Source organism: Aethalodelphis obliquidens, unplaced genomic scaffold (genome assembly GCF_003676395.1).
Source record: "Aethalodelphis obliquidens isolate GAN/ISIS:26980383/991018 unplaced genomic scaffold, ASM367639v1 scaffold16, whole genome shotgun sequence".
In the NCBI taxonomy this organism is placed as follows: domain Eukaryota; kingdom Metazoa; phylum Chordata; class Mammalia; order Artiodactyla; family Delphinidae; genus Aethalodelphis; species Aethalodelphis obliquidens.
Window position 1 is genome coordinate 17865183 of NW_020837960.1, and position 72089 is coordinate 17937271.

The 72089-nt window shown below is 45.1% G+C and overlaps 1 pseudogene; it reads right to left on the reverse strand.

Moving 5' to 3' along the window:
• Positions 1 to 5128: 5128 nt before the first annotated feature.
• Positions 5129 to 34859, reverse strand: LOC113625550 (guanylate cyclase soluble subunit beta-2-like; annotated as a pseudogene).
• Positions 34860 to 72089: the final 37230 nt, after the last annotated feature.

Below are 72089 nucleotides of genomic sequence, written 5' to 3' on the forward strand. Positions count from 1 at the left end.
TGAGGCCACAAAGGTCCATTCAGACCTATCTGCCTTGTTACATCTTTTGTCTGAGGCTGTGTCATCTTATTGGTCACTTACCAAATCTTTACTCGTGCCTAACTCACATAACAGCATTCAGCCTCCATACCTGCTGCCCTGTGACTGTCTACGAGGTCTGAGCATCCATACACACAGGGTTCAGACCCAGTGCTGCCATGGTTCATCACTAACCTCTCTGGGCCTCGTCTGTCCTCATCTGAAAAGTGGGGAAATAACGATTATACCCTCCTCCCAGGGTTGCTGTGATAATTAAATTAGATGCCTTCTACAAAGTGAGTACACAATGCCCCACACACAGCACAAACTCAAAGATGCCAATTCTTATTTCTAAGTATGGGAAGAAGCCCATGGGGAAGGCACCGAAAAAGAACCTGGGTCTGTGAGCCACAACGAGGAGGGAGGTAGCGGGACTCGGAAGGAATGGAAACAAGGAGGCTGGGTAGAGACACATCTCCTGCTCACCCTGCACTTTCATTTGGAGAGGTCAGCATCGAAGATTTTAAAGTAATCTATATTCCCATTTCTCTCTCTCTTTTTTTTTTTTTTACACTAATCATTGTTCCAGAGACGCTCAAGTTCAGAGAGGCTCCCATATTTGATTTGAAGCTCCAGAGTTCTAAAAATTAGGAAATGCAGGCGGGGCTTCGTCTCCAGCCTTCTGTCCCCAAATGAATGAATGACTTCCTTTGCCATTAGGGGCTGTTAGCACCTCCCTTCCTCCTGAACCTGGATCAGTGATTACCTCTGTTTTAAGATCCTAAAAGCAATGGGTAATGTTTAGCACAAAACAATCAGATGGAGGCAAGTTCAATTTGCTAATGGACTGGTCATTAATGAACATAATTGATGACACATGTGGAAAAACGTGGGCTACTGGACCTTTCCCCAGTCTCTCCCAGGCTCAGGCTCAGGATGAGGTGAGAATTTGGCGGATCTAGAACCATGTCACTGGGGCAACTCTGGGTAATGATTCATATGGAGTATTTTGCTCATGCAGAAGTTGGGGCTAAACTGACAAGGTTCATAAACCCCTCAGATGCGGCATTTGTATAAGGTATGGGTTTCGACGGGAGCTGGCTAAGTGGAGTTGTCATTAACTACAGGTTCATTTGCGCATCGTGGCACATCCCACCCCACTCCAAACACATGCAAAAGACTGACTCCTGCTCAGCAGTATTTTATGCTCTTTGGAAATAGATTATTCCCATATGGGGTGGGATTTTGGTTTTGTTTTTTTGCTAATTCACTACTAGTCTTTTTCCAAATACCCTTTATCCCTTTCACTTTGAATTACAGAGTTCATTGCAGTATTGTTTTTCTTTGAGATGTAAGCCCTATTATAATTTAAAAAGGAATTGAATTTTTCAAAAATGGAAACATTCAGGATAAATGATAAGGACAGTATGTTTGAAAAGTCTGAGTTCAGTTTTGTTTTGGCACCATCGCAAACAAAGGAAAAAGGAACTGATTACAGATGGGAATGTAGGGTTTTTTTCTACTGAGAAAAAGTAGTACTGCCTCCAGTTTGCCCATCAGCATCAGAAAAGGGTTCAGCCTCCCCATCTAGTGTCTCCCTGTGCCTCAGCTCCTCCAGATGTAACAGGATACTAGACCATACATCCGTCTCCTACTCAGCTCACAGAAATGTTATAAGAACCTATGAGAGAAAATCTCCACAAAGTAGTACTGTGATCACAGAACTTATTTGGTTTGTCTTTGTACCCCAAGTAGGGGTTACCCTAACAAAAATAAAAAACTGAACAAGAAGGAGTTGGAGTTGCTTTAAAAAAAAATAAAAATAAAAAGAGGGAATATAGCAAAGAAAACTGTCTCTTTACCTATCGACAGTCAGGCTCTGTTTCTGATGTGCTCCTGCTTCCAGACGGCACCAAGATTTCTTTGTAACCAGGATGAATAATCTATTTTCTGGTTTAACCTCTCACAAAAAATTTTGGACGTAAACTCAACACTAGGAAATAATATTTCACAAATCTCTCAGTCTCCCCTTTATGCAACACCTCATGTTTTTCTTCCAATTTCTCTTCTCAAAAAATTTTTCAACTTAGCTTTTCACCGCTGATTCCGTTCTCTTGCATCCACAGCACAATTTTCTCTCTTCTAACCTGGCCGTGTCTCATTTTCTCACTTGTGTCTTAACCGAGGTCCTCCTCCATATCTACTCCCATTTCACTCCTATGAAACTCTCCCCTTTCTCTCCTTGAGAAAAAATCCCCTGATTAACAGTGAGAGAAAGACGACCAGCTAGGATTGTGTTGGGGAAAGAACTGAGATGGCCTACTGAAAGCTGGACAGGCCAAATTTTGAGTTCATGATGCCTGACAATTCAAACGAGACTTGGTCAACATGGAATTGCAAGACTCTCTTGGAATTTCTACACATATATATTTGACATTTTACCCCAGTGCAATTCCACAATCCAGATGGTGGAAGAATTTCCTTGTTTACTTGAGATAAATTCTCATTCATCGTCTTTTGCTCCCATGAGACCACTGCTCACAGCCCCTGAGGACTGCCTATTAGGAGCATCATTTTGCTACAGTTTAATGCTCATTATCGGGCAGAGTTAGGAAATGCAGCATTCTGGCTAATTACGTTTTCTGACTAATTGAGAATTACAATGTACATCTTCCATGGATTACTAATATCTAGACACCAGGAATAATCTAAATACCAAAGCTAAATTGAACTCGGTTAGTCCTTCTTGGAAAATTCAGAGGCAACTTCAGAATATCAGGGTCATCAGAAATGGATGCAAATGTGCAGAAGTACAAGATAATTGCGGTTTCATTTGATACAAAGTAAATGTGGCTTTTGGTGTGTAGCACCATGGGAAATAAGTGTACCATTTCAAGCACATTATTTTTTTTTTTATAAAACTCGAAATGTGTTTTGAAATGTTTTAAATGTTTAAAGGAAAGAAATGCATCACCTGCAAATTTACCAAACAGTATATGTGATAATCCCAATTCTGTAACAAAAAGTACACATGTACACACATACCCTCACACACAAGTCTGGGAGGATGGGCACCAAAATTTTAACAACAGTCTCTCTGGGTGATGGAATTAACAGGTGCTTTTGTTTTCTTCTTTCGGTTTATCTGCACTTTCTGGTTATAAAAAATAATAATTCCTTCTATAACGTAAATGAATAAACAATCCTTAGTTGAGCAAACTAACACAGCCCAATAAATAATTAAAAGCAGCACAGAAACCCATTTCAATGTAGATTAAGAATGGATTAAATGAAAAGAGTGGTAGCAGAAGAAATCTTCCCCTGTTTGGAAAACAGCCATCACACATGCTATGTTATCAAATGTGAACTTGGCCGGGGGGCGGGGGGGGGCAGTGCGTGAGTGATAGCAAGGTGGAGTCTGGGAGAACGCTGTTGTCTTGGGGAATATACATGGGATTTGGGTCATCGCCTGGACGTTACAGGCAGGGCTCTGTGGTCATAAAGGATATGATAGGATTTGGGGTTACAAGAAGGGATTCTTACTTTTGCAATTAAAATAATTCCTTGTCTGCATTTCTGCATCTGCTTCTAACCTCCTAGATAGAATCAGATATGGGAAATCACAACTTGGTTTCAGTACTGATTCTCCCCCACTGGGGAGGGGGCTTGGCTGGAGCCTGAAGTCAGACTCTGTCGGGTCTCCCCAGTACCCTGTCCCGGTCCTTCCCAGCACAGGGACGGTTGCTGGCCTTTCCGTCCTACCCCACCCGTAACTCCCACCCTGCCCTGCTCCGGCCTTTACTCTGCGGGGTCTCCACATGTGAGGAGCACCTTATCTCCTCCTGCTTGGTTCCATCAGGGTTAATTTTCCAATAAATCGACCTGCTCTGGGGGGAGGGCAGGCTGACCGCACCATAGTGTTCATGGGTGTGAACAGAGAAAGGAGCCATGGATGCTAGAAATATTTGTGGAGGGAGACACCATCAGTGAGAGAATTTTATCCTAGTGATGAAAAGGGTTCAATGGAGTCTCCACACTTGGAGGAGGGATTGCCATTCTAGGATCACCCACCCCCTTGCTTCCTATTTCTGTCCATGGGCAAAAGAGGCCATGCCCTGGAGGAACTACATCTCCAGCTTCCAGAAGCCCCTGCATTCTCCAGGGACCAGAGCAGAGGCCACATCCTTGCCATGCCCATTCCTGCCGTCACCTGCACGTCCTCTAAGAGTCTTTCAAGTCCTCGGTGTGTCTCCAGCCTCACCTGTGCTCGCTGTCAGCCCTGTAACACCCTGCGCTCACCTTGCCTGTGGCTCTCCTTCTGCCTGCTGATCTAAAGCTCCTGTGTGCAGCAAACCAGTATTATATTTTTAACCCCTGTAGCACCACTTAAGAGTTTTGTGCCAAGACTCACATATTTGTTAAGTGAATGAATTCTCAACAATAGGGTCCCAAAGTGATTAAGCAGTCGGCACACCTGACCTGTCTTCAGCACTTTACAGCTTTCGGATGATACACAATATCTCATATGTTCCTCAAAGCCACCTCCCTCGTAAAGCAGGCACTCTATCACCTGTGCCTTCAGGATGAGAAAAATGAAGCGAAGAGGCTGAGGCTCGCCCCAAGTGACACAGCTGGTGACTGGATATCAGGACCTGGATGCAGGCCCAGGAATTCTGATGAAGGGCCAATGCTCCTTCCACTATGACAACGGTTCCTGAGCCCAGCAGCTCATCCGACTGCCCCGTGGAGGTGGCTGACCAACCAGAGCGGAACAAACCCTTTTCTGGACCTGCTGAGTCACTCTCTGCACAGGCCCCGCCACCTGTACTGTCAACCACGGGTGATTCTGATGCCCTCCCACCCACAGCTCTGATGCCACATCCCGGCCAATGATACCAAAGCTGACAACCACTGACTTGACCCAGAAGTCGCATGTTCCTCCAGTATTTACCTGCTGATTTGTAAAGAGTTCATTTACACCTCCCAGGATCTTCCTTCTATGGAACGCTGCTGGGTTAACAGGTCAACTTCTAGAAAGCCTGAGGTTAAAAATGGCTATGCCATTCATCAGCCCCAAGTAGAAGAGACTGGGAAAGTTTGACAGCCATGCTTATGAAGGCCTCAGAAAAGCTGTTGAAAAGCTTTGGAGCCGAGAACGAGGGCCCAGGTTCCGCAGCCGGGCTCCAAACCAGCTGGATCTCAGCTCGTTGGACACGTCTGGGAAAGGCACTTGTATCGTCAAGACTCTGTAAAGCCAGGGGCAAGGACCCTGGCAATTAAGTGACCACAAACCCATCCAAGAATTACCCATGGGGGTGGGAAAGTTCTTCCTGTTGGGAAGAGTGAGTAAAATATGAAGGGAATCGGCAAGTTCCCCAGCAGGCACGCTGCTTAAACTCAGTCAGGAGAGAGACCCTCAGCACTAAAGTTCTCCAGAACGATTAGGAATTGTTGTAAGAAGTCCTCCGAGCTGACTTAACCTGCCATGAACCCAGCAAGTGGACACCCACGGCCTGTGATTTATGGGGAGGAGTCGCCTCCAGGGAGGAGCCCGGGCTGCCTGCCTAAGCGCCGTATGCGGGTCAGCCTGGAACCCATTATGATAATCGTTGGGGGAATCAGCTTGGAGACAAGTTGAAGCAAGTTGAAATTTGAAAAACACATTAACAGGGGTCTGAAGAGATGCCAGAAGAGCCTGCCAGCAGGGACAGCTGGAAGGCCAATTTTTTAGTCAATACTGAAAGGTGGTTGCTTAAATATCCGAGTCAAACACATGATTTCTCTCCGGCTCAATACTCCCGTTTAATTGCGCTGGGGAGTCTCTCCACTGACACATCTAACACCCAGATACAGAGCGGAGTGAAAGAAAAGCGTGTTATTGAAGTGCAAATGAGGTCCTGGGTGGAGCCTGCAGGCCTGGGTCCGGCTGGAGAGGTTCCTGCCGCCCCACAGGCGCTGGCTGGGCTTCCCGGCGACCCCGGCAGAGAGGGCTGAGGAGGGCGGTCCGTCTCAGCTGCCCTCATAGAGGGCTCTGTGGGTCGCGCCTCGCCCCTGCAGCTCCACGGACTGCCCAGGCCCCGGGGGAGTCTTCAGGAGCCAGGGAGAGGGAGGCACGGCGCTGGAGCCCAGTCAGAGGGAAATGCGTGCCCCTGCGGAGCAGTCGCAGGCCTGGCCAGCAGGTGACAGCCTGGTGAGGTTGGTCGGTGAGGAGAGCCTCTCGACTGGCGTCCTGACATTGGGAAACAGGCTGGTCTCTGAGGTATCGAGACCCAACAGCCTGACCTTTGGAGGGAGTCCTGCCAGACTGGTGGTGCCTGATGGGAACCCTTTCCCAGGATGACGCCCACAGAGGGGCCCAGGACTGGAGGTGAGAGTTGGGGCAGCCCTCACCTACCTCAGAGCTAAGCAGGACGTTATCAGATGTAGCTAGAAACCCAGGAAAACTGGGACCTCAACCAGGATGAAAAGGAAAAGGCCGGCCCTGGGGGCAGGTGACATGAATCCCTCAAGGCAGAATCAGTGATAAGAAGCCTGGCGAACTGGAACTCAGAGCACCTGCAGAAGCCGTAAAAGCACTTCCTGATTCAGTGGGTCTGGGTCTGGGGGGCTCGCCTGAGGCCCACGGCCCAGCAGGCTTTGTCCTCATTTCCCCAGGCCTCCAGCTCACGAGACACGGTTTCCCATTCACCCCCAGCGTGTGAGCTATTCCTTGTTCACAACTCCGCTAATCACACCCAACAATCAGAAACCTGTTCAGGTGGGGCTCAGAGGATCTGACGCAAACATGGCTGGGCCATCCTGAAGCCAAGAAGTCCAAGTGCAGCTGCCTATGCCTGGGGAAACTCTGAAATCGACCTGGTCTCTTCCTGAAGGAGGGCTCCCATGGATGTGGGCTGCCGCAGACAGACAGCCTGAGGAGCGTCTTGCTTCCTCCACTTGCTGGTTGTGCAACCGTGTACAAATTATACCACCTTTCTGAACTTCAAGTTTCCTGCTTCTCTTATGGGACTAGGCATGGGACTGGTGTAGCACAGGACTTGCATCAAATACGATCATGTGGGTAAAATGCCCAGGACAACCAGTATCAGTTCCCCCCACCCGCCAAACTGAGGTGGCCTCAGGTTCCCCTTCTCTTGCTGTTGGGTTTAGTTTTTGTCCAGGGAAGCAGCAGTTAAACGAGGTACTGCATCAGGGTCCCAGGTGAGAAATTTGTCTCTCACCTCTACACAAGAGGCCAGCCCTGCCCAGCCCTGTTGGTTTCTCCCATGGAGGCACCCCCTTACGCAGCAGAAGTTTGAAAAACGAATCTCTTCGCCTTCCTGGAGCAGGCGTTCTTAGGGCTCCCCCTCTGAGCTGTTTATGGAGCAGCCATTGAGGAATACCAATGGCAAAGGTCTTCTCCCCTTGGGTGTCCCCATGGAGACCCAGCAGCTCCTAGCTTGTCCCGTACTTCATGCTCACACTTCTTGTGTGTAGATAGGGAAGCGCAAGGCCAGGCTTTCCACGGCTCTGCCCACCTCCCTGACTTCGTCCCCTCCAGCTCCCTTCCCCTCCCATCCCTCTCTAGACACACTGGCCCTCTTACTATCCTGTGAACTTGCCAAGCTTGTGTCTGCCTTAGAGCAGGGTGCTGCCCGGAAGCCCGCAGCTGGAGAGCCGAGTGGCTCTTGCCCTCCAAGAATGCTGCCCCCTCCAAGAACCCTTCTTGGCCCTCTTCTCCACTACTCAGTTTTATTTTCTTCTTAATGCTTATCACTACCTGAAGTGATCTCATTTATTTTGTTACATGTTGGCTGTCTCCCTCTACTAAAACCCAAGCTGTGTGAAGGCAGGGGCCTCATGTGTTTAGTCCAAGGAACATCACAGATCCCACATAATGCCTGGCCTCCACTCTCTGCATTCCTGGAGCATCAAGAAACATTACTGAATGAATGAATCTATGAATGTTACATTCCAAACTGTAATAGCATTGGACAGCTGTTCAGGGCGTGAACACTGTCAGAAACATGTTAACTGTAAGCAGGTAGGGAGCGGGGAGGGGAGGAAAACGCCTCTGGGTGATGGCAAGAAGTCTGCTTTGAGCTTCTCATGCTCCAGAATCCAAGATTCTACCTGCCCCCAGATCAGAGCAAGGGAAGTTTTGCTCTGTCTCCTTTCACTGGAATTGAACAGAAGAGTGCTGGTCATTCCCTCAACCTCATGTTCTGGGATCAAACTAGAGGGAAGTGTACAGGCACTGGGGCGGTGCCCAACGCCAAGGGCTCAAGCGACACTCAACCTAAGAGACGTCTATTAAAAAAAGATAGCTGCTAGTTTCTAAGGAAAAAAAAAAAAAGATAGCTAACTCTTTGCAAGGATTATTAAGCTGTTCTAACTCTTTACGTGGATTGTCTCATTTGTCTTATGAAATTGTCTCAGTGATCAGGGATGGTTCTTGAAAAATCCCTGGGACGCGATCCTCTGTAACAGACACACACTGCTGCTTTGCCTCAAAAGCTTAACACCACCGGGATCACCGAACCCTAAATGGGGTTTCCAGAAAGGGAGAAGGAGGCAGTGGCAGCACGAAGCCAGAAAGGAGAGGGGGGCGGGCCTGCTGCTACAGTGGTTCGTTCTGCAAGCCCGTCCCTGGTCCTCCAGCACTCCGCTGGGACCCCACTGGGTCAGTCCTGAGAAGGACTCCTGAGGGCAGTCGAGGGTAAGCATGAATTGAGAGAAACCCTCATTTCCACCGCCTTCAGGGACAACGAGGAAAAGAGGGTCCCTGCGCCGGGCTTTGTGGTGGGGTCCATGCTCTGAGGTGTCTAGGGGAGCACCACGCGGTACCGGGAGGTCTCCAGCACCCCTCCCTCACAGGCAGCGCGCCACCGAGGGCACCGCGTGCAGAGAAACTTCATTTTGTGGGTTCACGGCGGCTAATAAGTTTTTCTGAGGATCACAGGTTCTTTTGGAGGGAGCAGGGAGGGCCCTTTTCATAATGAGGGACTCCCACTTGGGACACTTGCGGTGGGGAGCTGGGCGGGTTGAGGGACCATTTTTAAAAAAGCTTCCTCAAAACACAGAAGCATCCTGCCCCGGGGCCCCAAACTCCACCTGAGCTGCCCCACTCCGGCCCTTTCCCCTCCCCGGAAGCCGGTCCTCTGAGGCCGCGGCAGCGCTGGGAGGCTCTCTAACCATCTGGGCTACTCACCGCGGGCTGGTTCACTCTTGGGGAGCAGCTGCCGGCTGTCTGCGCACCTCATGACGGCCAGAGTTCCGCTGTCTCGACGTCCCTCAGCACTCGCTTCCGCAAGAAAAGCACGAGGGGGAGGCCTCCGAGGGGGAGGCCTCCGAGGAGGCGCCCAGGCGCGGCCTTCCTAACTGCCGCGGAAGGCAGCAGCCCCGGGACGCTCCCCACGCAGGTCACGCACGGAAGACCCGGAAGAGCACTGCCCAGGCCCCGCCCCCGGGGCACGCCCGGCTCCCCTCCAGTTCAACCGCTCGGCCTTTCAGGCCTCCGCGAGGCACCCAGAGCCCGTGGGCGTCCCCCAGGGATGACCTGAGGGAGGACGCAGCTTGGGAAGAGCACCCCGCGCGCGGCAGTCTTTCTGTTTCCCCTCCTCCATCCCGGGCTCTGAGAGGCTGATCCAGCCGCGTGGGGGAAATGTCCCGTGGCCCCTGGAGGCTCACGGGTCACATTCTTGGACGCCTTGGACACTGAGGTAGCAGTGTCAGCACGGGGTCTCCCCTGAGGGATCCCGGCCTTCCTGTTCCTGCTGGAGCTGCACCCCGGTGCGGATGTGGGGAGGGGAGGGGCAGAGACCCCCTTCCCCAGAGCTTGACAGCCAAGACTCAACGTGGGAAATCCTAGGCTGATAGGGAAAAGGTGAGGGAAGTATAGACAAGCATGAAAAATAAATAAATAGAGATGGGGGCTGACATCCGCCCAGAGAAAGGGGTGACTTTCCTCTATTATAAGCCATAACCGGGGGCTACCTACCCCCTACCTACCTGGGTGCCTTTTCCCATTTTGCACCAGACACTGGGGTCCGGGAGGGGCTGTCCCCTCCGCCCTTTTCACATCCTCTCCTGTCCTCTTTCTCAGGGTCCATCTTGAGATTTTCCACCAAGACATCCTTACTCATTTCTGTTTTGTTTCCAGCTCAGAACTGAAAGTGGGTTAGATCCTACTGACACAGCCCATGTTCTGGAATCCTGTTTCTCAGATTTCCAGCTTGAGAGCCGCCCGCAGCGGGGGGTCTGGGAGGAAGTGGTCTCGGGTTTGAGCTAGGAACACCTAGTTTGTTAACCCTGTACAGCCCTCTGTCCTGTGGGGAGGACCAGCTGGTGAGAAGGACCGGCGATGTGGGTGGGTGAAGCGCCCAGAGCCTAGAAATTCAGAAACTCTAATGAGGGTGGCTCCTGGTTCTTATTAGCCAAAGCTATTTCTACTTTTTAACTTAGGTCTTTCTATCTCAAGTGTCTCCAGCAATAAAATGTGGCCCAAACCAGTCACAGCTCACAGGCATGCTAAGGTGAGCTGCTATCGGAATGACAGCACCACCAAAACCATTTAAAAAGCTTTCAAATTTCTATCTCTTCGTTGGTATAGCCCCACTTTTAAAAACAGTAACTATAATTCATTTGTCCCAAAGAGACATCCTTCCTAAATTAGCTACATAAACGAGGAACCTCTGGATTTAGAGATTTTCCTCTGCAGGCCCCAGGAGCAGCTAAAGATTAGCTTCTGTCAGAATGAATCCATTTCCTTCACCAGTTTGCTTCAGAGGTTCAGGAAGGTTTGCCTTCGGCTACTGAGTCTCCCCTTGAGGTCAGCATTTCCCAGCATTAACTAGGGCGGTTGTTAAGAAACCCTGACCGTGTGGGGGGATGCGCTCCTCCATACAGCTGAAGGAGGCCTCTTTGGTGGACTCCCGCCAAATGGTGTTTTAACCTAAACTCACTCTCTTGCTGTCACTGGAGCCAGGTGAGTCACAGATTTTGTCTTTCTTCCCTGTTTTCAAAGCCAACAGACAATGAGGAAGGTGGAAGCTGCCAGTGTGTGAAGAAAGCCTGTCTGGAGCCTCCCTGGAGGCTGAAGAGCAGAGGGAAATCCTCCCCCTGCTGCAGGAGAGGCTGAGAGAAAAGCCCCTTCCTTGGACAGGGAAGAACCTTGAAAACAAACGCATGAGGGACCCTTTAGGCTGGTTCCATTAGGCCAACTCAAGAGACATCCTAACATCCAGGATGCAACAGAAGAGTGTTCAGGGCAAACTGGTCGCACAGATCCTCAGGGGCTGTTACCAAATGGAAGGTTGCAGCGTGGGCATGGGCAGGGATGGTACCCACGCTGGCCCTCAAACCCAAGGAGCTCACTAAACGCAGCTGAAGTTGTTAGTGAGGGAAAAAAAAACATTCAGCACAAATGACAAGGCTTATCTTTTTTGCTTACCCTCAGGATCAAGCCGAGTTTGAGGTCTCCCCATGATCTCATCCTCTGAAGCATTCAAGTTCTGGATCACAAAGTATGTGGTCATTTTCCCTTTCCCTTTCACTTCAATTTCACCCCTCTCAATTATTTCAAAACCTTGATTTTCCAGGGCTCTGCCCAGAGAAAAGAAAAATGCCCCTGATATCCAAAGATCGCAGGTCTGCAACTTGAGAGTCAGCTGCAGTGGGAAGGGTGATGCGAGAAGAGGAGCACAGGGAGGGGACCATGCAAAGGGACAGGGCTGCGGGATGACTACGAAACGTGGAGTTGCTTATGTATTTACTGGCCGCTGAGAGATGCTGGAGACAAACCACAGAACGGTGCAGACCAGCAACGTTTCAGATTCATGGCCAGCTGCCTCAGCCAGGGCTCAGCACTCATCAACCTTCCCTCGTCCTTGGCCAGTTTTGTGGAGATTGCAGACCTTCACCATGCTCATCACGTTCCCGCATTTAGCACCTGCCCTCCCCACCCTCACGCTGCTGACCATGCCTCCTACTTCGTGACGTGATCCATCCACAAAATTACAACCCTTAGAGCGGAGACCCTGCACCTTCTCATCCCATTGACCACACCCATCCTTTCCCCCAACCTGAGAGGATGTCTTGTTCAAGGGCATCCCACCCACGCTCCCTTCCTACCTCCTCAACACTTGGCGCCCTGGACCACCTCTTCCCTTATCTTCAGCTCCCTCTTCACTTGCCACCTCCCCTCAGCCTGCCAGCACGCCAAGGTCTCTTCCATCCTAAATAGAAGTAAAAACCGTCTCACTTGATTATCTTCTGCTTTAATCCCATACAGACACAACTGCTGTTGTAGCATGAAAGCAGCCGTAGATAATATGTAAATAAAGATCCTGGCTGTGTTTCAATAAAACTTTATTTACAAAAACAAGCAACAGCCGAGATACGGCCTGTGACTATAATTTGCCAATCCCTGAACTGCACCATATGCTCCTTGAGAGCAAAAACTATCTTATAGTAGAGGCTCAACAATATTGTCTGCCACAATGTCCTCTGTAAGTGTGGCATGGAAGGAAAAACACAGGCTTCCTCCACTACCCCCATCTGGTGGCTACTAGGCACTCTGTACGTTCTGGAAGAAAAAGGGACAAAGAGAGGCATGAATAAGTGAATGGTTACCTGCAGGCCCTGGGGCTAAGATGCACTTTGTTGGGAAGCCCGTGACTTTCCATCCTACAGACTGTATTCACAGTGTCACCAAACAAGCAGTTCCGAGGCATCTTGTCCCCCATGACACCTGCCAAGACTGGTGCCGTAGGGATGCCCACTCCAATCTGCAGAGAGAACCTCACTGAAAAGGGACCATCAGATACTCGTTTTTATTTTTAAATTAAGGTATAATTTACATAAAAGGCATACATAAAATGCAGACCTTAAAGTATTTAGCTCCACGAGTTTGGCAAATATCCCTGTAGCCACCATCCAAAATAAAATACAGACTAGGTCCATCACCTTTGCAAAATTATCTTGTGCCCCTTTCCAGTTAAGGTCCATCCCTCCCTGCAGAGGTCACCACTTTCTTATTTCTCCTCCCAGAGATGAATTTGCCTGTTCTGCAACTTCACATAAATGGAGTCATATAGTATATTCTGTTTTGTATCAGACTTCATTTATCCAAGTCAATGTTTTTAAGATTCACCCATACTGTTATATGTATCAGTAGTGCATTCTTTTATTTCTAAATATTAGTCTACTGTAAGAATATATCACAATTTATTATGTCCAGTCTTCTCTTCACAAACATTTAGGTTATTTCCCATTTGGAGCTGTTGTGAACATTCTTTTACAGATCTTTTCATGGACGTACATTTTTCATTTTTCTCAGGAAAATACCTAGAAATAGAATTCCTGGATCACAAGGCAGATGTATACTTGTATTACAAATATTTTTCCCATTCTGTGATTTTTATATATGCATTTTCCTTAATAAGCAGAAATTTTTAATTTCAATGAATGTATTAGTTTGCTAGGGTTAACAAAATACCACAAACTAAGTGGTTTAAACAACAGAAATTTACTTTCTCACAGTTCTGGAGTCTGGAAGTCCAAGATCAAGGTGTCAGCAGGTTTGGTTTCTCCTGAGGTCTCCCTGCTTCGCTTGCAGATGGCAGCCTTCTTGCTGTGTCCTCACATGGTTTTTCTCTGTGCGCACACATTCTTGGTATCTCTTCATGTATCCAAATTTCTCTTCTTATAAGGACACCAGTCAGATTGGATTAGAACCCACCCTAACAGCCTGAATTTGACTTGTTACCTCTTTAAAGGTCCTATCTCCCAATACAGTCACATTCTGAGGTACTGGCGGTTAAAGCATCAGCATATGAATTTCAAAGGGAACACAATTTGGCTTAGAACAATGAAGTTAACCACTGTTTTGCTTTCATAGTTTGTGCTTTTTGAAGCACTAAGAAATCATTGCTTACTTCAAAGTCATGAAGCTATTCTTCATATTTCCTTCAAGAAACTTTATGGTTCTATCATTTAGGTCTGTAATATATATCAAATTAATTTTTATAAATGGAGTGAAGTAGGATTGAGGTTCATTTTTCTTCCCATATGTATATTCAATTGTAACAGAACCCACTTTTTTTTTTTTTGTGGTACGCTGGCCTCTCACTGTTGTGGTCTCTCCCGTTGCAGAGCACAGGCTCTGGACACGCAGGCTCAGTGGCCATGGCTCATGGGCCCAGCCACTCCGCGGCATGTGGGATCATCCTGGACCGGGCCATGAACCTGCATCCCCTGCATCGGCAGGCGGACTCTCAACCACTGCGCCACCAGGGAAGCCCAGAACCCACTTCTTAAGAAGAGATTCCTTCTCCACTCAACTGATTTGGTACCTTGGTCAAAAATCGATTGTCCTTAAATAAGTAGTCAATTGCTGGGCACTATATATTGCACCAGTGATCTATTTGTCTATACTTCTGCCAATTCCACTGTCTTTATTACTGCAGCTTTAAAATAAATCTTGAAATTAGGTAGTGTAAGTCCTCCAATTTTGTTATTTTTCAACATTTGAAACAGTCTATTTTTATTTTCCAATTTGTTTATCCTTAGTATATAGAAATTCAACTAATTTTTGTATACTGCTCTTATATCCTGTGATCTTGGTAAACTTACAAGATCTGGTAGTTTACTGCAGTTCCTATAGGATTTTCTAGGTGCACCATTGTTTGGTTTATGAATAAAAATAAATTTACTTTTTCCTTTCCAATACTTATGTCTTATTTTTCTTTTTCTTGCCTTATTGCACTGGGGTGGGGATTTTGGTATATTTGACTAGAAGTGCCCTTCTTTGAATTTACCCAATTTGGGTTTCTTTAGCTCTTGAATATGTGGGTTGATATCCTCCATCAGTGTTGGGAAATTCTCAACCATTGTCTCTTCAAATATTTCTTCTGACCCATTCTCATTCTATTCTCCTTCTAGTACTCCAGTGCACATATGGTAGCCCAATTGATATCCTGCAGATCTAGGATGCTCTATTCCACTTTTTTCACCCTGTTTTCTTCTTTATGTGTCAGCTGGAATAATTTCTATTGCTCTGACTTCAAAATTCCTGATCCTTTCCTCTACTGTGCCTAGCCGCTTTTAAGCCCATACATTGAATTCTACTGATTTCTGACATCTTGGTTTTCACTTCCATGGGATGGATAGATAAGTAGTGTATATGTATACCTCATCAGTTCAAATGTGTTGTTCCCCTTTTCCAGCAGATTCTTTAAAATATTTATCAAAGTTATTTTAAAGACTGTCTGATAATTCCAACATCTGGCCATCTCTGGATCTGCTTCTATTGACTATTTTTCTCTTGGCTACACACCACACCACCATTTTCTCATTTCTTCTTACAGCTCATATTTTTAACAATTTAATTGTATAAAAGTACAGTGGAGACTGAAATAGGTAATATTTACCCCTCAGAAAAGTTTATACCCCTTCTTCTGGCAGACTGCTAAACTGGAAACTGAGTGAATTGAATCTGTATTTTAGTTAAGTCAGGGCTTTTTCCAGAGATACTGTTAGATTCCATTCAGCACTTTTTTCTTTTTAACATCTTTATTGGAGTATAATTGCTTTACAATGTTGTGTTAGTTTTTGCTGTAAAACAAAGTGCATCAGCTCTATGTATACATATATCCCCATATCTCCTCCCTCTTGCACCTCCCTCCCACCCTCCCTATCCCACCTCTCTAGATGGTCACAAAGCACCGAGCTGATCTCCCTGTGCTATGCAGCTGCTTCCCACTAGCTATCTATTTTACATTTGGTAGTGTATATATGTCAATGCTACTCTCTCACTTCGTCCCAGCTTACCCTTCCCCCTCCCTGTATCCTCAAGTCCATTCTCTACGTCTGTGTCTTTATTCCTGTCCTGCCTCTAGGTTCATCAGAACCATCTTTTCTTAGATTCCATATATATGTGTTAGCATATGGTATTTGTTTTTCTCTTTCTGACTTACTTCACTGTGTATGGCAGACTCTAGGTCCATCCACCTCATTACAAATAACTCAATTTCATTTCTTTTAATGGCTGAGTAATATTCCATTGTATATATGTGCCACATCTTCTTTATCCATTCATCTGTCGATGGACACGTAAGTTGCTTCCATGTCCTGGCTATGCAGCACTGGTTTTAAATATTATGAAGGCTGGATCAGGACTTTCTCTCCAGCAGGACATAGGATCTGAGCACCACCAAGGTTCTGAGGACGTCCTTATGCTAACCCCAGCCAAGCTTCCAGAGCTTTGTGAATTGTGGGAGATCTCTTTCTGCTTTACAGCCCAACAGTGAGATTTTGGGCTGTCTCCTTGTTCTTCACTCCCACCTGGACTCTCTGCACCTTGGGAGATTTTTCTCTACCATTCTTCTCTGCCCCCAGACTTCAAAGGGTCATTGTAGTGCACTAGGTGAAGGTCAAGAGCACCTCAGAGCAACTTGTCTTAGTTCTCCGACTCTAACATTACCCTTCCATGGACCACGGCCTTGCATTTGGGAAAGGCCCACACTCCTCTAGAACTGGTGATCTCTCTCAGGTCTCCTCCCCTATCCCTAGCCTTTGACCAAATGAACCTATGCATTTGGTGAAGACCTGTGGGGAAAAAGTTGGTAAATGGGTACCGACTCTGTGGCTAGAACTTAACAAAGACAGGCTCTTTGGGATTCTAACCTGTTATTCCAGCTCCAAGGTGGCCATTAAAAGTTCACTAAACTTTTGCCGCGGAGCAGCTGGGCCCATGAGCCATGGCCGCTAAGCCTGTGCCACAACAGTGAGAGGCCCACGTACTGCAAAAAAAAAAAAAAAAAAGTTCACTAAACTTTAGACTGGTTTCTTCTTACCCTCACCTCTGGTAGATTACTTCTCCTGGGGCTCTACAAGGGATGAATGTAATCAGTCATGGGTGTCCTCCTCAAAAGGGTTTGCCACTTTCTGGAATTTGGTTCATTTATATTTCTTTGCTATGTGATTTTTAAATTTTTTTAACTACTGGCATGGAAACAGAATTCTCTTGCAGCTTTCAATATCCCAGTCAGACTTACTTGTCTTTTCATCTTTTCATGCTAGATTTTCTTTTCCCTAAAATAAGATTATAAATTTCTCTAGGAAAAAGAATCTACCATACATTTCTCTGAATCCTTCAAAGCACCTAGCACTCATGCATAGTGTGACCTCAGCAAATGTGTATTAAAGGTTTTATGAATGAAAGAATAAAAGATCTCAATGAATATTAATTTTAAAACTGTAGAAGTAGCAGCACAATTCTCTTAAGAGAGAGAATGTTTCCAGCCCTCTCCCCCACTTCCTTAAATAAACCCACATGATATACATTTTCTGGTGGATATTTAATGATGCTCTTAACTATGTCCCTATTCTTATCTTAGAATTGATAACATCGTTTCCTGTGTTTTTCTTGGTAAATCCACTATGCAAGTTTCCAGGAATTCATTGTTTAATTTCATTCTTTTTGGTGTAGCACTATTATTATCTCTGTTGCCACGCCTCCTTCACAAACAGACACACATGCTGTCTATTTACACAACAGTATATTTTCAATTATTCTTCAACAGCTTACATTAGAATTCTTTAACCAAAACACTTATCTCGTATCTGACCACCTTCTCTCTTCTCCCTCATTACCCCCCATCTTGATCTTCTAATTTATTACATTGGGGGTTTTATACAGCAGCTGTATCTGTGTGTTTGCAATGGGCCGGTATCATGGACATGAGACATGGCCAGCTTTTACTCTGAAGACTGCCATGGACACCATAACCAGGACCTGCAGCACTTCTCAGCTTCTAAATTATTGAGGTGATGGCGAATGTGGTGCACTTTCAGAATCTCCTACCTAGGGATTATCATTTGGGAAAATCCTATTCCATCTTATAATTGGCTTTATTTATTTTTAGTTGGCTGTTTATTTTGCAGATCTGACTGACAGGAGTGGGAAAGGGATCTAGATTTTAAAAGACTGAGACACTGCTCTACGCCACCGCGAGGCAGTTAGGATCAGCCGAGCAGACAGAAGACATTTACTTTTCATCACCAAACATGTCCAACTTTTACACTGTGAACAAACTTCTGTACGTGGAAGAGTAGCTTCCTGTATTCCTGTGAGAAAGGCGAGCAGATGTGTCGCTCGTGGCCACGTGCTGAAGGGAAAGCTATTCTGAATATCTTATGGCACCCCGGTGTCTGGACGGCTGGCTGGAGACAGTTGCACACCTCAGCCTGAGTTCCAAGCCTGTCAGACGGCATGCTGGATATACAACTTCCCTAAGCGAAGAAAAGTGGGCTGTTTAGTGAACCTGAACCACTTGTTGAAAGTCTCAAACAAAAAGGCAGGAATTAGAAGTGAGCTGGCTCCCTATGGATCAAGTGCTACAAAGTCAGTGAGGAGACGCGCTCAGCGCTGTCCTAGGTCATGGACAAAGGAAGCCAGTGTGAATCGCATCACAATCCCGAGCTCCACAGCCTCTTCTCAAATTTGAGAGAATAACATCCTGACTAATATCTCTATTACTTAGTAACATATGCAAGAGAAGAGACGAGTTGGGAGAAATGACCCATTTTGATTACTGTCACATACCCAGTAACCATCCGAGCAGACTAATAAACAGAATTCCACTTTTTTGTGCGAGGTGGCTGGTATTAAGCAAAGAACTCAGCTGCTCTCTGCCTGGATGGGTTCTCCAGTAACAGGATTCATCACTTCTTTTGCAGAAATTCTCATCCCCAAGGCAAAGTTAGCTATTCTTTGAGCGTGGCTTCCAATAGACACTGGCACACCCCCTACCACCATATAAGCATCAGGTTGTTTCCACCTGTAAGGAGCAGCGGTAAGGGGGGATTCAGAGGGTTTTCTTAATGCACTAAACACTAAATATTTTTGTCATTTTCCATGTATTGATAGAAGGACCATATTAAAGCTGGTGGTTATTTTCTAGGGGCATGAGGGGAAAGGTGAGAAGAAAAATGACTCAGGAAACAGCCATGAGGGAGCCAAAAGGGCTTTCTGCTTTTGATGGAGACAAGTCCCAGAGAAGACAAAGCTCCTGGGGTCATTGTATGATGCTGTGTTTTAGATCCACATTATTTAGGTTAGACTTGCTGCTGAAATGAAGGAGTACTATTCTCTGGGAAAACAGTATGCCCCGCAAAGGCAATCTTAGCATTGGGTAGTATAAGAGGATTTTTAAAAAATTAAAATCCTAAAATACCTCTACTTCCTTTTTAGTTCTTCCTCCCAACCCCACTCTCATCCACACCAAACCCCAGATCAGTGAGGGGAGAGGAAAATGAGGACCCACCGCCAGGTACGTGACCTGCCTAGGCACACAGGGACACGCACCCCAGAGCACCACAAGCTTACTCTGTAGACATCGTGGACACTGGTTAACCTGTCGAACTTGGAGTACATTAAATTCAGCATTAGTCACCATCTGGATAGGTTCACAGGCAGCACAGATGTTCGTAAATGTCACTATGTCGCTGAAGAGAATTGTGCAGGTTTTAAATTCTCCTGCAACATAAACCGGGTGTCAGTGATAGCCAAGGATGGAGAATACCAGTTCTACCAATTCTGTATTCAAGTGCCCTTTGGGAACCAAATCTGACTGTGCCTTGGAGTAAAGGAGCCAGAATGCCCATCACCATTCACCATCCACCCACCAGACATTTATTGTCTCTTATGATCTGGTCATCATGCTGGAGAATCTTATACTGTGAAGCAGACGGGGTCCCTGCCCATAAGGAGCTCCTAGTCTAGTGAGGAGTCAGAATGCAAACAAACACTCAATAAGACATGCAGAGTGGGCTTCCCTGGTGGCTCAGTGGTTGAGAGTCTGCCTGTTGATGCAGGGGACACGGGTTCGTGCCCCAGTCCGGGAAGATCCCACATGCCGCCGAGCAGCTGGGCCCTGTGAGCCATGGCCGCTGAGCCTGCGCGTCCGGAGCCTGTGCTCCGCAACGGGAGAGGCCACAACAGTGAGAGGCCCGCGTACCGAAAAAAAAAAAAAAAAAAAAAAGACATGCAGAGTGCTGGGGGATGACAGGATGGATTGGGTGGGTACGGGCTTACAGAGAAGACCTTGGCAGGTGGGCCAAGGCAGAGCCTGAATCTATGGGAGACCCAAAGGGAAGGGAAAGTTACTCGAAGGGGAGATTACTACCAGAGGCACACCTGCCCAGCCTCAGAAGCACCACTTCGTCACGTACCCTCTTGTTCTAGGGATAACGCCCTGCAGTACTGACCTTCACGGTGCCTTACCTTGGCGCTTGCTGTGCCCTTCTCCTCAAATGCCTTTCCCTCATTTTCTTGCTGAAATTCAGCCTCAAGGCCCAACTCAAGTGCCACACGTTTTATATCGGCCTTCACACGCACACCCACCCCTCTCTTTCTCTTCTGACATTTGTGTATTATTAATTTCCATATTATCTATGTTTCCACAGTAACTTACGTGGTGGAAAACGTACGAATTTTGGAGTTAGATGGACTTCTGACTGGTTTCCAGCTCTTTTACTCATAAACTGGAGTGAATTTTCTTAGCTGTTATGGCTAATAACACCTCCTTCACAGAAATGTTCAGAAAATTAAGTGAGAAAGCATACGTATAATGTCTAACAGAGATGCTGGCACAATAATTTCTCCTAAATGCACATAAATTTCCTTTTTGTCGGCCACCCCACCCCCATAAACGTATTCTGTATGTATCTGTCAAACCCACAAGACTAAGAGCTTCTTTGGGTCCCCAGGACCCGGGACAGCACCCTGGCAAGTTTCCATGCTTGTCTGGTGAATGAACACTCGCCGGTGACAAATGGAAAGTGAGTTTGGAGTAAACATGGTATTCGTCCTCCAGAAACGCCTTGTTCTCCCAGAATGGTCCTTAGAGGCACCCCATGATTTATTTAGTGTGTGAGTGTATCATTTTCAGTTGTAGTGAAGAACGCCCATCAATGGTCACTGCATTGTTTTTATTATTCTCAATGTAGAGAAAAGAAAACTAGGCTATGCAGCTGAAGTAATTAGACCAAGACCATGTTGCTTGCCAGAATCCAAACCCAGATCTGTCTGGTTTCAGAACCGGCGCCCCTAACCACCAAGACGCACTGTTAAGGGCAGGGCACTCCTCACCTGAGGCGACCTTTCTGCCTTCCTTCAGCTGGTTGGCCACGTGCTCAGGCAGCACGGCGTACAGCAAGGTCTCCGTTTTCTTCTCTTCGATGGCCGAGTGCTTGGAGAGGACCTGCAGCTCCTCCTTCTTCCTCTCCAGCTGGCTGGACAGCTCAATCTCCTCCAGGCACCACTGGTTCAGGAGGACGAGGTCCCTGGTGGTACCATGGGGGCGATGTCGGAAAGGTGCATCTGGCGCTCCTCCAGTTCATGCAGGCTGCGGAGCTTAGGGGAGCACACGTACATCATGCACCACATGGACTCCATCCAGATCATCTGGCCTTCCCCCCACGGAGAGAAACGGGACAATGCAGCATGTCACCTGCAGGCAATGACGCAGCGCACCAGACCACCACTCAGAACACGTCCTTCTCTCCACGGCACAGTTCAACTCCTTCCCTTTTAGCTGAATATCATGAGAGTTATCTGTACTTCCTGTCTCCACGCACTCCTCTCCCCATCTCTCCACAATGGCTCTCTCCACTCTGTTTTTTTGACCTTAAGCTGACTCCCGTCCACGGCCTCCAAGCGACCTCCCCCAGCACAAGTCTGTAGTCCTTTCCTCACTCAGCCCTTCTGCTCTTTGAGGGTGTTAAGCAAACCCTCCTTCCTGGAATCTCACTTCCTAGGACTTTCCTGACGCTGCTTTCACTCAGATCTCCCCCACCTCTTTTGATTTCTCCTTCAAGACTTTCACTCATTCTTTAGATGCTGGTGTTCTCTTTTCGCATTCCCCAACTACATCCTCCACCGGGCTGACAGAGAATCTGAATTTACAGAGAAACCTTGCTTCCTGGACTCAGGATGCCTATTATTTTTAACAATAGATGTTTATTATCTTATTATGAAAGCAGTAGACATTCACCGCAGAAAATGAAAAAAGTGGGGGACTTCCCTGGTGACGCAGTGCTTAAGAACCCACCTGCCAATGCAGGGGACAGGGGTTCGATCCCTGGTCCAGGAAGATCCCACATGCCGCGGAGCAACTAAGCCCGTGTGCCACAACTACTGAGCCTGAGCTCTAGAGCCTGTGAGCCACAACTACTGAGACCACACGCTGCAGCTACTGAAGCCCACGCACCTAGAGCCCGAGCTCCACAACAAGAGAAGCCACCACAATGAGAAGCCCACATGCCACAACAAAGAGCAGCCCCTGCCCGCCACAACTAGAGAAAGCCCGCATGCAGCAACAAAGACCCAACACAGCCAAAAATTTTTTTTTTAATTTTTTAATTAAAAAAAGAAAGAAAATGAAAAAAGTGGGAGAAAATAATAAAAATCACCCATAATCACATCAGAGATAATTACAGTTAATACTTGAGGGTATATCTTTTTACTACCAAAAATTGGGATTATCAGCCATCTTCTTGTAACCTCAATTTTTCACTTAAATTATGTAATAGGTATTCTTCCATAGCATTAAATATGGATAGGTATTATTTTTTCCTGGGTACATTGATTATACTGTATTTTACTTAAGCAGTAAGCTAACATTGATTATATTATGTCTATTTTATCATTCCACAAACAACATTGCAATGAACAAGCTTGAGGTACATCATTGTGCATAACTGTAGCTATTGTGTTAAAGGATATATTCTTAGACAAAAATATGCTCATGTTTAAGATTTTTGATACATATTGCCAAATTGCCCTCTAAATTGTGACAACTTACACTCCCAGCAATGACTGTTTTTTAAATTATTGTATTATCTATAAGGTATTTATACATGGATGTCTACAACTGAACTTGCCTTCAATCCCCACTGTAACTCTCCTCTTTTTTAATTCTTTGTTTTTGTTTTATTTTTTTAATTTAATTTTATTATTATTATTTTTATACAGCAGGTTCTTATTATCTATTTTATACATATTAGTGTATATACGTCAATCCCAATCTCCCAATTCATCCCACCACCACCACTCCACCGCTTTCCCCACCTTGGTGTCCATATGTTTGTTCTCTACATCAGTGTCTCTATTTCTGCCTCACAACTTAATTCTTTTATTACAGACATTTTTAGTTTCTACCATGAGCCAGGCACACTGTTTTAGGTGTGGAAGGGGGTACAGCAGCAACTCAAACTGACAAAGCTGCCCTCAAGGTGTTTACATCATGTCTTCTCTTAGTTAATCACACCTTTATGACCCAGTTACCTAAGCAAGAAAATTAATAATTACCCCAATAGTCTCTCTTTTTCAACCTCTACATCCAGTCACCAATTTCTGCCTTAAATCTGTTCCCGCATCACCACCCCAGAGCCACTTCCTGACTGCATTCAGCACTCAAAACTTCTCACCTGCTCTCCAGGAACAGTCTCCCCTGGCCTCCCAGACTCCATCTTCTCAATGCTCTGGTCCATCCTTCACAGGGCTCCAGCGTGATCATTCTAAATCTCAAATCTGATCCCAGTAGACACTTAAAAGTATTTCCAGTGACATGATAGAGCTCAAGTCCTCATCTCACCAGCCTTCTCTCCCATCACTCCCTGTACAACTCACTCGGGGTTCCCAGAACATTTCATCTTCCTCTCCAATGTCTCCATGGCTCTGCCTGTGTTTGTGCCTAGAATACCTGACTATTGTCAGTCCAATAGAAAGCTCAAAATATGTGCCCCCTATATCATATAAAATATGTGCCCCCTATATCATATAAAAAATTAACTCAAAATGGATTAAAGACCAAATGTAAGAGCCAAAACTGTAAAGCTCTTAGAAGAAAACGTAGGAGAAAAGCTTCATGACATTGGAGTTGGCAGTGATTTCTGGGATGTGACACCAAAACCACAGGCAACAAAAAGGAAAAATAGGTAAATTGGACAACATCAAAATTAAATGCTTCTGTGCATCAAACGACACAATCAACAGAGTGAAAAGGCAACCCACGGGGTGGGAGAAAATATTTGCAAATCATAAGGTGTTAATATCCAGAATATCTGAAGAACTCCTATAACACAACAATAAAAAACCAAACAACCTGATTTAAAAATGGGCAAATAATTTGAATAAACATTTCTCCAAAGAAGATATACAAATGGCCAATAAGCACATGAAAAATGCTCAGCATCACATCATTAGGGAAATGCAAATTAAAACCACAGTGAGATACCACTTCATACCCATTAGAATACCTATTATCAAAATAACCAAAAAAAAAAAACCCCGCCAAAAAACAATAACAGAGGATAACAAGTGTCCATGAGGATGTGGAGAAATTGGAACTTTTGTGAACTACTAATGGGAATATAAAATGGTGCAGCAGCTATGGAAAACAGTATGGAAGTTCCTCACTAAATTAAAAATAGAATTACCAAATGAACCAGCAATTCCACTTCTGGATATACACTAAAAGGAATTGAAAGTAGGGGCTCAAAACATTTATACGCCCATGTTCATAGCAGCATTATTCATTATTCAGAAAGTGGAAGCAATCCAACCATCCACTGACAGATGAATTGATAAGTGAAATGTACTCTATACATGCGGGAATAATATAATAATAATTCAGCCTTAAAAAGGAAGAAAATTCTGACGTATGCTACAAGGATGAACCTTGAAGGCATCACGCTAAGTGAAAAAAAGACAGTCACAAAAGGACAAATACTGTATGATTCCATTTATATGAGGTACATAAATCAGTCAAATTCATAGAGACAGAAAGTAGAGTGGTAGTTGCCAGGGGCAGGGGGAGGGGAAAACAAGGAGCTGGTATTTAATGGAGTTTCAATTTCGCAAGATGATAAAGTTCTGGAGATGGATGGTGGTGATGATTATACAACACTGGGAAGGTACTTACCACTGCTGAACTGTACACTCAAAAATGGTTAAAATGGTAAACTTTATGTTATATAAAATTCACCACAATTGAAACAAAACCAAAAACAAAACATGTGCCCTATTAACAGTAGGTCAGATGATCACGTTGCTGTATAAAGGACAGGCCATTTCAAGAGTACAAATAATTGCGCATGCATTCTAAAACTTTTGGTAACAGACCAGAATTTTATAATTATATATAAATATAATTAGAGTTCATGTCTAAACTAGACATGGTTGAAGAAATAAAATATATTGTTAACTATAGATTAAGCCAAATGGGAAAAAAAAATATAATGCTCTCAATGTAGTCCCCCAATTTTTATCCAACTTTTTTCAGGCAATTAGAAAACTGCTTCTTCCCTTTTTTGTCCAGTCTCCCAGAGCAGAAAGCAACGAGGAGGAAGGAGTTACTACCTCGGAGTTTGAGTGCAGACTGACTTCTCCATGCTGCAGGCATCAACTCCCTTTGCGCCTTCAGGACAAATTGTTGATAAATTTGCAGATGTTGAAGGTAACCTGGGGATGGACGATGGAGAAGTACTCATCTAATCGAATCTTCTGGGTTTGGAGTCCCGGGACGTACTTCTGAATGTTCACTGCAGCTTGCTTGACCCACAGCTATCCACAGAGGACACACATGAGACCACGGAAGAGACAGCAACCTGCACGTAAACTTTCCCCTAGAAATAGCATCCGCCCATGATTTGTGACTTGCTAGGGGGAAAAGGGCCAGTAATGGAATAAATACCATGGAAGCAATAAATATTATTTTAAAAAGCAAGTCTGCAGCTAATCTCTGAAAGAGCAAAGAATAATTGCATGAGAGTGCCTGAAAGCACAGCATTTCTCTGACTAACAAGAAACAGAGGTTAAAGCTCTCGATGGGGATAATATTTCTTCCCTTGCTTCAGTCCTCTCTGTCTTTCTGTCTTTGTGTCTGTCTCTGTCTCTTTCTTTCTTTGGAATTAACTAATAAAGAAACCAGAAAAAACTGTAGTTGGATCTGAGGCCCAGGTCTGGGTGAAGGAACCCATCGTGGAGGTGGGGAGACAACTTTCACTGCCATCTCCAGGGAACACACAGAAGGAAAAAACAAAATGAGCATGCTTTACATAAAAAGTCCAATGCCAGCCCAGGTTATCCAGAAATATTTAAATTAACTTCACTCTGTCAGGCTGCAGAAATCAACCTAGTCTTATGGAATAGTGTCATTAAATTTTTGGTTTCTATGCCCAAAACTTAAAAAGAAAGGGAGTGTTTAAGTAGATCAGAATTTTAAATGTTAATAGTAGTAATAATAATAATAATATCCTCATGGCATTGGGGAAAAGCCACAGTACATAGCTTTATAATCCCCTGGTTGTTTCATATAGGGGTGTTTGATTTCCTTAGTTAGATCATAAATTCTCTGCAATCAGAGATGACCCTCAAGTGAGTAAACATTAGAGAATCTGTATCCAGCATCCACTGGTAGGTGAAGATTTGACATGTCTGTGCATTCACATAAATATCAGAGGAAATCAAAATGGCTGAAGGCATTTTAACTGATAATTTTTGGACCAATTTATTTTGCCTAATTGCCCTTTGAATGAGTCCATAATCAATTCAACTTAATCAATTTTATCCATCAATTTTATCCAAGGAAATTGATAATGACCACACTTCAATGGTCACCATCTGTCACACCTCCCACAGAACAATGGCGTGAGTGGGCACAGGCCTCTCCTCCACCTTCAAGATGCAGAAAGAGAAGCTTGGTGGAATTGAGCCATCCATGGTAGCCACAAGGATGGGGGGAGTGGTCACATTTAGAATCCCACCCTGCCATTGCTACTGTGTTCTTTTGTCTCTAGTGATTTCAGTGTCATTTCCTTTTTCTTTAATGGCAAACTTGCTCTTGCACTCACTAGTTCAAATCCCTTGGCACTGCTCCCTTCTGTGCCTATCAAGAAGATGCGGCGTTCTGGTTTCTGGAGGATGCTACAATGAAAAGGAAGGCAGTGGTCCTGCCAAGCTAAATCCTAGCCTCCCAAACCCTAGGTACTCCTCAGGGACTTGAAAGGCCCCCCAGCCGTAAAAGACTATATGACTGGGGGCGCAGTGGTTAAGAATCTGCCTGCCAATGCAGGAGACACAGATTCGTGCCCTGGTCCGGGAAGATCCCACATGCCGCGGAGCAACTAAACGCGTGCGCCACAACTACTGAGCCTGCGCTCTAGAGCCTTGGAGCCACAGTTACTGAAGCCCGTGCGCCTAGAGCCCGTGCTCCACAACAAGAGAAGCCACCGCAATGAGAAGCCCACACACAGCAACGAAGACCCAACGCAGCCATAAATAAATTAATAAATTAATTAAAAAAAAAAAAGACTATGTGACTTACTCCTCTCCCCAGCCTATCCCCAGTTCAAGAGGGAAAGGGCCTCTTACTGATTCATCAAATACCACATGGAAGGGAAAAGCATCGCAGAATGTCTTCTCTTCAGTCCAGAGCCACTCGGGATAAATTGGTTCAAAGGTGTCCCTGAGATGCCCTGGATGGAGAAACAGAATCCCGTTCACAGGCAACTCAGGCCACCAACCCAAGAGAGTATCTCAAATGTTTCCCGGGCAAAGCGCAGTCCCCGCTGCTCAGCACAAGCTCCCTCAGTGTTTCCAGATGGCCACGGCAATTCTGCTTCCAAATTAAAACAAACAGAAAACTTGCTACCAGGTTGAGAAGCCCTCCTGCCCCCTGCCAAGTTTCTGCCCGCCGCTGAAGAGTTCCTGGGCCAATTGAGTGTGTCTCGCCATGAAAACAGGGCCGGCATTGAAAAGCTGACAGCCAGACAATGAGCTCGCGCAGCACAGCACGCACGCCCGGCCGGTGTCAGGGACATTTGCCATGGAGCTTTGGAGACTGACAGTTTTGGGTGGCACATGAAAATTTAACCAACAGCCCTATTTGGCAGGGGGTAGAGATTCGAAATGGAGCCTTTTTGATATGAAAATCTCCTAGACAAAGCACGTCAATTGCATGTTTGACTCGCTTGCCATGGCTTGAGGGACTCAAAATTCAGTCCTTTGAGCCCTGCAGACCTTCTCCCAGACGCATGTCATCACGACCCACGGGGCATGACCAGGAGTCTCCAACTCCCTTCTCCCAGTGCGCCGGAGCCCCTGTTCCGACTCGGATCTTAGGTGCTGATCGTGAGACCAGCTCAGCGCCAACAGGGGCACTTCTGAGAACCTAATGCCTTCATTTTGCGGGTGGAAGATGGAGGACTTAGGTTCCCCAGGGACAGAGCCAGAAATCTACTATCCTGGTTCTCGATCCAGGGTCCTTTGCACTCTTGGACACCATGATTCTTATCTACAGACTTCCGGGCCAGAAATACATCCCAGTCCCGAAGGCCTGAGGAGCTGTGGAAAATTCAGTGTTCTTGATAATATGTCAGCACTCATCCTCCTTCGCTTCAACACAGTCACCAAAAGGGGTTGATTCCAATCCCCTCTCCAGCGGCTTCCCGATTACAAGGAGAAACTGCGCCTCCAAGTGACCCCCAACACAAATAAAAGGGGCAAAGGAAGACAAGTTAGAGTTTGATGTTTTAAAGTTAAAAGCCGTGCCTGCCAAGTCCAAGCCCTGAAGAAATCAGTGACATCCTGATTATAGAGGACTCTGCCCATTTGTGTGCACAAAGCAATCATTCTGCTCTGAGAGCCAAGGTTGGGAGAAGAGCCCACTTACCTTTTCCAAACATGACTATGCTTCTCACAACTTCGCAGCTGGACTTTTTCACGGGACAGAGACACTCAAATATTTCTCTTTCATCCTAAGGAAAGCTGCCTCCAGGGCCTGCAAATGGCAGGGAGAGAAGCATACAGGTCTGGTCATGTGACAGGAGATGCACGAGGATACACTGTTCCTCTGTGATGGGGCCAGAGGAACCGTGAGGCCACACCAGATGAACTTGAGCAAAACTTCATAAGCCCCCAAATTGTTATCCAATTAATCCTCATGCTGTTTCTCCACCAAAGGCAGCAAGAACTTTTTACAAAATCTCAAGGTGAGGCTGGCAGAAAAATCACACAGAAACTTCTCTTCCTGTGGTTGAAGATCCTGCAGTGAAAAGACTCTGAGGTGAGCTTTGACTACTCTAAGATATAAACATTGTGTGCTCCAGGAATCACAGACTTCTCTGGATATTCGTATGAGCTCTACAGACACAGAGAGTTGTGCACCTAACAGGTGTGGTACCTAAACAGATAACAGTCACACCGCGAGCTGCAATTGAGGCAGCCAACCACAGGCTCATGAGTTGACTCCAGATCCCCAACTGGCCCCAGCTGCACAAGTGGGCACTCGGGACTTGAAAAGTCAATTTACACCATGAGAACTGCAAAATAAGCCACCAGATCCAAATTCCAAGGACTTGACATCGCCATTTTTTTTTTTACAGGTAAAAATGTTTCAGGCTAAGGTCCATCCCAGAGAGCCTTCCAATTTTTGATCCAAATGAACTTATTCCGGTGGTTCTCAACCAATAGTGACTTTGTCTCCTACCCCTACCCTGGGGATACCTGGCAATGTCTGGAGACATTTTTGATTGCCACAACCTGGGATGGAGGGGGAGAGCTGGGTGCTGCTAGCATCTAGTGAGCGGGGTAGGGGTGCTGCTAAACACGGACAGGACAGTGCCTCGTAACAAAGATTATCTGGTCCAAAATGTCAACAGTGCTGAGACTGAGAAACCCTGCCATAAATCCACAATTAGAAGGTCCGGTTCTTTGCATAGATTGTTCCAAGACTAGTCACTCCACCAGGAGGAACTGTGCTTTCTGAAGACACAGCACACTGGTACCTCTTGGTCTCTCTGGCTGTCCTGAGTGTCTTGTGATTCCCTTTGGCTTTGCCCTTCTCATCTGTCTGTGCGACTTCTGCACGATCAGAAACACAACGTGCTCCTTCTTCCCTGTCCTCTCCTCCTCTTGATTCACGTCAAGGATATCCATGGTCACGTCGATGTCAAAGAAGTCTTTGGCCACAGCCTCAGTGATACCTGCAGCAGAAGGATACCTATTGGTGAGGGATGGCGGAAGGCAGTTGTGTCAGCAAAAATCATAAAATAATCAGGTTATACAACTTTTGATAAATAGTCCAGAGTTCACCAAGCCCAGGCCCTGCATCAAGGCAGGCAGCATATGACAGATTAATAAATTAAACAACAATAACTTCAAAGCAGAGATTTACACACTGGATACTAAATATATCCCTCCTACTCTGATTTCTTTTTTTCTTTAACATCTTTATTGGAGTATAATTGCTTTACAATGCTGTGTTAGTTTCTGCTGTATAACAAAGTGAACCAGCTATACATATACATGTATCCCCATATCCCCTCCCTCTTGTGTCTCCTTCCCACTCTGCCTACCTCAACCCTCTAGGTGGTCACCGAGCTGGTCTCCCTGTGCTATGTGGCTGCTTCCCACTAGCTATCTATTTTACATCTGGTAGTGTATATATGTCCATGTCACTCTCTCACTTTGTCCCAGCTTACCCTTCTCCCTCCCTGTGTCCTCAAGTCCATTCTCTACGTCTGTGTCTTTATTCCTGTCCTGCCCCTAGGTTCTTTAGAACCTTTTTTTTTTTTTTTTAGATTCCATATATATGTATTAGCATAAGGTATTTGTTTCTCTCTTTCTGACTTACTTCACTCTGTATGACAGACTCTAGGTCCATCCACCTCACTACAGATAACTCAATTTCGTTTCCTTTTACGGCTGAGTATTATTCCTTTGAATATATGTGCCACATCTTCTTTATCCATTCATCTGTCAATGGACACTCTGGGTCTGGTTAAGCCACCTGCGTAGCTGGTACGATGTGGCACAGACCACTTCTATCAGAGTAGTAATGGAGAAGCATCTTCCTGTCTGCTCCTCTCTCCACACAAAACGATGGTGCATTCATCTCCCAATTAAAAGACACAGCATATTTTTCCCAGTGGATACAATTTCTCTAAATTATGCTTTTGAGGTTTTGTGAAACTTACTCATTACATCATGCAGAACTGTATCCCCAAACCCCCTCCGATCACATAAAAATAAAATCTACCATGGTTTCAGCCCCTAAAAGTCAGGAATTTTATATTATACCTAATCACATAACCAACTCTATATGGCAAGCATTAGCTCCACTGTAAAGAGGAGGAAACTGAACCTCAGGGAAGTTAAGGCCAAATTCATGGTAGAACATCTTAACACCCAAATGAACCTTTCTGCCATGCCATGCTGCTTCTACCTACACTCCAAGGAGTGGATGGCTGCCATTCTTGGCCTGTGACTAAGGGACCATGAGCATCTTTACTCTGAAAGATCAGGGTCTCAGAGGAATTGGCAAGTGGAGAACAGTTCACCTCTTGTTCTGGAAGGATAATGCCATCTGTGGTGCAAAGTTGCATGTCTGGAAAATCAAGGATACATCAGAAGAGATCATCTTTCTCCAGGAATAAATGTTGACATCAAGTGTGTACCATCTCATGGGAGATTATGTCAGGACATAAGGATAAAGGCTTTGCCTGGGGGAATCCCTGAGAGAAACAATTTTCTCTCCCATTTGATTAGTAAGCAGCTCAGCACCCTGGCTCACAGCTTTTGGTCTGAGTGAGAGAAGAGATTAAGGAAGTGTGTTCCTTCTGAGATTTTTGTTCTCTTCCAAAGTGGTGGTGGTAGTGGGGGCTGGAGGGGGAGTAGGGAGGAGGTAGTGGGGGCTGGAGGGGGAGTAGGGAGTAGGGAGGAGTAGGGAGTAGGTAGTAGGGGGATGCTAGTTAAAATGAAAGTTTTTTTGCCAAGTATTTATCTTTCCAAAAGCATATACAAAGAGAAAGTACGTATTTGTGTGTTTACATTTTGACCGAATCTAAAGATTTGAGGCAGCACATATAAAAAGCATATGATGAAACAGAAAATTAAGTTATTTCAAAAAATTATATCCAAACCCTACATAGCAAAAAAATAATAATAACAGAGTACAAAAGGGCTGAAATTAAAATCCACAAGCTTTTGCTACCATTTCCACCCTCACTCCTCACCCTAGCCTAGGCCACTTCCTAGACATACTTCTCGAAGTTTGTGCTTTTAATCCTTCTGGTCAATGTCTCCAGCTCTCTAAATAATAAGATTATACTTTTATTTTTAAAAATTGAAATAGGGTTTTATAAAAGTGGAGAACTAGGGCAATGAGAACATAATGAGAAGTCGACCAGAGCATGGTCTTTGGAGACGGATGCACTTGGGGGTGGGTCCTGGCTCGGCCACCACAACCTGGGCAATTTGGGACAGTTACTTGACCTCTCTGGACCTCAGTTTTTTCATCTGTATAATGGGAAGAATAAGAGTACCTAATCTTAGGGGTAAGAGGATAATTCAATGTTTATACATGAGTTAGCCCAATATCTGTCTCATAATTGGCCCTCAAATGAAGGTTAGCTAAAAAATAACAAGATTAAAGGCACAGGTAAAACCAGAAATGTAAGCCTTAAGGTACTGCGAAATTACTAGAGACAGACATAAAGAAAAAGCCAGGTTTATCTTACTGTATTTTTACCTAAAGAGATAATCTATAACCTTTTGTCCAGTAGAAAGTACTATACAACAATCAGATATCATTGCATGTATTTTATTTCAGCTTGTGTGTGTGTGTGTATAGTATATTTATATATTTTATTTATCTCATTATGTGCAAAATGTCCTTACTGACCCCAGAGAAGTTCTAGCCTATTGCTTCTCTAACACTGGTTTTAGCATATGAAGGAATGACTATCAGAGGAGGGGTAGCAGGAGTAGGCATAAAAACAATGGACTTGGGACTTCAGAACCTTGGTTCCTTTCATCTTATTCCTAAGAATGACAATAATATTGTGAGAACAATAACTGGAACATAATAGAGATTCCACAATATTTTTATTTAATGAATAAAAAAATATTAATATCTTCTGCAGAACTGTGACTTAAAATATTAGCCCAATTTTCAAATGAAAGATGTGATATTTATAATACTATGGAAGATTACTTAAGGGCCTTAATTGTATTTCTTTCCATACTAATTGTAGTGCTTTAGCAGAGAAATTTGAAAGGAAGTTGCCATATGAATTACTGTAATTTTAAAACTGGCCACACAGAAAAGAGAGGAAGAAAACATAAAGGAAGGAAGTTATTAAACATGGAATGCCTTATCTGGACTGATTACAATGCTAGAGATTTCTACATGTTATCTCCTGTAATCCACACATCACTAATGGAGTAAATTTTTTGTTCCTATTCATTCCTTTTTGTCTCTCTGTGTGTCCAATGCCTAAAAAGTACTTGGCACATAGTAGGTACTCAATACATATTTATTAAACTAATAAGTGAAAAAAATTGAAGACCAGAGAGGGCAAGTAACTTGCCCAAGATCACACAGCTAGGAAGCTGCAGAGCTGGTCAGACAGCATCATAGGCTCATGTGACCCCACAGCCAGGGCTCTCTTCACTCCCTCTTCCTGAGTAGTTCACATGATAACAACAGGACGGATCCGACTACTCATCCTACTTGAAGTCAATTAAGTCACCAAGCCTCTTATTCCTTGCTTGAAAATTGGAGGAAATAACTGTTTTCCCATTTAACACCTATGAGGATACATTGTGGTTCATGAGGCACTTTCACATTCAGAATCCCACTTTCTCCTCATGACTACCTGTCAAGGGTAGTTATGAGCATTCAATATAGAAACGGGGAAGAAACAGCTTAGCAAACTCTGAAGGGCCCTAGAAACAAATATTAACGATTTTATATAAAATAATAAACTATTATTATGATATATGCAAGTGCCGCTTTTCCTTTTCAATGAAGCATTTTCTTTTTTAAAAAAGAAAAGGGAGTCTGGCCATTTAAATTTCCAATGATCTCTACAAACAAGAAAACCAAGGACTGAACTCCAGAAGGACATATCCCAGTAGGGAAATTAGTTTAGCACCTCAGGCAGTCACTTCGTGGGTTAATCAGAGTTGGATGGTTTCCGATTCCGGCTCTTGGCCCTGTCAAGTCTTTCCTTCTAATACATGAATAAATGAATCTGGCTGCACAAGTTATTTATCAGCTCCTTCCAGGCCAGGAAACCTGAGGAGGGATTTTGCAAATCCACTGAAACCTGACTGGCTCCCAGCCTTTGTTCCCATTGTGATCAATCTTCTGGATTTAAAGTCAACCCCCCCACCAGCCGCCATCAGAATAGGCCCTCCCCCATCACAAAGGCGACCTCTCCAGCTTGCCCTGCTTTGATTCTTGCCGGCCAGTTTATAAAAATGGGCAACAGGTTTTCATTTTCCATTCCTTCCCCCAGAGAACTCAGCCCACCGATGCCGCGAACCGAGCATTCCACAGGCCCCTGGCAACTGCACCCTCTTGGGGGAAGCGGTGAGATGGCCCAGAGCTGCTAGAGTCACCTGCTTCTTCTCAGGGCCAGCAAGATCAGACCTAGATAGGCTTACCTGATAAGGGAGCGCCAGGTAACTCTGGAGGGCATCTAGGTTTTCAATAAACTCCGTGAGAGGGGCTTCCCTGGTGGCGCAGTGGTTGGGGGTCCGCCTGCCGATGCAGGGGGCGCGGGTTCCTGCCCCGGTCTGGGAGGATCCCACGTGCCGCGGAGCGGCTGGTCCCGTGAGCCATGGCCGCTGGGCCTGCGCGTCCGGAGCCTGTGCTTCGCGGCGGGAGAGACCACAGCAGTGAGAGGCCCGCGAACCGCAAAAACAAACAAACAAACAAATAAAAAAATAAAATAAACTCCTTGAGATTTCCTCCCAGTGTCCGTAACATCCGGTCATCGCCAGCCATCTTGCAGGATTTAAAGACGTATTCCCCAAAGAGTTTCAGAATGGCTTCCATGCAGACACCTGTGGAATCCAAAATAAAAGCACCGGCCGGCCAGGTATTCATTCGCTTCCAAAGGGTTCCAATCCCAGCTCTGTGATACGTTTCTGAATTCTCTCTAAGGCTTCACTTTCCTCATCAGTAAATGCCAATAATACCATCGAGGTCACGGGGCCACCACGAGAAGCCCCATGCAGACTGGCATCTAGTAGGTGCTCGTTAAATTGGTGAGTCCCCCCCAGTCCTACCCTGGTCTTTTCCGTGTCTCCCATGGCAGAAATTTCTCTAGAATCCAGAAGGGGGTTCAAAGCTGTCAGTTTCCTGTGACAATCTCTCCTGCCATCTTTAGACATCTTTGAACACAACGGCCATTAAATGAACTAAAAATCTATCTCTGAGAAATAATTAATATTGCAACTGAAAAACAATACCAACAAATTCATACTATATCAATTGAGCCAGAAGAGGATACCAAATATTTGCAATGGTTTCCCCTTTCTCTCTCATCTCCTCAGCATCCTAGTCTTGTTTTTTTTTAATGATAAGACCAATTATGCAAATATTTATTTTTAGGATCTTTATATGCTATTTACTCTTTTTTTATACAGCAGGTTCTTATTACTTATCTATTTTAAACATACCAGTGTATACATGTCAATCCCAATCTCCCGATTCATCCCACCACCACCACCACCCCGCTTTCCCCCCTTGGTGTCCATACACTTGTTCTCTACATCAGTGTCTCTATTTCTGCCTTACAAACCGATTCATCTGTACCATTTTTCTAGATTCCACATATATGCATTAATATATGATATTTGTTTTTTTCTTTCTGACTTACTTCACTCTGTATGACAATCTCTAGGTCCAGCCATGTCTCTAGTCTTCTTTTCAGGGCAGTTTTTACATTACATCCTCCACAGAAATTTCTCTGACTATCCTACATCACACTGACGTCTCTCTTCCTAAGGGCTGCATTTTTCTTTTCTTCCTAACTGTATGGTAATTCTGAAGGGCAGTGACCTCACACTACATGTTTTCTGAGCTGGACACAAAGTGGGTGCTTGAGAAATCCCTGGGGGTAAGTTTTCGGTGTGAGCGGGGCTATTGCCGCATCTGCTCTGCTGGACTAGGTTGTGCGCCATCATTTGCTTTATGGAGGGCCATGGAGTGTTTTTAAAGAATGCTTTTTATAGTTCCTGAAACCGTCATTAATCGATGTTATTTCACTTAGTGCTTGCCAAAATCTTGTAAGAGAGATCACCTTATTAACATGTCCCCTTTTTCACAGGTGAGACCGTGGAGGCTGACAGTCACCTATGTGAATTGACCTAAATTACCCAGGGTGGCAGAGGCTCTAACTCTAAATGTGGTGCTTTTTGTGCCATATCCCACAGCCTCTGGAGCAGCAGTTAGAGAGCAAAGGAGTCTCCCCCCCAAGGTAGGGACTGCTTATAGGTTTTCATTATTGATACAGGAGACAGCACATCCATTCTCCGTGAGAGAACACTCTCTTATTTAGGCTGGTGTGGTGAATCACGATAGGTCCTGAGGGCCGGGAGAAAGTCTGGAATACCCAGGCTGATGGGAGACCTGCCAGATTCACAGTCACCAGAATCCGTGGCTGGACCCTTGCAGGTTCTATGAGGCTCTGGCTGGGCCTAGAATTCACAAGTGGCTTTCAGCTCTCCAATTCCTACGCTCTCCAGGACCAATTCCTACGGGAGCGGCAAAGGGTCCGAGGAGGTCTGGGCACTTTCCAGCCTCTCCTTGCTTCCTAGGATGGCCTGAGCAGCAGCTTTCCTGCAGCTCATTGTTCACAGCCAGACGGTTGGACAGATCATCGTTCTGCAAGCTGAGCAGAGCGTCCCCACTGAGTTGGTCAGGTCTCATCGGAGATGAATTATGTATACGTCCCCAAAATGTATTAGCCAGGTCTTCAGGATGCAAACGAAGCGTGGACCGTAGGGTGGGTGTGGTATGCGGCTTGTGTTAATTGCCTCTGCCGGGTTCTCTGCTCGTGGGTCCATCCCTAGCTGGATGCAGGCAGGTTTGTCTATAACAGCAATCAAGAGCCACCTGCTAACCCCCAAGGGAACTGGAATAATAAATTCCACTCCTGTCTTTCCCAGTGCTGATGAACCCCTGGGAGGAAAACTCCTGAAAAGTACATGGACACGTGTGGAATTGTTCCTTCCTCTTTCCTCCTTCCACCCCTCCTTTCCTGCTAAATCTAGCTTGTTCAAGCTGAGGAAAAAGAAAAAAACAAAAAAAAAAAAACAGCTATGCTGCGCATCCCCTAGGCTGGAGCTCTGAGCAGGTGCATCCTGTAACCCGCTGGGAAAGTACAATCCCAGAGGCCTCCCCATCCCAGGGACCTCTCTCAGGTGGACTGGGCTGTCTGCAAGACCAGCAAAGTTGTATTAAAGTGGCAGTGGCAGCCTTGTGTAGAAAGACTGTCTGCTTGACTTTTAGGTCTATAAACATGCAAAAATCCATGAAGTTTCTTGTTCCAGACACTGGTTATTTTGTCTCTGGGCACCCAGCTCTTTTCATAGGAAGGACATCTGGCAGAGTGGCCGACTCTTCCTTGAACAAGCATCTTGGGTTTGGGTGTGGTCTTTTCCATCCGTGCTGGGTTTGGGGCTTCCTGTAGGATTTGTAGTTGAGAATGCTTGTCCAGCAGAGGACAAAGGTCACTTTTCAAAACCAACACCTGAATAGTGTAGTTATACAGTTTCCCCTCAGTGACCCTAGGATTCCACGAGTTTTCTAAGTCACAGGGGGTCAGAAATATATAGGAAATGCCAAGAAAATGCAAGACAGAATGAAACACAGATCGTAGATGCCTTAGCATATGTTTTGATAGTGCAAAGGAGAGTCTATAGCATGCTTAGTATTCTATCTTTCGTGTAGCAAATAAGGGGAAATAAAGAAATATCCACCTATCTACTTATTTGTACAAAAATAAACACAAGAGACTATTGAGACTTTATCTACAGGGCACTGGGAATGGGTAGAGATGTTAGAAGGGTTATGGAGAGTGTGTGTATGCAGGTGGTGGGGAACTTCTCTGAGTGTAACTTTTTGCAGAGTTCTGGTTTGCAGAATCATGTTAATGATTCATACGCTTACATTAAAGAAAATAAGATCAATAAGGATAGGGAAAACTCTAAGATGGAATACAAACAGAAACATAATTAACAAAACAGTATTTCAACAGAAGAGTTCTGAATAACCTAATTGCCCAAGAAAAAAATAACCCAGTAAAATTTGAACATGGTATTTAGACTTTCTCCTTAGGCTAAAGAAAAAACAAAATTTAAACAAATATTTGACTGTAGCGAGTAGGCTTCCTTCTCACAGCAGTATGGGTCAGCAATTCTGAAACGATTTTCTAAACACTCAAGGATGAAACCTGTAAGTAAATACGTGGTAAATGATGGGAAGCAGCTTTCTCATTATGCGAGAAAGAAGACTAGAATGAAGCTTGTGGTGTAGGTTAGGAAATCTACCCTAAGAAGACCACAAAACCCATCACAGTTTCAGATAGATGGATAGAAAGGAAGAAAGAGAGGGAGGAAGATGACAGATAGATGGATGGTGTGTGTGTGTGTGTGTGTGTGTGTGTGTGTGTGTGTTCAGGGTTCCTTGGAGAAACGGCAGATTTCAGGGCTGGGGCAGGAAAATGATGAGTTTATAACATCTTGTCACACCAGAAAGTAAAGAAGTGATCAAAGAATGATGGGGGAGGGAGGGTGGGAGGGGGACACAAGAGGGAAGGGATATGGGGATATATGTATACATATAGCTAGTTCACTTTGCTATACAGCAGAAACTAACACAACATTGTAAAGCAATTATACTCCAATAAAGATGCTCAAAAAAAAATAAGAATGATGGGGACATGTCAAGGACACAAGGACCAGCTTGGAGGGGCTCTAACTGGCTAAATCTTGGAGAATTTGAGCATCAAAATAATTAAAGGGTTACAACCTACTGAAAAATGAGTCAAGCGTTCACACTGGGATGGATGGATAGATAGATAGATAGATAGATAGATAGATAGGGAAAATTCTTCCTTATAGTAGAAATTCAACTAATAAATGTAAGAGAAATGATATACTTAGAAAATCACCGTTTGGCCACTCTTATAATTATTAATTCAGATAAGAATCACCAATGAATACTAAAATTAGGGAAAGAGAAGTTTGAGAAACAGCAAGATAATATACATAGTCTGAAAGTATCTTCTCACAAGATACTAATTTCAAAGGGGAAAAATAATAACTTTACAGTGGAGAAACCTGGCAGATTCCATATTAACTAAGCGATCAAAGTTAACAGCAATAATGGGACAAATTGACATAAGATGCCTCCTGACACAATGAACTGGGAAGGAAAAAACATTACTCTGGGGTCTTTCCACCAAGAAAGCATAGCCTGAATTGAATCATGAGAAGATATCAGATAATCCTGAGTTGAGGGTCCTGCTACCAAATAGCTGACCAGAACTTTCCAAAGATGTCAATGTTATAAGACCCAAAGAAAGACCTGGGGACTGTTCCAGACTGCAGAAAGCCAAAGAAATGTGACAACTGACATGATCCGGGGTTTTCTTTTGTCCTACAGGTCATTACTGGGAAAGCTGGAAAAATCTCAATGAAATCTGTAGATGAGATAATAGCACCGTATCAATGTTCACTTCCTGAGTTTGATAGTTGTACTGTAGTTACTTAAGAGAACTTTTAGGGATAAAGAGACATCATTTTCTTAACATACCAACGATTCAGGGAAAAAAAATATAGATATAGATATAGAGAGAAGGATAGAGCCAACATGGTAAAATGTTAACATTTGGGGAATATAGATGAAGAGTCTATGGCAATCCTTTGTACTATTCTTACAAACCTTCTGTGAGTTTGAAATTATGTCAAAGTAAAAAGGTTTTTCCGATTGTCCTGAAAAGACCTTAGGAAATCTAATATTAGAAGACCACAGTTATCCACGGCCAGCTGAGATACGGCTGGGTCCTGGGCCTCTGTAATATTCTGAATTTTGAATTTTGCTAGGTATAATCAGGGTATTATGATCATGCTTTAAAATGTCTTTATGTTGTTAGAGACTCATACTGAAATATTTACAGGTACAATTATGGGAAACCTGAGATTCGTTTTAAGACTTTCCAGCAAGAACAAAACCAGAAAAAAGGGTAGAGGAACCAGAGAGATGAAACGAGATTGGTGAAATAGGAATAATGATTGAAGCTGGGTGAAGGGTATGTGGGCTTCAGTGTATAATTCTCTCGACTTTAGTGTGTGTGTGAAAATTCTATTAAAAAGTGGGTTTGTTTTTTTTTTTTTAAATAGAAGACTTCTTCGATGGCAGGGAAATAAGTGTCACAAAGCGTCTGTGCTTGGCTTCCCAGGAGAGCTGTAGAGCCTTCTGGGGAGTTTTTCAATTGGAATGATGTATAAACTCAAACTTTCTGACTTAACAAGCTTGACTCTTTGGCGTCACCAGGAAATGTTTACTAATTGCTGGGCGACAGCTCAAGGGAATGGAAAGAGCAGAGGTAGGCTGTGCAGGGCAGTGGGATGGGACACCTGCTAAGGCTCAGTGGGGGCCCCAGAGCCACTGCTGCCCACACTGGGTCTTCTGGGCAAAGGGCTGCTCAGGGCTGGACTTCCCACGACCCTTGCCTGCTTGCCATCACCCAGAAACAGGCAACAGGAGCTACTCCTCATGGTGACCCACCTGAGGCACCCAGAAAAGCATGTGCTCTTCCACAAGACAGGGAAGTGATTGCCACGCATTTTTGAGAGTTTTCTATTGAAAATGGGTATTTTTTTCCCCAAAGCTTTGGTTTCCAAAAGAATAAGTTATAGGTATCAGGAAAGAACTATTCATCTAGAGTACTCTCCTTCTCAAATAATATATGGCTTTAGCCAGGCACAAGATAACCAGTGGGGAAATCTTCTGTGAGGAGATAGAGGCCTTTAAGAAACGGAGAAGGGAACTTCCGTGGTGGTCCAGTGGTTAAGACTCCACGCTTCCATTGCAGGGGGCACGGGTTCGATCCCTGGTCGGGGAACTAAGATCCTGCATGCCACACGGCGTAGCCAAAAGAAATTTAAAAAATAAAAGAAGAAGAAGAAAAGGAGAGGAACAGCTGCCCACGTTGGTACCATAGGCTGCAAGAAGGAAACAGACTCTAAATTGGGAGGGCTGGGTTCCAGGTGCAGCAATAAGTTGATCAGGCAATAGAGAAAAGGGAGCTGGGAAATGGATGCAGGCAGCTCAGGTGGGAGACCCTTTGCAGCCAGGGCGCAGTCTCACTCATGCCTGGTATAAGCTGCCAGCTTCCTGGTGAGCTTTGAAACAGAGACGTTGGCCCAACTAGGGGTCCACCGGGTGGTCTCAGTGGACCTGCTTTGCTGGTCCACTGAGAGAGAGGGGCCTGCTTTGCTGAGTACCCACTCTGTGGTAGGCACTTTGCTTACATTACTGGACATCATCTTCAGGATAACCATCCAAGGTAGGTGCTGTAGGTACCAGCGATGTTTACCGATGGGGAATTTGCCCCCAGGTTACCCTATTAGGAGACGATACAGCCAGGGGACTCACCCAGGGCTCGCTGATTCCAAAGCCCTCACCAGAGATCTCATGCCGACCCAGCCAACTGCCCCTCCCGCCCGCAGGCTGCAGCGATGGCCTTGGAGCCGGGACACCTGAGTTCCAGCTCCATTTTTGGTTGGTTGCAGGGTTTGGGTTGCTTATCCTACCTCAGAGGGTCACAGTAAAGATCAAATATGATGAGGCCTGATTTGAGGACTTTGTAAAATTTTATGTTGTTACTCTTCTTTTTACAGAGGTAGGTGCGGAGAAGGCTTGCCGATGGCTAACTGCTGAAATGCGTTTCACTGCTGGTTTCTTAGCGAGCAAAGTCTAGACGGGCACGACTGTGTCCAATGGCTGTTGTGTGTTGTTTTGAATTTTGTCACTTCAGATCACTAATAACCCACTTACAGACTAAGTAGGCACTTATTCATATACAGAACAATTCTTATGCAAGGCTCAACCTGCCATCTGGTCCCATCCTGAATTATGCTAATTAGAAAGCACAGAGCTATGCAGTGGCAGAGTGGTCTGGAAAAGTCCCAACAATTGCTTAAAGGTAGAGAAACGGCATTCTGGAGCCCACTTGGAAGGCAAAGCACTAACGAGTGGTAATGGAGCGTGCTTTTTTCTTTGTCTAAGGGAAGAGTTTGTCTCAATTGACGAGTGTCTTTTATTAAACAGTGAAATGCCCTTCCTGCAGACTTCTTTCCTTCGGCAGGGATTTGCTCTCTCTGATTCATGGGAGATAGATGTTAGACATGATAGATAGAAAGATAGAAAGATAGATGATAGATAGATAGAAAGATAGATAGATAGATAGATGATAGATAGATAGGCAGGTAGATGTACAACCAGGGCACTCACCCAGGTTTCTCTGATTCCAAAGCCTTTGCTAGAGACGTAGTCAGTCTATATATCTATATCTGTATCTATGTCTGTGTCTATTTCTATCAATAGATAGATAGATGTGGAGAGAAACTACACAGCCTATACTTCCCAGGGCCATCCTGTCTCCAAGTCTCAAGCATGTGTTTACTCAGATTTGAATCTCAGCTTTTGATTTGAAAAATGCATTCACTCTTCTTATATACCATTTCAGGGATAGGTCAACAGATGTCGTTGAGATAAACAAGAAGAAAACACCCTTCTGATTTTCAAAGCCGAACAGATAGAAATCACAGCGGTAGACTTTGGCCTTTGGTAGAAAGGTGGTGTGAGTCAGACCACACATTGGTCTATAAACTTGTTGCTGCCTCTGAACGTATTAGTTGGTTTGGAACTGTGAATGCACTGTGGCAGGTGTGTGACAGGGTCTCTCTGCTAAAGGTACTGCTACACCACATGGTGTCCACAATCATACATAGTTACAAAAACAGCCTGGGCATGATATTAGATGTATGTAGCATTTCCTTCTGGACATATAAAAACTTATTAGATTCCGGTACCGGTCTGTCAGGGCTGCCTTAACTACATACTGTAGACTGGAGGGCTTTGGACTTCTGGCCTCCACAACTATGGGAGAATAAATTTCTGTTATTTGAAGCCACCGAATTTGTGGTACTTTGTTAAGGCAGCCCTCGGAAGTCAATACAGAGGGAAGGAAGGGAGGAGATTTTTTTGAGAACTTATTATACACCAGGTACCACATTTGGTATATTCCACATATATTATCTCATTTAATCCTCAAAACAACTCTGAAGGGTAGATCTTATAATTATTCTCATTTGAACAGTGAAAACTATGACGGAATAAGTTAGTTGTCCTCGGTCCTTAAACTAGAAACGCAAAGAGCTAACGTCTCTCTTTGTCCTGTAGCTGTGCCCCTTAGTGCCTGGGGAGTGAGCAAGTTAATATAATAAACCATCCCTTGCTGATATATCCATTCTGGGAGTACATGTGCATTGTAAATGGGACCATCCATATATTGTCCCCCCAGTTATTACCCTGTCAATGGCATTTTAGTGTCTGGGCAGATGGCAAGATGTCCCATGGCAGAGCAGATGAGGGAGAATGGCCCTCAGCACCCCACAAAGCACACCATATCCATTTCCAGAGAAACACAATGGGATTCTCAGTGCTGTTCTTTCTGACAGCCAGAAGTCATTGTGACGATCTATTTCAAAGATATAACAACATCTGTCAGAGACAACATCGAGGCCAAATATGACAGTGGTGTTGCAGATGATGAAACTCTGTGTTGCTCACAATTTTTGCCCATAAGACGCATAAGGTTACTCAAATGGAAAGGATGAGTTACCAGGTTGGGGTGGGTCTGAAATCCAATATGACTGCAGTCTTTATAGGAAGAGGGAAATTTGGACCTAGAGACATAGACACACAGGGGAAAGGTGGCCCTATGAAGACGGAAGCAGAGATTGGAAGTATGCCATCACAAGGAACACTTGGGGTCACCAGGACCTGGAAGAGGAAGGATTCTTCCCTAGAACCTTCAGAGGGAGCTTGGCCCTGCTGGCAACTTGATTTCACACTTCTGGGCCCTGAGCTATGATAGAATAAATTTCTGTTGTTGAAGCCACCCAGTTAGTAGTACCGTTGATGCTCATTATTTGTAGATCCGTATTTGCAAATTTACCTACTCCCTAAAGTGTACTTGTAACCCCCAAATCAATACTCATCAGAGCTTTCGTGGTCATTCGTGGATGTGTACAGAGCAGGGAAAAAAGTGAGCCACCGAACATGCATGTTTCTGGCTAAGGTCACAGGAGGCAATGCTCTGCGTTCTGGACTCGGTTCTCAGACTATAAACAGGTGTCCTCTCGGCAACCTATGTAGTACTACGTTTTTGCATTTTTGTTCTTTTTGTTGGTCAGCTGTTTAAAATGCTCCAAAGCATGGTGCTGAAGTGCTGTCCAGTGTCCTAAGCACAGGAAGGCTGTGATGTGCCTTACAGAGAAAACACATGCCTTAGATAAGCTTCATTCCGGCACGAGTTACAGTGCTGTTGGCCGTGAGTTCAATGTTAATGAATCAACAATACATATGGAAAAATGTGTCTTTAAACAGACACACACACAAAATAAGATTATGTATTTATGAGTTATGCAAATGAAAATGGTTGTGGCCAGAGGCTCTCAGGAACCTAACCTTATCTTTCCTATAGGAACAATGGCTCAGTATTTGCTAATTCAGTGTTTGTAAACTTTACAGACCAGAACTACCGCAAATAATGAGAACTGAACATACTTTGCTACAGCAGCCCCAGGAAGCCAAAAAAAAGCCCTATTCAGACTTACCAAGAACCTTGCAAGCCTCTTGGATGAGCTTAATGGTGATGACGTCATCATACACTGTGTAAGTCATGAAGGCATCCTGCACTTCTGCAGAAGCTCTGAAAGATAAATCAAGGTGCAATGGAAATCCAGCAACTGGAGCTTTGCCCCAGGAATATATCCACCGACCCAGCAAGATATAGAAAGAACACTCCTCATCATAAGGGGTGGGAAGCATTAGAGTGTTTGGGTGTCAGCTCTTCAAAGAAGCCTTCCCTGGAGCCCAGTTTGGATCAAGAGCTCCCTTCTTGAGTACCCACAGCAGGCTATGAGTTTCCCCAACTTCTATCCAGATTATTGGTCTTACCCTCTAGACTGGGTTCCTTGATTGTGACTTTTATTGTGACACCTTTGAAGACCCTGCAGACAGCAGTGTGCTTGGCATGTGTTAAGAACATGCCAAGTAGTGAACTTGGTAGATGGTACATGTACTACATGTACATGGTAGTGAACTTGGAGCTCTGTGGTCATGGAGCCTCCTTCTCTGAAGCAGGTAGAGTAGCTCACGGTTTTACACTGTGCTTGGCTGGGTTGTAGGAGTTACTGCTGGACTTTGGTCTTGCAACAGCTAACCAGACCTGGTGAAGAGAGGCTTAACCTGGGAGTCAGAAGGTTTGCACTCTTGGCTTGGCTCTTGTGTGAATCACTGAAGTGTAGTTAGCAATTCAGTCAACTTAGGGGGAAGGAGGCAGGTCAGGGAATGCTTCTCTGAGACAGGGAGGTTTCATTGGAACTGAGGAATGGTTAGGCCAAGAGGAGCATTCTGGACACAGAGAATGTGCTTCGTGGCAGCAGAGAGCACATTTGAAGAGCAGCGAAGAGTACAGAACATTTGAGTTGATCCCAGAACACACCATAGAATCTCGGAATTGGGGGAGGTGAGAAATTTCCTAATTGTCCAATTTCCCGCCTTATAACTCAGTTTCTTCCTAACAAGAATCTCACTTCCCTGCAAGGCAGTACATTCTATTCACAGACTACTCTCTCTGAAAGAAGGTTCTTTCTTAAGTTGAGCTGAAACCTACTTCTGAGCCCTATTAATACCTTCTATTTGTTGAGCATCTGCTTTTGGCCACAGATGACAGATTATTTCTAATGACCCCTTGTACTGTTGAGGAAACTGATGCTCAGAGAGGTTAGGGTCTTGCCAGCATCAGCCAGTGGACAAATGAAGGATCTCTGAAGACCACATACATCCTGCATTTTGCTGCTGCTACTGGCCTTAGTTCTGCCCTTCGGGGAAAGGCAAACTGGGCTGTTCCCACCTCCAGATACCTAGCCCTCTGTATTTGAAGATCCTTACTCACTCCTAAATCTTTAAATTTTTCTCCTTTATCTTTCTGGAATTCATCTTCTTCACTGCAAAATACGGTAACGATAACTGTCCCACCTTTCTGACAGGAGTATGGATAAGGATAGAAGAGGATGACCAAAGGGAGAGAGCTTGGGGAAAATGAGAAACACCACCTCATGTGCCAGGAGGAGCTGCAATAGTACTGAGGACACAGAGGTGGCCTGAGAAACTGGGGAGTGACTCGGGGTGGGAGGCAGGACACTGTCCCAGGCCCATCCTGACACAAATGAGCTCTGAGGGAAAAATCACTCCCTCTCTTTAGGCCTCAGTTCCTTATCTGTAAAATAAAGGAGGTGGTTGGTGAATTCAGTGTTCCTCAACCATGTTTTCAATCCATGTTCCTCCTCTTCATATACATACTCACTGGGGATTCTCAGACAGCCCCAGGGGCCCTGACCCTGCGGTCGTACATGACTGAACTAGAAGCTCCCTGAGTTTCCCTCTGTTTGTAAGGCTTCCTGCTCGGGTGCATGTCTATACAGTGGTCCCTAAGCATCAGCAGATGCAGCTCTTCAGAGAAACTGGTGGGGCCCGGGGCAGATGGGGGATCTAAACCACCACCTCTCCCTTAAGTGGGGTGCTCTCTGCCATGTGGCCATCGCCCTCCACCTCCTCCCCAGGGCCTGTGGGCCTTTGTGAAAACACGTGCCCTGCTTCTGTGTCTATGAGCAAAATAGAAACGTAATGGGCAAGACCCATATTTAAACTTGGTGTGGTACCATGGTTTGTTCTGAAGGCCCCAGAAAGATTATGTCATTTCCAGGACCCTTGGAAATGGAACAAACTCTGTGGCATTCCCAGGCCTTTGGTGGGACCACCCATTCATACCTGTCTGGGTCTGGCAGCCTCTTCTTTCCCGTAGGCTGACCTCATAGCACTTTAGTGTCCAAGTGTGTATATGTTGCACATTTCTGGAATGCCAGACATGCCCAGACTGTTATGATTACACAGAGATTGTCAGCCTTGTTTACTGATCCCAGGACCTTGCATCTAACACTTCGCACAGAGTCAGTGCGTGCTTACATATAGAGTCATTTGAATCGCTTTAGTGAAACAGTATGTTTACCAAGAATTAAAAAAATAAATAAGCCAACTGATATCTTTCTAATGAGATGGCAAAGCCTCTGGTTAGAAGAGAAGGAGAGAAAAATGGCCATCAGAAAACATGTTAAAAGGGATTGGGGATTGGAAAATCAATGAGTGCGGGAAACGAAGTGAGAGGTCAGTGTTTCCAGCTCAAAAAAGAGCAGAGTATTTCACGTAACACGAAAAGTGCCAACGACGTAGGTGGTCACATAGACACATACTCAGGAGATCCTGCGAGTCAATATTTAACTAAAACAGTCAGCCATTAACTGTATGTTCCTCTTTAGCTGGTTCCAGCTAATGATACCCAAAATATCTGGGCAGGAAACCACGGCCAGGCTGCCTCTTCCAGGATAACTTGGGGAGCAAAATAAACGTACAGATTCCTGGCCCCTGGAGGTGGTGTCTGGAAATTCATATTTTTTTAACCGCTTGTCTCTGATGACTCTCCAGGCTTGGACACCACTGCTCAGAAACACTTTCTAGGATTCAATCTGGCAAGGCAAAGGATTACAAATTATAGATCTTACATTGTTCGACATGACTAAACTGATGTAATGGTTTCTAAGAGTCCAGAGTGAGCCGTAAAGCCCACAGGAAAAATAAATAGCACTCTGTAGCCAGTTTCAGGCCAAGAAAATGGAATTGATTCTAAAGCATGGGAAATTGTTCCTCCATGAGTTCCCTTATGGCAGGTGGGGAATTCATATTAACAAATCTGAGTGTCACCGCGTGACCCAAGGTATAGCTGGGGAAGGGGAGGTGCTGAGAACTGGTGGGGGAGGAGGGGTGTTGTCCTAGTGTCGTGGCCATCTGCTATTTGGAAGACGCAGCAGCCTGTCACCCAGCCAGTCGTCTGGCTGGTGTCCACAGCTCCCCAGGCTTTCATGACAAGTCCAGACTTCTTGGGTTGATGCAGAGAGTCCTCCATGACCTAACACCTGGACCACCCCCACTTCTCTCCTCCAGACTCCCCTCTAGCCGTTCCTCCAGCTACTCAGAATTCCAGCCATGCCCATTCTTCCTCCCTCCCTTCCCACAGACTCTCCCTCCGTGGGAAGGGCCCTCACTCCCTCTTATCTGGCTAACTTTTGTTCCTCCTTCCCAGCTCAGCCTAAGAATCACTGACCCTGGTGGTTCTGAGCAACAGTCAGATGCAGGCATCCCTCCTCAGAGCCCAGAGCCTCCCCGTGTTTACCTGCCTTAACACTGGCTGCAAGTGGAGGCTTGGATTTACCTGTCCAAATGCTCCCTAGACTACAGAGTCCCAAAGGGCAGGGGAATGTCATTTGACTTCATATCTTCAACACCTACCATGGTACCTGGCACACAATAGGGCCTGATGGATATTTATAAGAGAATTTAGCAGATGAGAGACACCTACCTTGACAGAGGCTCACACATTCCCTGCATGTGAGTCGGGAGACCTGGGAGCTAATCCTGGTTCTGCCATAATGCAGCTGGATAACTTGGAACAGATCTCACTGTGCCTCCATTTCTTCATCTTTATAATGATAGCATTGGGTTAGGTCAACGTTTCCATGGAGATTTTGAGGTCCATCCCTCCCCTCTCGTGCCCTCCACTCTCCCCAGCCAGCACATGACATGATTCACTGAGAAAGACTCTGATGCGTCAACCAGCAGTTCTCAAACTGTGTTCCATGGAACCCCTGTGGGTCCCTAAGATGCTTTTAGGGGTCCATGAGTTCAAAACCACTTTCATAATAAAATCAAGACATTATTTGCCCTCTTCACTGGTTGATATTTGTGCTAATGGTACAAAAGCATTGGTGGGTAAACAACTGGTGCCTTAGCATGAATAGCAGTGGCATTAATCTGTACTAAGTAGCCACTGAATTCTTCACTGCCACACATTCATGGTTTAAAAAAGACAAAAGAGGAAAGGTCAGCTTCACTTCAGATCATCCTTTATGACGCAGTAAAAATTATGTCTTATTAAATCTTGGCCTTGAGTACACATCTTCTGACCATTCTGCATGACAAAGTGGGAAGCATGTGTACACAGAAAGCACTTTGCTGTATACAGAAGTGTAGAGGGTCACCTCAAGGAAAAGCACTTCTGCAATTGTTTTTGTGAGCTGAATTAGCCACTTTTTTCATGGAACATCATTTCTACTTGAAAGAACCGCTGATAGACAAATAACGGTTACTCAGACAGACATTTTCTTAAGAAAAGAACAAAGTTAGCTTGTCATTTCAAGGAAAGTAACTGACAGAATTTGTTGCCAATGATCAAACTCAAGCTTTCAAGTGAAAATTGGAATTTTGGAAAACTTGCATCTGCTACTGTGAGCTCATTAGCTCCCCAATTCTAAGAGGCTTTGGTGAGATTGTGGTGATATTGACAAATGTGATTTTGATATTGTATAATGTACTGTATCATGTCAACATTCATAAGATCTGCATAACTCAAGGAGCTAGTATTTTCCAAATGGCAAATGCATGACAGCTCAAAACGATGATAAAAGATTTATTTCAAAGGGTAACACAGGCCATGGGACTTGCACATAACAGAGTACAAAAAGGGCCGTTGGTGTGGTTTCACACTCAATATTGTAACAGATCTTTGAGAAACAACCACTTGTGGAGCTTTGGTGGGGTTCAAATGATTCGCCACAATTATCTAAAAAGAGCATTAAAATACTTCGTCCTATATTTTCATCATATAGTTCAACCAAAACCACAGATCACAGCAAACAGGGTATGGAAGAGAATATCCAACTATCTTCTAGCAATTCAAATGTTAAAGTGATTTGCGAAAATCTGAAAAGAGTGACATTTCAATTTTCTCCCTAATTTTTTAATTTGGATAATGCAGTTATTTTTCATAAATATAATATTTATGCTGACATGTAATAGGTTTATTATTGTATTTTTAGATCAATTAATAAATGACTATTTTTTAAAGTTTCTCAGTTTAAATTTCTAATATAGTAAATGCCAATAAATGAACACAAGTCCTTGGGGTTTTTAATAATTTTTAGGAGTAAAAAGGCTACCTGAGACAAAAATGTTTGAGAATTTCTCGTTTACACCCAGAGTGAATCAGATTTACTTTTGAAGCCAACAAGGCTGAAGCTGCTAGGGAGGAATCAACCCTGCCCAGCCCCCTCTACCTTGGAGCCATCCCCAGCATGGACGGGGCATCCCTGTGTGCCCTGATGGTGGTCCTGGGTGCCTGTGGGAGGGACTTCTGGTCACCCAGCCCCCAAGGGCCACCTTCCCCTGGAAGACTCAACAAGCATCCAGACCTTAATGTGATCCCCAAAAAAGACATCCAAAGGAAAGGCCGCAGTCCCTTAACTGGGGACCATCTCATCCCAGAGAACTTGATAGAAGGTGGGGGAAGAAGCGGGGAGACAGGTAGAGATGAAGGGCTGGCCTTCTCCTGGGACTTGCTACCAGGAAAGAAGCATGCCTTGGTAGGAAACTGCTGAGAAAGTTATAGATGTACAGAGAGAAATTTGTCTAAGCTATCAATACAAATAAAACATAAAAATAATTTTCAGCCAGCCATGTCAGAGGAATATTCATTCTACTTTTTTTATGGAAAATGATCTTATTAAATCATTGTCATATGAATGGGCAAACCAAAAGCAGCCAAAGATGTGAGTAAAAATGTTATAAAAGTGGATCAATAGTTAATTAATGATAGTAATAATAAATAAACTCTACCTTTGGGGCCTTTGATGTTTTGTTATCTGTCAGCTTTTAATTTTTTTCTCATTCTAAATAAGTGCTCACTTTTGTAACTACATGTTTATCTGTAATTTTATATTCTTTTTTAAAGGAGGCTCTCCAAATTATAGAAGCTTCAGGACCTATAATATCTGTTTTCACCCGTGCTAAATTTATCTTCTATATCTTCCCACTGAACAAAAATATTTTTCAAGTTTTACTTTCAATGGTCTTTACTAGAAAAACAATTTCTATTATATATATAAGAATATAATATTAAATAGGTATTTTAAAATTTTCTAAGCCCTTGAATATTCTGATATGATCTTTGGGGAGTAAGTCCCCCCAGTTGCACTATCCTAACCAAACTGATTTCTCAGGGCCCTTCTAGTTCTGATGGCCTATGATTTCAGGGAGCTAGACAAACAGCAAACACATCCACGGCCAGAAATGGAGGATGAGTTACATGGCAGGCAGCGTTCCTGGATAGAAGTTTAAAAATAGAAACTCTTGGCTTTCAACTACTTTTAAACTAGACATTATTTACGGAAAAAGTAAGGAACTTGGAGGGAGGGAGTGCTCTCGGTCTCTAAGGAAGGCTTGAGAGGCTCAGTGAGTCAATGGGAACAGAGGAGGTAAAGAAGAAGGGACATGAACGGGAACGATCCTGATTGTTTCTTACTCAAATAGTTTTTCAGTAGATTTGAAGGGATGCTTTTCAAGATGTCAAAAGGTTAGGAGCATTTCTCATTCAGTAAGAACAAAAAGCCAAGAATGTATAGGCAGGGACCCTTGACTTTAGGTCATAGAGCTCTTGGAGATTCTGATGGATACTATAGACCTTCTCCCCAGAAAATACATGTAGACACATGTACACATTTTCATAGATGATTTCAGAGGTTCTCAGACCCTTCCAAGCCCATTCAAAAACCTCCAGTTAAGAAGTCCTGACCCTGAGAGAAGCCATGTAATTCCACCCACCTCTCCCTAAATGGATTGGTTTGGGCTTGGTAGTCATCACCCACCTACCATTCATGAATTTACCTCCCCTTCATACATACATCAGTCATCCCTTCTCCACGCATTTTTCCACAGCGGAGAAGATATGCCAATCACGGTGGCGCTACACATAACTCTTCTTAGGGACCCTCCCTTCCAAAGTACACCTGATTGGGCTTGGTGTGGGCACCTGACCAAAGCTGGCCCATCAAATCCTGCCTTGGAGCATCTGGAGTTGAGACACTGAGAAACTGAGTCAATCAGGTGATGGTAATCTCTTGAGTCAAAAGGACATATAGAAACGTTTGAAAGAAACAGAAATTAAGAGATTTGCAGAGAGAGCCAGGAGAAGGGAGTAAATATGAAGAGAGACACAGAAATGGAGCAAGTCCTTCTGAACTTCCATTTCCTCTGAGGTCTCTCTGTACTTCCTGCAATGGAACTGTGTGAGTCCCCTGAATCCTTCACCTAACTCCTTTAAACTTCAGTTCACATGGTGAATCACTCATCCTTGAAAGCAAAATCCTGGACTAAGTTCTGCAACCAAAGCGCCAGACACTTCACCTATGTTAGCCATCTCAATCCTCACAAGTGCATAAGTGAGTCCCCTTCTTATCCCCATTCACATGCAAGGACACGGAGGCTCAGGGACCTCAGTAACCCACTGCAATCAGAATAAAATTTCAACTGCTTTCTGTCTCCTGCTCACCTACATTCTGATCCTTAGCGACTTCTCCACTTCCATCTTCTACCAGACTCTCACTTCAGTCACACTGAATTTCCTTCTGGGTCTCAAATTCACCAGACTCAGTCCGACCTCAGGACCTTTGCACTTGCTGTTCTCTTCACCTGGAACACATGTACCTCCCTGTCTCAAAGCTGGCTCCTCCCTGCGTTTCAGCTCAGATATTACCTTTGCAGAGAGGTCTTTTCTGATCACTTCAGGGAAACTGGCATGTTCTTTCTCTGGTCACTATCAAGGACCCTATACTTTTTATAGCACTTAGCCCAATCTGAAAGATTTTCTTTTATTTATTCTTTCTTTACTTGTTTATAGTCTGCCATCCCACCATGGAATACACATTCTCAGAGAACAGAGCCCTCATCTGTTTCCTCCATCACTATTCCCAGGACCAGGAATTCTGGTTGGCATACACTAGGAGTTAAATAAATACTTGAGTAAATAAACTTCCCCAAGTCAAACAGCTAGTAAATGACCCAGGCAAAAAGTAAATGTTTATCTGATTCCAGGGGTCTTACTATACTTAATCTATTAGTTGTTTCTCACCATTAAGTCTTGATAAAGGTTTTAGCCAGGAGGTTATGAAAGAGTGGTTCATAATTAGAAATCTATAAATCTAGGGCATATGAGAGGGAAATAAACAATGCAGACAAAGGAGGAGAAACGTCTGTTTCTGATTATTTCATATAAAATAAAAGTTATGTTGTAAAATCTGGAGACATACTTTACTTTACCTAATCGTTTCTTCTTAAAATTTCTGTAGGAATTGATGGGGTTTTCTTTTTTAGCTAAAATTCTATTTTAAAAGCACCAGGGAACTTGTTATTTCAATGTAGCCTGAAGGAGATCTTTGCACACAAATAACCTTGCCTTAATTTGCGTTTTATAAGTTGAGTTTTCTGCACTACAGGTTTTGTGTTTTTTTTTAATGTGTTCTAATACGATGCAATTTTTGTCACTGGTTGAACTTGTTAGATAGGCTTTTTGCTTTTGGTTTAAAGATGCATTTCCAATTCGATCACATGAGTGTCTAGTGCTCTACATACAAACACATCCTTTGAGATTCAGTTAAGCAGAAAATTGGTACTTCAAGATTAAAGAGGTGAAATCTAGTGACACAAACTCAGGACATGGCCCCGCCAGCTTCTTTGTCCCTGGACATGTTCCTCTGATTCCCTGGCACCTTTCTGCACCTCTTGCTCAAATGTCCTGATCACCTTTGGTGCCTGTGGAAGCCAAGGCTGGCCGTTTGTTTGGGGAGGCTGTGAGAAGTACCCCACTGGGGCAGGAAGAGAAAATGTACCATTTTCAGTGAGGTCACACCAAAGGTCCAAAATGGAAAAAGCTTCTTCCATCTACTTACATATGGGAAGCTGGGGGTTTTTTCCCCTAGATTTGCAAAGATCCGTTGAATATCTCAACCAATCAAGATCCTGAGAGCTGGTCATGCTACGTCTGCTCCACATGTAAGGGAGGGCAGGAGGCCTTCTCTAAATAACACAACTCAGCTGCCTGTCATAGGCAGACAACACCCTGTTTTACCTCCAATGATGTCTAAGTGCTCCAGCTACTTCTGGTTATTTTCACTTATTTCCAGAGCCCTGACCTCTCTCCTAGTCAGGACAGACTCTTCTGGGCCTCCAGCTGAGCTAAGGCTCAGCTGGTATAAGGTTCATCAATCAAAAATCAATCAACAAACGCCTATCCCTCCCTCCCTCTCCCAGGCCGGTCACTGGGGGTCCTCCAGGCAGGTGTGGACAATAGGTGTCGGGGACATCAGTCCGAAAAGAGGAGCAGAGGCAATGCCATCCACCAAATGATGCTAATTTTAGGAGCCAGGTTTCCTCTGGGCAAAGCAGAGGCCCTAGAGGAACATCTGCCTCTTCAAGATGGAAGGCAGGGTTATCTGACCAGCAGCAAAATGGTGCCTGTTAATGTCAAATATAGTCTAATCCCAATGCTGCATCTGGATATTGGAGGACGAATGACACTTACTGGGTACCTACTATGTACTTGGGGTACCCTAGGAGACCCTAGAAGACAGGGTCTTCCCCTTTCATCAGTGAGGAAACAGAGCTTCAGAGAGGTGAAATGACCTGTCTTAAGCAGCAGAGCGTTTCTCTCTGAAATACTTGGAAATGAGTAGTCTTTGCCTATATAGGCCAGAGCTCCTTTTTCCCACCCAAACTTGTAGCACGCTAAGCAAATTACCCCAGGGATGCTGTGGAAATGGCCCGGGCTGCCTTTTCCTAGACAAGTGGGTCAGGTCACACGTGTGTAGGCAGTGGCTGCGGTGACATGGTCAGAGGGGCCGAGGCTGTAGGGCCCCCCTGGCTCCTCCCCAATTCAGTCCCCTGTTTAAGTCTCCACAATTCTCAGCTCCAATTACTTCACCTGTAAAATGGGGGCGGGGTGAGGAAAGTTTGCACTAAGCATTTTGAATTGTTTCTACATTACAAAAACAATGAAAAAATACAGGTATTAGAAAAAAACAGTCAGTCATCTAGCATTTTATCTTGCTGACTCCATTACTATGAATAATTAATTATTTTGTTCGTTTTTCATTTGTGTAGTTTACTCAGTGGCTGTGTAAGTTGGTGTCTTGTTTTGAGGAGGCTTTTTGTTTGTTTATTTGTTGTCGCTGCTGTTTTTACTTAAATTGTAAAATTTTACAGGTTGCTTCATGATCTTTGCAATCATCCGAATAATGGTGCATGTTCCTTTTGCCATTCCATTTGTTTGTTGGTTCGTTTTGGAACATTTAAAGAATTTTTTCTCTTACTATTTATAAATGTAAGGCTATGTTACATATACATGCACACCCACCCATATATATGTTGTATATAAGTATGTGTGTTTCTAAGGGTATCAATTCTCAAGAGTCAATTCTCAAGAATGAAATTACTACTTCAAAAGATTTCCACATTTTCATAGTTTTGGTACATGTTGTCAAATTTCCAAAAGGGCTGCGCTAACTTAAAATGCCATCAGCAATTACCCATTTTGCTGCATCTTAACCAGAATTGGTTATTATCATTTAAATTTTTTGGAGATTTAATAGGCAAAGCACTGCCTAATTGTTTCCATTTGCATGTCTTTCATTAACTGAAGCTAATCATTTTTCCATATTTTTCATTTCCTCCCTCTTCATAGGACCAGGAGATTTCTGAGACCCCTTCCACCCCATCCCCTAACATTTCAAGGCTGGGAGACTCCAAGAAAGCCGAGGGACAGCGTAAGATTACTGGAATCAGACAAGAGACTATATGAAGATGTAAATAACAGTGTTAAGTGTTTAATAGACAGAGGCAGAGAGGAAAACTATAACAGTTATCTAAAGAAAACCTAAGGAGGGATTCTGGCGAAACTTAAAAGGGACATCCCCTCTTCTATAGGCTTTCGGCAGCTCCATTTATGTGTCATGGAAATAATGCAGTTACTTTCTCTTCTGCAATTAAAAAGAGTAAATAAGAACTCATTCATGAAATAAAAGGTAAAATAATGTTGGTATTACTCACATGAGAGCCCTGTTTTAAGGCTGGTTCTGGGAATTGAGATAGAAGCCTTCCTTAAAGGCAAATATGAGATACCAGGTTTTTCTGTATTTACTTGGTGTGTTCAAGGAATTTGAATTGATCTCCCTAGTAACAACTAACTGGTTTAATCAAAAGGTTAGTAAAAAACCTTTTAACCTTCAAAACACTGGGGGCTTATCAATTGTACCAGAGGGTTTTCATTTTTCCTTTAATATACTTACTTCAGCTTTTCCCAATGTCTCTTCACTAAATTTCTCTATCACAAGAGACTGCAGACAGGTGTTGATGAATCCATACTAGAACACGAAACGAAGGAGAAATATGGATACTGGAGCATGGAGCCCCCAGTCATAGACCTCTGAAGGGTTGCTTTTAGGAAACGTGCAATGGCATCCTAAAATGAATGGGAAGTGAATTATACCTTTTTCCTGTTTCTCGTGAGTTTACTGTGCTCGTTCCCAACTTAGGGAAAAATCATTTCTATAGAGAAAACGTGAGCTAAATTTGAAATCAGATTAGAACTGGAAGAGGTTCATTGTAATCATCTTTGAAATAGGAAATCGTTTGGATAGAACAAAGAGGTCAGAAACACAACGGTGGCAAAGGGGTTGCTTAGAGGGACGAGGACTGGCTGTCATCTCCTGTCACGTCAGGAAGGCAACGAAAGTACAGTTTTCTTTCCTTTATAAAAATGAATCTAAGGGGCTTCCCTAGTGGCGCAGTGGTTGGGAGTCCGCCTGCCGTTGCAGGCGACGCGGGTTCGTGTCCCGGTCCGGGAAGATCCCACATGCCGCGGAGCGGCTGGGTCCGTGAGCCATGGCCGCTGAGCCTGCGCATCCGGAGCCTGTGCTCCGCAACGGGAGAGGCCACAGCAGTGAGAGGCCCGCGTACCGCAAAAATAAAATAAAATAAAATAAAATAAAGAATCTAGGGATGGGTGTGATTGTGGAGGAAGACATATAAAGTGCAGGAAAATAAAGGGAGACAGATAGCAACAATAAAGAGCAAGCATTGGAATTAACAAAAAGAATTTTATACTGGGTTTACTCTTTCATCTGTGATCTGCCTTCTTCCTTCCTTCAGATTAAAAAAAAAATTTTTAATAAAAAGAGAGGGTCCATGAATGCCTCTGCTGAGTGAAGGGCAGTGCAACTGACGCAGGTCAGCCTACTGTCCACAACATGGGCTCCTAACCAGGGGGCTTGTGGATGAGTGGATTCTGTTTAAAAGCACCAAGAGGGCTCAGTTTTAAAAAGATATCTTTGTAGAGTGAAGAATCGTCCTGTCTCACAAATATCAGCCTGAAGGTTTATCTTATAAGTTTGAATTTTCATCTATGGGGATTTCTCAAAGGGAACGAGGCCGATGCCACCAGGAAGGAGAGGGCTCTAAAGCCTAGCAGCTCTTTTCTGGGAACAAAACGTGTGTCCTGCTTAGTTGTGTCTTCAGCTCCCCTTAGATGCGGTCTTTTCCCCTTGCTTCATCTTTTCCTGGCTCTCCCTGCCCCACCGTGTGGTGGGGCAACCCAAATGCCTTCTGCTCTTCCCCAAACAGAGAGCACTTCTCTGACCGTCTTCTCCCCCTTTTGTTCAGTCACCTGTGGCAGGTCTCGGCTCCATTGCCATCTTGTCTCTAAGACCGTTACTGCTCCCTGCACTGGACACTGGCTGACCTTCCCTGTGTCCCAGGCTTACCACTAGACCCCTCTATGTCCTCATCACCATGGGATTGACCTGTTAAAATATCACGTGCACGCACACACACACGCATATTTCCTATCTATCCACCTATCTATAACACACGCACCCATATACACACACAACACATAAAATGTATGTGCTATATGTATACATACATATATACAATTTTTTCCCCTCTCCTTTGCTAAATTACAAGCTTCCTGGATCAAAAAGTAGATATAATTTATCTATATTTCAACTAAAGTGCCAAGACAGTCCTTGGCACAAAAGAAGTATTTAATAGATACTTATTGAATAAATAAATACTGAATTGAAGCCTCAAGTCCAAACTCATGAAAATTGTTAAATACATTTTAAAGGCATTTAAAATCACTCCAACATTAACAAAGATAGTAACTTTTCATCCTAGCAATCTTAGCAAAAAGAGTGCCGAGTCCAATGAAAACAGCATGCCTAAGCCTCCTAGTGTGTGACAAAGGAAACCAGGCACAGGGGAATCCAGCTGTCAGTTGCTGGGTTATAACCACATGGGGTAACGTAGCTCAGTTTGATGACTTAGGGTCAGTCTAGCACCCTAAGTCATTTGGGGGCATTCAATGGCCCCCAAAGCTGGTGGCATAACCAATCATTGGGGGCCCTGAGCATATAGTTCAACCCCCTCACCCTCTGCTGATTATAAACATGCCTTTCTCCTGGGCGCTGAAATCATGGGGCTTCCTCTATCCCCAGAGAGAGCAAAAAAGTCTGGTCCCACATAATTTGTTCAATGTACGTCTTAGGTCTTTTGTATTGACTTCTCATATACCAGGTCACAGGGATTTTTCCCTAACGTACTCCTTATACATTTGAGGGCCTAAGTGAAATGGGTAAGCATGACAAACAGCACCCAAGTTCTCTAACACTTGGGAACTAGCGCTGATAAACAGGTTGGTTCATCAAGCAGGTAGGCGCTCTCATTGGCTGATGGCATCCAAACCTTTCCACGGCTACTTGAGTAGTAACCATGGCACCTCTGAGAAACATCAGTGTTCAGAAGAAGCAATTTGTTTCTTTTTATTTAAGGTCCCAAAATGTTAAGGTTTCACTAAATCTCCAGTAAAGATGACTTTGCAGAGTCCAAATCCAATCCTGCTTACTGTGCCTTCCATCTGTTGGCTGGGGGACGGGGGTCCATAATGCTACACAGCCCGGGACAGGGGGTGTGGCTGAGAGGAAATAGCTTGGGCTCTGAAGCCAGAGGGGTTTCTGTCTCTGGGCCCTACAGCTGTGTGGCTTCGGGTAAATTACCTAACTTCTCTGAATCCAGTCTATTCACAAGGTAAACTGGAAATCAGAGTGCTTACTCTTGGAGGACTGTTATTGGGGTTGTAGAGTAATAGTTCTGGAGCCAGACTGCAGGGGTTGATCGCCCACCCCTATGTCTCACCAGCTGTTTGACCCCAGCCCTTCACCAAATCTCACTGGTCTTTAATTGTTTCATCTGGAAAATAGGGATGAGAATGCTCCCCACCTCACAGGGTTGTAGTAAGGATTAAACAGGATAATAGGTAAGAGGCACTTGGCACTTAGCAAGTGCTCAGGAAAGGACAGACAGTCTTCTTAGATAATAAGCATTATGATTAATAGCTGTTGGACAAATGGGAGCTGAGGGGAAGTCAGGGCAGGGGATGCTGAGAGCTGCTTACCATGTCCTCACCACCTCATCTTCAGGTCTGAGCGATCACGACCATCCTGTCTGCCCCCAGTGGTTTGGGAGAATCCTGGGTATCTGCGGAAACCTGTCCTGTAGAGGTCGGGCACCCCTACACCCCCCTGGGGAAATCAGAGCTGACCCCCCAGCCCCCAGGTCAGGAGCTACCCGTGGGGCCCTTATTCACCAAGGGAGTAAAAAGTAAGGCTGCCTCCCCACCCCAGGAGAGTACATGGGACCTGCTGCCAGGCGCCCCGGGGGCACAACCCCAAGGCTGACCCTGAACTTCTCCCCGAGGGGCCGACACCACAGCAGTGCCTTTCTGCCAGCTTGAGTCGAGCACTGGGGAGGTGGCCCTCGCCGGTTGCTACCCGCGGTGGGAGAAGGCTTGGAGGACGAGCACATACTGATCATGCTGGACCCTGGGGCTTATGGTCGCTTCCCACTTAATCTCGCTGCAAATTCAGAAACTCACTTTGCTCGCTTCCCTGTCAGTTCCTCCTCAGCAAGGTCGGCGCTGACTCTCTATGAAGGCTTCGTTCCTGGATTGGCTTATGGGGGAGGTCAAGATCCTCGAACCACCCAAGGCTTTTGCAGTCATTCATCCTTTCATTGGTCAGATTGTTGGTCACCTACCTGCGTGAGGCCACGGTGATGATGAGCATCTGGGGAGCGTGGAGGCGGGTTGGGGCTGTGCTCTCAGGTGGCCACTCATGGCCACAGAGCACGCCCAGAACCTGAACTTGACTTTGAGGATGCGCCTGGGATCCTGCTGGAAGACTGCCTCCGAGATGACATTGCCTAGTGAGAGGTCTTTTTAATTCTCCTTTAATTAAACCTCCTTGAATGTGGTCCAGGAAAGGCCTGCCTTGTCCTGAGCTTGACTCTATAACGTTATAATGTGAAATTCCCTGGCGCCTTAAAGCTTTATCCTCCACCTCACCTCCCCCACTGCTGCTCCCTTTCAGGCTCTTGTAGCCTATTTGCTAGAGGTCTATTTATTTATTTTTATTTATTTATTATTTTTGCGGTACGTGGGCCTCTCACTGCTGTGGCCTCTCCCGTTGTGGAGCACAGGCTCTGGACCCGCAGGCTCAGCGGCCATGGCTCACGGGCCCAGCCGCTCCGCGGCATGTGGGATCTTCCCGGACCGGGGCACGAACACGTGTCCCCTGCATCGGCAGGCGGACCCTCAACCACTGCGCCACCAGGGAAGCCCTAGAGGTCTATTTCTTGAGTGTTGTGATCAGAGGTGAGAAACCCAGGCACTAATCATGTCAGTGAATGCTGCCTGCAGCACTTCCAACAGACACGCCAGCTTTGATGTGAAAACAAGAGTAAAAATAAATAATTATAGTAAAATCAAGGGGTTAGGTAAGCCCTCCAGGCTGCAGTGCTCTGCAGAGGTACAGGACAGCCACATGGATGTGACTCACGGTCAAGGGAGCATGTCGCAAACCCAGCAATGCCAGAGACGGAGCCATTCTCCCCGAAATGAATTCCCAGGCAGCTGACACGCCCTCCTTAAAGTACAAAGCACCTTTATCTTTGTATCCTCAGCATCCAACACTTACAGAAAAATTCCAGACAATGTTGAAAGATCTCTCCCTTCTCACTGGGCACTACATCACCGCCCCCTGCGCATCAGATCGCTCTCCCATCTTGCTTCCCGGCTCCTGCGTCTCCCCTTAGAAAGCCCTCCCTGCCTCACCGTCCATTAAGCCTTTTTGGCTCCCTTGTCTGTTTCCCTCCTGTCTGACTTGCACTATCCTCTCCCCAGAGAGACCTAATATTCAGAGAGGCTGGTGCTCGTTTAAACAGCGCCCTCTACTTCCTTTCTGAAACAGCGACTGCTTATCTCGAAAGCTGGCCTATGGGGTGTTCCTATGTGGAAGGAAACATGTGGTCAGGAAGAGAAAAAAAAGGCTCTGGAATAGGTGATTTCCATAATTATGCTTCCCAAGCCTTTGCCACCATTCAACTGACAGTCTCCTTTCTTCCCTGCCAAGTGGGCTTGCTCTGGCCGGGTCTTATGCACCCCCCTAAACCCGGCCCCCAACCCTGCTTTTTCAAACACACCAGTACTCTCACATTTCACAATAAGTAAATGGTTAAAAAAAAAAATCTCCATTTCTTTTTCATGCAGCAGATGGCAGGTCTCAGGAACTCAGTGGAAATGAGGCTTTCTGATTTTCTAATAAATTTCAGCATCTCACACAAAAAGCACAAGCTCATTTTGATTCTGATGTTAGTACCATATGGCATATCATTCTCGAGCTGTGGCAGCTTCATCCTCAGGGTAACAAGGAAGGGGGATCTTTCCTAGAACAATGAGATGGAGTTGGTAGGGACCAATTGGATGCCTCGGTGAATACCATTTGATAATAATATTGTATATGGCAGCGGGGCAATTATCTCTCTTTTATGGTATGTGTTAATTTTTGCTGCCAGTTTTCCTAATTTCGACTGCCACCCAAAGGACTACTTCCTGTAAATACTCTGTAAACATTTGAAAAGACATAGGACATGTGAGCACCGAGACAAACGTCCTTGGATTTTGAAACTGTCTGGAAAATTGGCTGACGTTTTATATGTTTTTCCATCATGTAGACAGCCTGGTGAGAAGTTGCAGTACATGGAAACTCCCTCTCTCTTCCATGACATAAGGGGCCTCCTGCCCCTACTGTGACTGTGGTTCTGAGAACCATTTCTCACTGCTTCTGTTGACCCTCCGGGTGCAGTTCCATGAACCCTGACAAATGTCTACATCCGTGTAACTCACACCCTAATAAAAAGATAGAACATCTCCATCGTGGCAGAAAGTTTCCTCGTGTCCCTTCTCAGCCTGCCCTACCGCGCCCAGCCACTGCTGTTCTGATGACGCGCTCTATAGATTAGTTCTGCTTACTCTTGAACTCCACACGAATTGAATCATACAGTATGTTTCTCTTCGGTGTCCGGATTCTAACTTTTAACCCATGTTTGGTGCATTGAAGAGTTCAAACCCCATTCCCCACATTAAACATAAGTCTGTAAACACGCAGCCTCATTTGATACATAACCAATGATATGTAATGAGATCCTATGAGACACCCGCTCATCTCCCGTGGTCTGTGTCTGACATGCAGTGAGAAACACAAACCTTTCCTTTTTCATATGACAGGGGGGGAAGGGTGAGCTATCAGAGGGAGGTTCCAGGGGTATATCTCTATAGATGGAGGAAAGAAATGAGAAGGAGAGTGCAAAGAAAGAGTATCTGGGAAGAAAACTTTCTCTGATAAAATATAACCACTATCTGTTTTTATTCGCTCGTTGAATTCCTAGGACTGCAGCGGCCATACTCTTGTTGGGGACCCCCAGCCTACCTCTGGTTCCCTCTCAGGGCCTAATACAGCAGGACCACCAAGTGGGACGTGGCCAAACTCCTGGACTCCCAGATGCCCTTCTGATCAAAAATATCGCCCGCTCCCCCCACCTCCATGGGCCTGCCAGGTACCTGAAATTCTCATTGCTTTTGGCTACAGCTTTGACAATTCTGCCAAAACGAAAATAGTATCTATTCCTTGGGCTACTGAGATCAGCTAGTATTTGCTGGGCTTGCTAAGAGGAAAGGAGACACAGAAGAGAGAAACTCTGATGTGTGTGCATCAGAAAGCTAAGTCTCGATACCAGTCCCAGGCATAGAGTGCCCTCTTGGAGAGGCAAAGGGGGGCCCTGGACCCAGAGAAGATGAGAGTTCAGCTTTGCTCAGAGAAGAGTTGGTACCGTGCTTCAACCTTGCTGGGACCAAACTTGCTGAAGGAAGCCTTTAGGTGGAAATGGCTTGGCTAACGGCATAGCTGTGATACATAGATTCCTTTCAGGCATATTTTCATATTTGGAACTTTAGTCCATGGAAACAACAGGGTCCCCTACTAGTAAGAATCTTCAGGAAAAAATTTCCAGAAGACAAAGCAGCTTATTTTCTAAATGTTCATAGTAAGGGCTTGTTGTACTCTTGTCATGCTAGCCGTGATAACAGCTCACTTCCACCAAGTCTCACTGTGGACCTGGCGCAAGTCACTGTAGGATGAACCACATGAAATCACTGGTCTTGTGGGTCAAAGGCTGCTGGATATCGACAATTTCATTTGATTGCACTTAATATTAATTCATCGTTACCACGATCCTATAAAGCAGGACAGAGGCTTTTCCTCAGTTATTGAACCCAGCTCACCTCCACTCCCTTACAGCCCCTTGCTCCCTGGGAACGGTATCTATGCTGTTCTGAGAAAGGACACACCTCCTCCGCTTTCCGTTTGAATTTCAAACCTCCGTGATACGGCAAAAGAAGCAGCGGAATTGTTAGGCGTGAAGCGTCACCGTGTGGCCCAATGACCACATAGCACCGGGCTGAGGTGTAATTAATTCCTCCATCCGAGGGGAGGCCGCCGTATGTGGCTTTTTTTTTTTTTTAATCTTTATTGGAGTATAATTGCTTTACAATGGTGTGTTAGTTTCTGCTTTATAACAAAGTGAATCAGTTATACATATACATATGTTCCCATATCCCCTCCCTCTTGCGTCTCCCTCCCTCCCACCCTCCCTATCCCACCCCTCTCGGTGGTCACAAAGCACCGAGCTGATCTCCCTGTGCTATGCGGCTGCTTCCCACTAGCTATCTATTTTACGTTTGGTAGTGTATATATGTCCATGCCACTCTCTCGCTTCGTCCCAGCTTACCCTTCCCCCTCCCCATATCCTCAAGTCCATTCTCTAGTAGGTCTGTGTCTTTATTCCCATCTTTCCCCTAGGTTCTTCATGACCTTTTTTTTTTTTTCCTTTCTTTTAGATTCCATATATATGTGTTAGCATTTGGTATTTGTCTTTCTGTTTCTGACTTACTTCACTCTGTATGACAGACTCTAGGTCCATCCACCTCATTACAAATAGCTCAATTTCGTTTCTTTTTATGGCTGAGTAATATTCCATTGTATATATGTGCCACATCTTCTTTATCCGTTCATCCGATGATGGACACTTAGGTTGTTTCCATGTCCGGGCTATTGTAAATAGAGCTGCAATGAACATTTTGGTAACTGACGCTTTTTGAATTATGGTTTTCTCAGGGTATATGCACACAAATCCTAACCAGGCGGAGGAACACAGCTCAGAGGACTGGAATCAGGTTGGCGTCCACTCTATGGGACCCAAGATCTGGATTAATCGTGAAAAAATCATTCAGCCTTCCCCAGTTGGCCGATCTTCGGGGTGGTAGTCCCGGAACTGCAAAGGGAACACACGTTTGCCTTTGCACCTTACCTACAGAAACCAGGCAAGACTGGAGGTGAGGATCAAACAATGGCTTGGCGCTCCTCTTAAGGCTAATTTAAGACCACATTCAGCAACCTTCAAATCTAACCTAATCTATACTTTCATGTAAGTCCAGGAAAAACTGCAAATAAATCAGGTGATCTGGGGGCCATATGTAGAGACTGCATGACAGTAAGGGACTCTCACATTGTAATCAATCGAACATACGTATATATTTTTCAAGAGCCCACGATAGTACCGATTGCAATATTTATTGGGTGCTTGCTATGTGCCAGACACTGTGCGAGTGTTCTACATGCATTACCATGTTAGGTGTTCTTAACACTCCATGAGGTGGATACTTGTGCTGTACCATTTACAATGGGGAAACTGAGGCTGAGAGTGAGTGGTTGAGTATCATGTCCAAGGCTGTCGAGTGGGTGGAGGGGCTGAGATTCGAGCCAGACCCCTGACTGCAGAGCCTACTCTTACGCTGGTGTTGGTTCAGTGCTGTCTTCTTCAAAACAGTTATTTCAAGAGGCTATACCTTCTCCAATTATGTCCAAAACATTTTAGAATTTCTCTTTTACATCTATTTTCAGAGTATGTGGCAAAGTCTCTGACGATTCTAAGTGATGGTGAAGCCCCATCCTTTAAGATGAGAATAGTTAACAACGACTATATAACAGGCACTTTAGCAGGTAGAAATCGTTTCACCCTCACCATGACCCTGCAAGTTAAGAACTAGAGTTATCATGCAGATTCACGTTTGAGAAACACAGGCCCAGAGAGCCTAAGTCGCCTGCTCACGTCTACACATCCTGGGCTCCCAGGTCTGCAGAGGACCACCAGGTCAGAGAGGGTAGTTTGCTCATTGGATGAGCCAGCATGAGGGGCCTGCTCCAACCCCACCGGGTAGGGACCAGAGGCCATGCAGAGGAAGGGGCGCCTGAGTCACAGAAAGGCACCACTGCTGTCTGCAGTGGTCCCAGAGGGCCTGGTCCATCGGAGAGCCTGAGTGTCCAAAGTAACCTGGAGCCGGGCCTCGTGAGTAGCCAGTGAGCTCTCTGGACCTAGACGATACCATCTGGAGTCAAAATCAAGGCTGCTTTCCTCACCTGGCCTTGGAGCATGCGCTGCTGGCCCTGAACCCTACCCCCTAAATCTGGTGCGTTTTCTCATACCATACATGGTCCTTCTCCCCTCTCAGTGTTGGGATACTCCCGGCCTTACCTCACTGCCCTCCTAGACCTCCACTCAGTACCTTCGTGGCAGCATCCCCCTGTGGTTTCCGACCCCAGCTCTATGGTGGCAGCTCCCAGTTTTAGATCCCTGGTTCCACCCTCTCCCCTGGGCTCTGCACACAGATGGCTAATTTCCCACTGGGAGCTCTATGGAAAGCTGAAGTGAATATATCCAAAATAGAACTTAAAAAAAAAATTTATTTATTTATTTATTTATTTTCAGCTGCATTGGGTCTTCATTGCTGCGCTCGGGCTTTCTCTAGTTGCGGCGAGCAGGGGCTACTATTTGTTGCCATGCGCGGGCTTCTCATCACAGTGGCTTCTCTTGTTGCAGAGCACAGGCTCTAGGCACGCAGGCTTCTGTAGTTGTGGCACGTGGGCCCAGTAGTTGTGGCTGGCGGGCTCTAGAGCGCAGTCTCAGTAGTTGTGGTGCACGGGCTTAGTTGCTCCGCGGCATGTGGGATCTTCCTGGACCAGGGCTCGAACCCGTGTCCCCTGCATTGGGAGGTGGATTCTTAACCACTGTGCCACCAGGGAAGCCCCCCAAATAGAACTTTTGATTTCACTCCCCACCCAAAACCCCCTGCTAACTGGCCCCTCTCTTACTCAGCTTCATAAATGGTACCTTCATTTGCTGGTTCTCAAATATCCACGTCTAATTCGCGGCAAGCCTGAATACCTCTAGGTCCTCCTTCAGAGTTTATCGGAAGCCCAATCATCTTGAATTACCCCATCCCCCCACCCAGGCCCCAGGCTCCACCATCTCCTGGCTGGGCCACTGCCCAGTGACCCTACTGGTTTCCCAAGTGTTCCTTTTGACCCCTACATTCCAACCGCCACCCAACAGCCAGAATCATCTTTTAGGGACTAAATCAAATTACGTTACTTTCCTGCTCAGAACCCTCCAAGGACCACCCGGCACATTCCCTTCTGCATCCTCAGGGTCCCCTGATGCCGTCCTGCCTCCGGACTTCCCATTGGCTCCTTTCTTTCCTTTTCCTGTTCATCCCTCGTCTCACTCAATGCTCACTCACAGGTCTCTGTTCAAGCATCATGTCCTCTGAGATGCCCTCCTGACTAAGCGCCCCTCCTGCCCGTCCACTCTCTAGCCCTTTCTCTATTTTAGTTCATAGCACTTATCATTGCCTGGCATTTTATTATACTTAAATATATATACACATAATATATAATTGTTTACTGCCTATACACCTCTCCTCCCAAATGCATAGGGATCTCGTCCTGTTGTTCTGCTCTCAGCGCCTGGAAGAGTTCCAGCAAATATGGGTGCTCAGTAATACCTTAGGTATAAATTAACAACATCTTTGATTTCCCTCAAACATGCCGTACTCCCTCCAGCCTGAATTTGCCCGTGACATTTCCTCAGCCTGAATCTCTCTCTGCAGTCCCATCTGTTTACATTTCAATGCCTCATTTTCCCCTACAGATCTCAGCTCATTGTCACTTCATTCATTAATGCCAACTGTCAATCAGTTGTTCAGTCAACAAACACTTTTGGTGTAGGCACTGTTCTCGGCACTGGGGATAGAGCACAAACAGAACAGACCATGCTACTGCCCTCGTGGGCTCACGGTCTGATGGGGTATAGTCGTGTGTGTAAGTGTGTGTACATGCTCATGTGTTAGATCACAGTACACGTGGTGTAGCCAGCATAAAGCAAGGTGGAGATTAAGAGCAGTGATGGTTGAGACATGGTGGTCTGGAAAGGCCTCTCTGAGGAGGTGACACTCGAGTGTTGGAGTGTGACAAATGAAACCACTCGGGATCTAGAAAGTCCTCCCCAGCCACCCTGCCCGACTGGCTCAGAGCCCCCACTTACAAGTTCCCCGGGACCCTGAGGGCCTCCCTCACAGAGCTTGCCACAGTTCACATGAAGTGGTGTAATCCTCTGACTCCTGTCTTTCCCAGCAGTGTGAAAGCTCCGTGAGAGGCTCTGTTTAAATGATTTCCCCAGACGAAAGGCTGGGACATAGTACACACTCACAGTCTCTATCAGATGGCAAGTAAGCGGATAAACAAACATGGGCAATTCCCCCAAGAGACTGTCCAGCGGCCTTTGGCATCCTCCGTGGCCTGGGAGGTCAACCAAAATGGCCACGTGGATTGATTTACAAAGTAGATCCGCCCAAACCCTCCCCTCGCTGCCACCACACCCCCGCCGCTCCTTCCAGGGAACGCTGCCTGGGGCACTCCGTGTTTGATGTGCATGTGATCCACACGGGGACCCTCGGCAGGATCTACCGCAGAAGTCAGACCTGGGGCTTGAGAGCCTCTTCCTGAGGACTTGGGAAGCTTCGACTGGTTTAATCCAACAGCTTTTCAGGGGCTAGCCTCCAGGCTCCACCCCCTCCACAACTAGACTGCATCTTCTGAGGGCTCTGCTCTCCTCTCTTCAGCTCAATTCTTTCTTTTTTTTTTTACATGTTTTTAATTGGAGTATAGTTGAGTTACCGTGTTAGTTTCAGGTGTACAGCGTAGTGATTCAGTTATATATATTTTTCAGATTACTTTCCATTGTAGGTTACTGTAAGATATTGAATATAGTTCCCTGTGCTATACAGTAAATGCTTTTTGCTTCTCTATTTTATGTACAGTAGTTTGTGTCTGTTACTCTCATCCTCCTAATTTATCCCTCCCCCACCCCCTTTCCCCTTTGGTAACTGTAAGTTTGTTTTCTATGTCTGTGAGTCTGTTTCTGTTTTGTATATAGATTCATTTGTATTATTTTTTTAATTCCACATGATATATGTTTGTCTTTCACTGTCTGACTTCACTAAGTATAATATTCTCTAGGTCCATCCATGTTGCTGCAAATGGCAATATTTCATTCTTTTTTAAGACTGAGTAATATTTCCTTACATATGTAAACCACATCTTCTAAAGCCAGGTGTCTGTTGATGGGCACTTGGGTTGTTTCCATGTCTTGGCTATTATAAATACTGCTGCTATGAACATTGGGGCGTATGTACCCTTTCAAATTAGAGTTTCTGAGCGCTCGATTCTTTTTTTTTTTGCGGCACGCGGGCCTCTCACTGTTGTGGCCTCTCCCGTTGCGGAGCACAGGCTCCGGACGCGCAGGCTCAGCGGCCATGGCTTGTTGGGAGCCAAGAAGTTTTCGCCATTAGAAGATGGCCGATACCCTGCTTCTCTTCCTGATTTATGAGATAGAAGTTCGCGCCTAAAATGAAAGCCCGCGCACGCAGCACCAATGATGATTAGCCAAGTACTTCCCTCATTCTGAATCCCGCCCCCCTTTCTCTGCAGTGTATAAATACAGCTACCGCAGCAATAAAAGTTTGAGGCTTGATCAGGATTCTGTCTTGCCTCCATTCTTTCGCGTCTCCTGCCCTTCCCCCTTTTTTTCAACCCCCACAGGTTCCTCCTCGGACTCACAAGGATTTGTCCTGCTGGTCGGGACTCCCGGGGACGCCCGGGGCCGTACACAATGGCTCACGGGCCCAGCCGCTCCGCGGCATGTGGGATCTTCCCGGCCCGGGGCACGAACCCACGTTCCCTGCATCAGCAGGCGGACTCTCAATGACTGTGCCACCAGGGAAGCCCTGAGTGCTCAATTCTTGATCCCCATCTGACCAACTCTACACTCCTCTTTTGACTTCCCCCAATCTATCCATTCTTGCTTTCCATGGCCACTCAGTAGAAACCTTGCCCTTTGGTCAAGGTCATCCCCCTTACTGTCCACTTTCTGCAACTGTCCTGATGACTGTCCTTTTGCACACTGCTCCCCCCAGCCCCCGGAATGCCAGCCTTCCCCAGCCCTCAGTGAAGCGATAGGTGCTCAGCACTGTTTTATCTGAGTTCATCCCATCTTCCCCCTTTTGGATGCCAGTTGCCGAAGGGCATAAAGTGGAGCTTATACTATTTTGCTTGGTGCATAGCAGTTCCTTAATCAACTTGATAGATTGATTGAAGGAAAACATCACTCTTGACCAGCAGCGATGTTTATGTAGAACTGCTGCCTGTTACAAATCCTTCCAGGGTTGAAGTGCTAACGTTTTTCCAATTGGGAATTTTGTACAATTGAAAAGCCTTCCTGAAATAGGAACCTGTCAGACAAGACAGAATTCACTTTAACAAAATGACAGGGTAGCTGCTAGAACCAAAGGAATTTGGAAATGTAAGCTAAGTCAGAGTTTGCCATAGATATTGGGCTGTTATAAACAAGCTTAAAAGAAAGTTGGGCCAGATTAATAAGACGAGCTAGAACATCTTGTGATACGATGTGTGGTAGGCTGAATAATAGCCTCCCAGAGATGTCTCCATCCTAATCCTCTGGACCCGTGAACATTACCTTATTAGGCAAAAGAGAATTTGCAGATCTGATTAAGTTAAGGGTCTGGAGCTGGGGAGAGGAGTGTGGATTATCCAGGTGGGAGTGATATAATTACAAAGGTCCTTTTACAAGGGAAGCAGGAAATCAGAGTAGTTGGGGATGTGACCACAGAAGGAAAAGGGCTGGGGTGAGGCAAGGAAGGGGTCACAAGCCAAGTAATGCAGGCGGCCTCGGGAAGCAGAAAAAGGCAAGGATATGGATTCTCCCCTCAACACCTCCGGAAGGAACCAACTCTGCCCACACCTTGATTGAGCCCAGTGAGACTGATTTTGGTTCTTCGGACCTCCAGACTGTAAGAGAATAAACTTATGTTGTTTTAAGCCCCTAAATTTGTGGTAATTTGTTACAACAGCAACAGGAGACTAAGCCACCATGAAAAGGCCATCAGTGATGAGGGGACTGCAGCTTCCTGTTAGAACCACTCTGGGCTCTAAGAGTGGGCACCGGAAAGCTCTGTCCTGGCAGCCCTGTTCTCAGTTGCCCAGCAACCAACCAAAGAGCTGGATGTGTATGATTCATACTAAAGGCTCCCAAGTCTCTTCCATGTGAAGGAGAAGATATCTTGGGGTGGGAGTAGAAACCAAGGCTAGAGAACAAGCCAGATGCCTGGGACTCACATCCTCTATTTGGACATTCTGTCTAGGGATAGGTGGATTTTCATGTATCAAAACAGAGACAGTCCTGGGAAAGCTAGGGCCGCTAAGGTTACACGCCAACAATGAGCTGATTGAATAACTAGTCAATTCAAGGGAGAAAAGAACCAATCACATCAGCTGATTTTACTGAATTGACTTCTATTGTCTCAAATGTTATTCATTTCAAGACCCCAGCAGACACCACCTCAAGATTCCCCAGGCAGAGCCCAGATCCTGGGGTTTATCACCAATTTCAAAGACCTAAAATCATCCCCAGGACAAGCCAGCCTTATGTTTCTAAATCATGGAATTTTTCAGGCAGTCTGTGTATAGTCTCATTAAAGACAAAAAATATATACAAAACATGAAGCAAAAGAGAAAAGCACAGCTTCATGTTCCATAAGCAATAGATGCTTAAAAAAAACAAGACTCCAAACATCCTATCTGTCCTGTTTATTTTTTTCTTATCTATACAAGCAAAATATATACAGTGTCTTCACCACATAATGTCAAGGTTGATCTACGATAAACTGTAGTTTGATAAGAGGCAGAGTAAAGAGATCTTTATTCTGAGTCTATCCTGAGCAGTGAACTCTCATTTGTGGGGCTTCAAAACAAGGCCACGTTTGGGGAAAAGAAAGATATACGGTGATGTAACTTGGTGGGTGTTAATGCAGTTTATAAAACAAATCTCCAAACATTTGTTCTTCAGTCAAGCTTCTGGCTACAGTGGGCTTAATATAAGCAACAAAAGGAAAGGAAACTCCCAAACATCGACATTGGCACTCAAAAAATAATAAAGGCAACTATTAAGACATTTCCAATATATTTTCATTCTGAAAATGTTTTGATATAAAATTTCTTGCCCCACTCCATGTTTTCCTCTTTCAACACTCAAACCTCCAAGTCATCAATTCTCAAAGTATGGACCCCAGAC